We start from the raw sequence: 72,089 nt of genomic DNA, 5'->3' as shown, positions 1-72,089 counted from the left end.
ATATATTTGTAATGTTAAAAATGCACATGTTGTTCTGCTTCTGCTGATCTTCATTTTCATGTGCAAAGTAATTTATGAGCTTCATTGATGAGTTTGTTGTCTCAGATAAACAGTATTGCCTGGAAAGAGCTTAACCCTGATTTCCTCCAAGCTCACATTCCCTTTAGAGATACTCAAACAAATCCTAGAAAAACATCATGTCCCTTTACCCATTGTTCCTCAGAGGAATTAAAATATTAGAAAAACACTTTTCGGCTTAAACTTGCAGTCCGATTCAGACGTACCGAAAAAAAAAAATATTAAAAACAGAGTGTACTACATTTCCTTGCCCAGCATTCCATGCTTGAAAAATATGATTTCACTATTTCTGGGACATTCTAGGAAGTGCCCATACTTCCACAGGGTCCATTCGCATTAGTTCATAGAGGCCCTGTGTTGATTTTCCTGTGGTATGGGACTATGAGAGAACACCTGATTTTCCAGCATCTTTGGACTCAAAATTGTGCAGCCCAGTCTCATTTCCAGCAAAGCCATTAATAATGGCATTGGAGAAATGAGAATATTAGCTGAGATTTCTAGAAATTGCCAAAAATAATTTCCATGTGGTAAGATTTTTTTTTATTTTAGGGTTTTGTTGGCTGGAATTTGGCACAGAAGCAGGAACCCATGGGCAGTTTTTGGGGATTTTGAGCATTGAGCCTCCATGTTTGCAAACAGGTTTCCAACTATGGCCAGCAAATGGCCATCAGAGTATTTACTGAAGAGGGTGCCACAGAGAACTGGCTGGAGTAATGACACTCAAACCAACATGGCTAGATGTCATCCTCTTTTATTGTCTAATTTATCCATGTTTTATACCTTATTGCCTTACATAATACAATAGCTAATTAACACTCATTGGCTAACATAATATAATTACATATACAGATCACTTATTGATTGGATGTTACACTGCAAGTGTCTGATCTCATTATGGTACGTGACAGTTTTCAGCAACCAGCATTGACTATTGTATTTGTACAAAGCTTATTGTCTTTTCAAGGATGTCCTAAATACTTCTGAAGTAACTAAAGTATCTCTGTAATCTGCATGCCAGGGTTGTCCAGTTCCTGCAAAGAAATAACATCAAGGATATCATGCCCTTGTTTCATGGGAAATTCCTCTACAATTTACCTCTGAAAATATGTCTTTCTCGGTGTGGAAGTGTCCTGATATTCAGAAGTGCAGCCCACCTTAATGAGAGGAAAATACAGTACCTGGTGGAAGCTCTCCTGTTTAGATACCCAGGACTAGTAAGTTACTTCTCGTATGTCAGATAAGAAAATATTGAATACAATAAATTGCTATAATGTCCAGTGCTTGTGAAATAAAAATATATTTCTTTTTCTTGGGGAGCAAGGGCTTGAAATATTTATTTTGAAATATACCTATTGAAAAATATTTTTAGTCAGACATTGCAGTCAGGTAATTTTTTTTTATCAAGGAAATTTTCTCTAGGAGAAGGAAGTGAAGAAGGAAACTTTTCAAAGGCTCCTGTGTCAATGCAACTTGCTCAAAGTATCACAAAAGGATTCATCTCTTCTGGCAGAGAGAGGATTCCTCTTGGGGGGCATTTAGATATCTCCTTTTAAAGATATAAAAAAAGCTATTAGTGAAACTGTACCACCCTAAATTTCAGTGTAATACCTGTCTAAGGAATTTTCATGTTTATTCTGGCTGTGTCTGTTTTTCTGTCTTCTTCTGTAAAATGGAATAATCCCTCAAATTGTAATTGGATTATTTGTTGTTTGGAGGTGACCACAGATTTAAAAAAAAACATATGTGGCAAAACAGAATGAAGAATTTAATTAAACTAAACTATTGCTATTCAGCTATTCTAGCTGAGAAATCTCTATTCTGACGAACATCCTGAGAAAAAATCCTGAGAAATCTTTACTCTTGAAGTTGAAAGCTTGGAAAATGCTTGAATGATTAATTTAAAATCTGCTGTTTAAGTTAACAGTCAAGATAAACCCACAACAAAACACATTTTAAACTATCCATATCTCCATTTGCCTTTTTTTTCCCCCTTTATTTGCATCTTGCTTAGAAAAACACAGATATGAGGGTTCCAAAGCTTAGATAAAATGACAGTTACTAAGTTTAAATGTCCAGGAGGATAAAAAGCCTTAAATTCGATTAGCTATCAGAAGATGTTCCACCAATAAAACATGGATTTAAGAAATTAAAATATTTTTTTTAAACTACTTTGAAATTTCATGGCAATTGGAAAAGTCCAATTTTAAACAAATGTCAGAGTGCTTCCCCTCATTCTTGAACAACTCACAGTGAAAAAATCTGCTAAGTGATTTTTTTCTTTTATAAATTTTTCTATTTGTAGGTTTTTCTTCTCAGTAGCCTAAGGCATATTATCATAACTTATAAATTATTTGTGAATGTTATTTTTTTTAATACAAATAATTTTTAATTTCTCAAATTCTGCTTGGTGATGACTAATGGAATTTAGCTTCAAAAGACTGACGCTTCAAATATTTCAAATTGACACAACACGTTCAGTGTTTTTTTTTAAAAAAAGAAAATTCAAATCAAAATGCTGCTCGGTTTTGTGGGGTTTTGAGATGTGTTTTGTTTTGCTCTGTTTTGTTGGGGTTTTTTGTGCTGTAGGTTTTGGTGTAGTTTTATGTCTGTTTATTTATGTGTTGTTTTTATTCTAAAAGCTTACACTGTCAAGAACTGTCTGACCTTATATTTTATTCACAGTGTGAGCTGCCTGGTGAAGACCAGAGACAGCCCTGGAACATTGAATACATAATAGTGGAAATTGGTATATCACTTAATCCAGGCCAATGTTAGCAGCATGAGGGTCTTCAAATAAATGGAAAAATGTTGGTTCTCAGTGGTCCCTGAGAAAGCTTTATAAAAGCACAGTGACCATATGTAGTGGAAAGATAATCTGAATTTCGGACTGTGCAGTTGAAACTGTGTGAGGAGCATTGGTTAAGTGGATGCATTTCTCATGGGAATGATGCAGAAGTATATGTATTATACACCACATGTAGATGAGAGGAGAGATTTGAATATTTGCCTCCTGTATATTTGAAAAAGTAAATAGAACTGGTGTCCTTGCAGGCACAATTCATATTTAATTGTATTCAGGGTGGAATAGCTCAACTTGATGGTGAAAAGAAAAATACGTTATAATGCATAAAATTATTTATTGTATAAAGCAAACCATTTTCTGCTCAATAAATTCACTCTATTGCACAGATAACTTGTACTATATTCACTTTTAAATGGTAAGCATCTTTTAACTGGCAAATAAAATGCACCTGCCTTTACTTACTATTTGTATTTCTTCATGCATAGCATGGGATCATTAAATATGTCTGAAGAACAGCCAGCATCTATGTCATATAAGGAGCAAGAGCCAAGAACAACCTGCTCTGTTGCTGTTTAATCTGAAAATAACAGCCTACCGAACAAAGGGGATTTTTTTTTTTTTTTTTTTTTTTGAGAAGCTGTTTTTCTTTGGAAGAATCAGGGCTCAGCCAAACTTTTTGTTTGAAAGGCCAGGCTGTGACTGGCATCTCAGAACATAGTTGAATTGCTGTGGAAACCTCATGGTTTGTCAGGTGTGAAAGAGCAATGGGAATTTTGTAGCACCAACCAAAGAGCAGCAGCAGACAGGGTCTGATACACCAGAGACAAGGAAACTTCCCTGGAGGAAGAGATGTGACTGAATCCTGTGATAATTCTGCATTTGTGCCTTTCCACAGCAGTGGATTCAACCAGGGCAAGCACTCAAGGATCTGTTCCTTAAGCTGACCTTTATGGTTTTTGTATTTATGAGAGCTTATCTTAATATCCAGTCACAGCTGGAAAGACCAGCATGAGTGAGACTTTGTGACATGACTGGAGCTATTTCTATACCCCTAGTGAAGAGGAATGAGAAAAATCCTCAAAATAAAATTGATCTTAATAGTTCTGACCACTCACTGGGCTTTTCAGCATATCTTTTTCCTGAAGGATTTTTTTCCTGGTTTATGGGATCTACATTAAGCAGGAAAGAAAAAAATCTCGTTTTCTGCTTGAAAAAAAAAAGTGGAGGTATAAAAAAGTTGTTTACATTTCCAGAAGCATTTTAAAGCCCTTCAGAGCCAAGTACTCTGCAAATCCACTTCAGGGTCTGGGGAGTCAGTGCACATTGTGGAGAAATGGTTTTCTTTGTAGCTGCTCTCTCAGCTAGTCACCATCCAGAGGTTATGGAGGTGATAATACCTCTGCTGACAGGCACAGATTATGCTGCTTCCTCTCCACCTCATCTTTCCTGGGTGTTTTTGAGTTCCTGCTTCCATGTAGGAGTGTAGGAATGAGCAGCATAATGCAACCACTTCAGGAGATATTGGATGTCATGTGCCAAAGAATAAAGCTTCAAAGTCAAATTATAGGAAAAAGCACAACTGCAGAGATGAACTCAAACTTTGTGTCACAGGAAGAGGTGTGCTGTGAAAGACTGTTTGGTCAATTGATATTTTTTCAAATTTGAAATAAAAAATGGTAAGAGGTAAGTCACTTAGGGCAAAGACAATATATAAGAATTGCAGAAGGACTAGTAGCTCATAAAAACCCGTTTCTATCTGCCATGTGCTCAGAGTGGAGCCTGGGTTTAACCATGATGAACCTACTACAATTTCTGAAAGGCCTGGGTTTATGTCAGAAAGTGCTTTAAGTCATAAAATAGAGGTTACTTTGGTTGGCGTGAGAGTAATATTTTTCTCTTATTTTTTATCTCGTTGGTGCTATGTATTACTGTTGAGACACACTGAAGAGTAAATCAGGCAGCAGAGATGAGCACAAATTCATTTGTGAGTTTGTGTGCACCATGGGATTAAGCAACAGGGCATGAAGGGAGTTTGATAACCTTGACATCTTGTGCTGGTTTTTGGTCCATGTAATTTTGCTTGGTCTAGACAAGTCATGAGACTGACCATTTGTCTTATTTTTGTCTGCAGTGAGGAGCTGTCTGGTGATTGTTCTCTCCTGAGCACAGCAAGCTCAATTACAGGTTGAATAAGTATTTATGGGTGAATTTTGCAAAAAAAAAAAAAAGTTTTGCAGTAAAGGAACATCTAAGAAAGTCTTGAGACTGTCAGACACTTAATTGTTCTTTGGGTTGATACAATAGTTGGTGAATTGCTGGATTTGTACAAAATGAGTATGAGTCCTCAGTTAAGAGATTTATGTAACTTTATTGCATAAATCCTGGGTCAGACCCATTAGCTGATGTAAACCCACAGAGTTCAATTTTCATATATCTGCTATGATTTATATTAGCTCAGAGCCCAGTCTTATATTTTCTCAGCCTGAGTTATTATTTATTAAAAGTGAATTTGTTTTTTATAATGCCCTAGACATGCAACACAGACAGATTTCCTACTTAATTTCCCTGAACATGAACTAAAATCATAAGAAGCAATAAATTTGGAATATTTTTTCCAGCAGTATTATGACAGAGACAATTTTGTGTTAGCTGGTCTGCTCTGGAAGTCTAAACCACATTGCAACTAACACTTTACACAGGAAGCATATGAGACAACATATGGAATGAGTTATCTTTACTTAAACATTCAAGCAGGTTGTGAATCTGAAGTGCTGCACCCGTTCTGCACATTCTTACAAAGAGACACCAGCAAGAGGAGATCCTTGGGTGTAATTGTCCCCTGAGAGGTACTTGGCAGTGATTATTATGGACCCATGTGATGGATAAATCATTTTCTCTCTGAGGGTCTATGAAGTAGCCCTGGGAGGAATTGAATTGCTACTCCTGCATTTCAACCAGGTGGAACTGGCATGGATAGCAGGAAAACTGGAAGAAATGTGATCCCTGGCCCATTTTGCCATGCTCAACATGAAAGAGATTTCCTTGAAAACAAAACCCAGAAGTAGCTGGACCTGTGCACCTGCAACAGGGCAACAGAGCAAAGAACACGGGATGGGACATCTTCCTTGGATGGTGGCCAGCCTCAGTCTGAATCAGCTCTGTGGGTTATGGGGTACAAATGGGATTGATTTCTGTGGTGGGATGTTGAAACAGGTCAGACCATAAGAATGTCACCTGTCAGTCTTCATTCTCTTAGCTGCAGACAAATACACCGATGTATCAGGCAAAATGGTTTCAAGTATTTCTGCCAAATATGTTAAACTCATACTCCAGTCAAAGCAACAGGCAGTAAAAAACATGAGTTGGAAATTGCTTCTACACCTGGACAAATACTTCACCTACACCAGACCTGGCCAGTGTAAGTGTGTGTCTTGTTCAATATTCATATTTGAGCTCTCCCCTAACCTTTATTTTTCCTGTTAGCTTAATTTTTCCCCCTCCTTCCTTCATTGTGATGTTCAAAACTAATATGGGTATATCCCTAAATCCATATTTTTCCTTTGATACACTAAGGACTTCCAAAGTGGTTGTAAAATATACAACCTGTGATACAAGATCTTGCTGCACCAATAAATCCCAAACAGAATGGCAGCAGAAGCTGGGCTGAAGTGGTGTTGATATACAAGTCTATGACACATTTCTTTCCCAGCAGTATGTACCCAAGCCCACTCCACAGATGACAGGTGACTACTGGGCTCCCAGCAGGACTCTTCGATTCTCTGCCTGAGACCTCAGGAGCTCTGTTTTTATGTCTTTATTTAGCCTAAGTGGCAGGGGTGTCTCAGTTGAGCCTATGGAGGGTCAGCCAAGGTGGCAGCTGCCACGGAGAAATGTGTGCAGACACATCTCAGATCTCTTAGCAGTGAGTTCTGCCTTTGTGGGGCTTCCCTGACACTGCCACTTGTACATCTACCACCAGGGCAGGGAAATTGTATTTCAGAACAAGCTGAGTCCCTGCACAGGGCATTCACTCACCAGCCCCTTTGGAGGGAGGAGAGTTTCCTTCTTGCTGGTATCCACAGCACTTGCAGAGTCCTGTTACCAATAAAATTCCCTGACTGAGCTCGTGCTTGATGGGTTTTCTGCCTGTCAATAGCTATGTGGGACCTGGTTCTCATTTTCCTTCAGCATGCCTTCTCTTCCATCTTCACAGAGAGAAGAAGGGACCAGAAGTGACAGCTATGACTCTGTGGCTATTGGTACTAATGGATTTATAGGGTCTGACAGCAAAGGCCCCAGGATGTAGAAACCTCCTTATTGCTAGAGAAGATTTCCTATCTTTCACTGTTTCTGAAGAATTAATATTCTTTTATAGAACATTTTCAGTCTCTTTCTAAATTATTGTTGGGGTTTTTTTTTTTTTTTTTTTTTTTTTTTTTTTTTTTTTTTTTTTTTTTTGCCAGGGAATGGCAGCAGCATTACTTCAGCAGATCACAGGGAAATGGACACGGGACTTCTTTTGATTGATTTGTAAGTACTAACAGATTAATATCACAGAAAATAAAAAAGTGGCATGAAGTTATACCTGCTAACCCTTCTATCATGTGATTAATAACTAAAAGTACAGTAATATTTTTTTCCTGTTTTGTATGAGCAATGTGAGGCATATCTGGCTCTTGATGTCACATGAGTACGGAAGAGAGTCTTTTGGTGGCTTTTGAAGCTTTGAGGATTTTGACACCAGGTTTTGGTGCTCCATCAGCTGCAATAGGCCTGTGAGATACCAAGAGATGACTTGCACTTCGTGACAATGAACAAGGAAAGTGAAGACAACACGGGAAGTCAAAGGGACTCGCTTCCGCTTCCTCTTCCTCTTCCTCTTCCTCTTCCTCTTCCTCTTCCTCTTCCACAAATTTTGTCTGTTTCATCAAAATTATTAAGAAAAAACAACCATCTAGTCTCCTTTTCAACAACATTCTCCTGTTACTGCACTCCTGCCACAAAGCCCATTGTTAAAATTAAGGTCCTGATCCTTTGGCTGTCTCACCATGTCTTGCCACTTCCAAAGCAGATAAAAAGGTTGGTATCAGCAGGAACATCTGATTACCAGTCTTGATGACTAAATGTTATCAGTTAGGATGTCCTCAATTCAGAAGTCAGGGGACAGAGAGCAAGGGGATCTGAGATGTACAAGGTACTGAAACATCCATCTCTTCCTGCAATGTTGACCTCCAGCCAGGTAAAGTGCTGACAAAGAATAAACCCTAATTAGAGATAAGAGGATTTGGGGCAACACGTAGTTTAACTGAAGACTTCTGTCATGCTAGAAAAGAAAGGAAGAAGATATTCCTTGTCCGTTCTCTGTAAAAGCATGGCCTCTGTTAGAGGAAACTGGATTCTAATTTCTCTTAGTCTTTGGTGAACTAATGAGCTCGAATAGATAAAAGCAAACCCATGAATCTATAATTTCTAATCTTGCGCTTTGTCAGATTTCACTCGGGTACTCTTTTGAGCACTTTTTATGTATTAAAGTGATATGTGTCACTCTGTGTTTCAATTCAATGTTCTTAATTTATTTCATTTATTTTTTCTTATCTAAAAAGAATTTTATGCATCTTGATTTTATTGTTGTTTGGAAAGGAAAAATAAAGAAGAAAAAAACCCACCAAAAATCAATTTTCAAATGGTGCTATGACAAGGAATAACCCTGCCTCTTGCTCTATTAACTTTTCTGAAAAATTTTCCCAGGTTTTTCCCCCTAAAGTTCTAAAATTATGATGTTCCAACTTTTCTTTTCGTGAATTCACACAAAATGGGCAAGGTTGATAAAGACCACTGGAGGTCATCTAACCCAACCTCCCCGCACAAGCAGAATCTTTCCCCTCTTAAAAAAAAATTCTTAGCATTCACAACGAGTCTGATTTTTTACAGAGAAGCTACTGAGCATTCATCGTAGCAACAGAAAAATATTTCTTGGGTGATTTTTAAATTTATTTTTTATTTTATTGATGAGTAGTGGTAAAGAGCACTGAACTGACTTGCAGCTTCAAACAATTCTCACAGACTGTATATATCCAGGAGGGATGCTTGTGTCAGAGTGGACTGAAAGGCAAAACCCAAGTGATTAAAATCCAAATGATGATTAGAATAGGACAATAAAATAAGCCATTTATTTCAAGGCCCACCAGTATCATTAATCTTGTCCTAAATGACTAAAGAATAATGAAGAAAAGCAGGTGGGGATGGGGGTAGGAAGAAGAAACAAGACAGGGTGAAAAAAGCTATGTCTGCTTGGCAGAATTTTGGAAGGCTGAAGAAAGAATTATGTTCATAACTGTCCAAAGAGGAAGATTTATAAAATTAAGAATTCCTCAAGGAAAACAGACTGAAAGATGTATACACATGAGGATTTGTGCTTCTGACTGGTGTGACCTGGTTGTGTGGCTTTGCACCAAAGAGGGCCATGGGCTCCTCAGTCCCTGGAACTGCAGCATGGAGGAGCTCAGGCACTTTCTGTCCTCTTTCACTGACACCTCCTCCAGCTGGAGATCAGCAGGATAGGATCCAGTGCCAGAGGTGGCTCTGGAAAGGGCAGGGATACTGGGGATGGACAGACACCCCTCACCTGGCTGCAGCTTCAGCTGCTGCAGAGCTGTCCCTGGGGCCATCTCAGTTTAATGGTGAAAAAGCTGTGACACCATGGCAGGGCAGGACTCTGTGGGGACACTTTCTGCAGGACAGGGATGTTCTGGGAGGATGCAGGTCTGTGGGACCCCAGTTTGGCTGCAGCCCCTGTATCCCAGTATGTCTTGGGCATGACAAAATTTTGTTGTTGGCTTGGGTTTTTTTATGTTCTTCCTGTCTGACAGTCCATTTTGTCTATTTCCTGACTATCCCTGGTGCAGATTGAGTTGTAACACAAAACCATTACCCAATTAGCACAGAGCTTGTACATTGCAGAAAGAAGGCAAATAGATTAATTTAGAAAGAAATCCAATAGATTCATTTCACACAGCTGCAATCTAAATTTCCATTAGTAACAGTTTAAAAAGACTGAGCCTGAGTCCATTCAAAGTAAGTAATACTTGGACAACCTGCAATCCTCCCCATCTTGTTCTACAGGTAATAAATTTTTCATCTGCAGTCAATGCAGTCAATTGTCTCTCAAGTGCCTTTTAAATATATTAACAAGCAATAAGCTGCTGTCAACATGTTACAGAAATTGATTCCCTTCATAAAACACGTAAGTACCTCTCAGGAATAATTTGGTAATTTCTTTGTATATATTCAAACATCACATATTTAGCTGAGCAGAAACCATTTCCTTCTGCATCCCTTAGGAAAAATTTCTTAATGGAAACATCTAAGTGCTTATTTTTTTAGTTTTCCACTAATATTTAATACTGCAGAGCAGGAACAAGGAGATTTTTTCAAAGAGATTCAGAAACATATATTTACTTTAAATCTATATTTTGCTTACAAAATACCTACAATACCAACATATTTTTCAATTGAAAAATCACTATTTTAAAATTCTTTGGTTGTGCAGCTAGAGTTTGTCAGAAATATTTCTGAATTCCTGCTTGTCCATTCGCTTTCCTCAGAAGATGCTGCCTGGTTGAAAGAGAGTCCTTGTATCAACATGCTGGAAGCAGTAAAAGCTCTTGACTGAGACAGTGACTTATTCTGAATCTAAACTCAGTAATACTTGATGAAAATACAACTCAGGAAACGCTCACAATACTTGATCATTATCCGAGTGAAATACTCCACTCCTGTTTGTCAAAAAAAACTTCTTTAATTCACCTGGCAGCTTTCCACTTTGGACTCACTTTTTTATCATCAGAACATACCCTTTTCATTTGCAGGAGGCAGAATTTCCTTCCTCACAAAAGGATCTTCCAACAGCAGCTCCTTACTCCCTTACTTTGCTTTTCAGTCTCTCTTATTGAGGATCTTGTTGGTATTCACTGAATGGCACTTGGACCTCTCAGGAAATTCAGTTTGTATCATCCTTCCTGCTTCTCATTTTGCCTGGCCTGCTGATTTTCCAGGCAGCCAGTTATCCAGGCCTCTGCACATCAGAGGTCAGTACTGTGGAAGCCTGCTGCAAGAATCAGATCTTCAAAGTCACTGGCTCACATTGGCTATTTATTCATGGTGGCCAATGGCGGCTGGGCAGAGAGGCTTTCTCTAATTCCCATCCAAAATAATTTCCAGGGCTTTGCCCACCCAGGGAAGTGCTGCTGCTTGCGTTGCGTGGGGCCCCTTGTGTCATCAGTCCTGAGGGGTGTTCACCATCCTTTTCTAGTGTCTCATCATGGGACTCTGCAAAATGTGTTTTACACCAGAAGCCATTGCTTCACTAACATAATGAAGAAATAAATAAGAGTGTGAACTGAGGATCAGAAGCACACTCTTTTCTACCCAACTCCAGTAGTTTAATATTTAGAATATGAGGTTAGTCAATCTCCTCTTTCCCTGTCTAAATCAGTGCATAATATTTATGCAATATATTAAATTAATTTAACTGGCTTAGCATTTGAATTCTGTAGAACCAACGTTTTAGAGAATATTCTCAGTAAAGTTAGTGAAAAGCAGCAGTTATAACTCTATCCATCCCACAGCTTCTGACCTAGTTCTGCTGTATTGGAGAAAAATGCCCAGTCACAGGGCAGGTTTCCTCAGTCTTTTGTTTGCCTTTTCAGACATATTCTACAACAGTATTCTGAATCAGCTAAGAAACTTAAAACTCACTATTTCTTCCCAACACAAACATCTCAATCACTTGTCAACTCACCCAACTTGCTGTTTTCTGACTGGGTAAGTGATTATTATTTTTACTATTTCCCTCTCTTGTTCAGTGTGCCATGTTGCTAGAGCCATGTCCATAAAATGAGGCAGTTATTTACTGATATTGCAGTTATTTACTGTGGATATTGTGGTGAGAGTTCCCCTTGCAGCTGTGTGAAAACATTGCTGATTGCTGGAGCCTCACGCCCAGGTTTCCCCCCTCCCCAGTCTCCCTCTGACATTCACAGACAAAATCTGCAGAGGACTTCAAGAGGAGGGCTGCACATCAAACAGGGGGCTTTGAGGTGTTTGTTTCCATTGAGCCTTTTCCCTAAAGGACTGATGCTCTGCAGCTGGACTCATCCACCATGGAAGCCAATGTTGGGATGGGCTGAGGAGACAGTCGGAGCAGAGACCCAGGATTTAGCGGTTTGGAGTTCTTCCAGCAGAATAAATACTCTGAGTTCATAGGTACCTCACACAATCAGAACATACTTAGAAATTCCTCTGAAACAAGTGCTGTTACCATCTCCATCATCCTGTGCACCCCTTCTGCACATAAATTGTCCTTTTCACTGGACAATGAAGCCCAAAAGACATTTTCAGCAGGATAAACCAGCAGAGAGCTGGAAGCAAGAGTGAAAGAGGAAAGTTTGCTGTACAAAGGCTGAACCTGGCCTCAGAATTTGATCCAAAAATTCTCTTTTGCTGTCTTCTCAAAGTCTGAATGCTGCCTGCACTCAATGAGCAAAGGGACAATAGCTGTCACAACAGTGGTTCAAAATAGCCATGCCTGAGAAACAAAAAACCCACCAGCTTTTGTATGAAAGAAAGGACAGACAGACCAACAAGCCCTCTTGAATGTCACCATTTACACAACGAGAAAAACCAAAAATATTGCTGAGCTGGCAAATTTTTTTCCCATGGTATTGAACAAGTTGTTCCCCTGAACTTTCTTTTGACTGTATCTGACTTTCTGATCCCTGCCGGAGCAGCCCATGATGTCCCTGACACAATTTCTCTTTAGACCAGAGCTGTGAGACCTCAGGAGGCCCAGGGAATGTGGCAACATAGGACTGACCATGCCAACTCAGGTCCCAGGGTCAGTAAGTCTAGGATCATATCCCGTATGGTTTTTTAAGGAATATTAATTATTCAAGCCTAGAAGTCACTTTTGTACTGATGGTTAAGACTTTCTTTGCAAAGCAGTTAAGTTTTATGAAGCGTCAGGCAAGACATGTCATCTGTCACACCCATCTTGGGGCACTGATAAAGCTTCCAAAGTATTTATTTTTGCTGAGCCCGTTGCCAGTGTAGCTAGATTTCACCAGCTTGGTTGAGAACAAAGTCATAAAATGAGACAGGGAGGCTTATCAAGTAAATTAATTACATAAATTATTTACAAGTTAAATTAATGCCAGATAGTGTGGATGTTGTATTGTAAGTCTGGCATAAAACTGAGAAGGCTAAACGCTAACTACAGAATTAAATGTAAATAACCCTCTTTGATGTCCTCTAATTAAACATCCTGCAGAATGAATTTAGAATCAAAATCATGTGAAGTTATCAAGTCTAAGAAGAAATTCCAATATTTATAGATACTTGTCATCAAAATGCGTACAGAAAGTAAATTACTTTTCCTCTGATGAGATTGAGCAGAAAAATGTCTTTCCATGAGGCAAAAGCTATGAGAAATGTCACAGTTTTAATTATGGAATGGAAGTAAATTAGGGTAATTACACCATGCACTAGAGCTCATTCCTTCTGCTCTCTGAAACCAGACTAAGCTGCATTTGCAAACTGGCCCATGTGTACTGTAGTGTTTTCCCTGGTGCTGGTCAATGAAGAAAAACAAATGAATATGCCTTTTTTTCTACAATTTCCTTTAGCAGAAACCTTGTTATTGTGACCAAATGAAAGTGAAGATAAACAATGTGCCAGAAACTGGGTAACACAACCAGTCCCTGAACAGGAAGTAGAAATAGTCCTGTTTCAACTAAAAGGGATGGAAATAGGTGATTTGGCTCCTCTTTGATACTGTATAACACAGAAAAAGCAGTGAACATTGAATTATAAATGCCTTTAAAAGACTTGCAACTAAGCAAGGACATCTAAATAATTTTCAAAAGTATCTCATTACTGAGTGTAAATAACACAGTGAAAGTAATTAACTTATGCAATCCACATTGCCAGTTGCCAAATATTTAGTTACAACTTTACCAATAAAATTCAGACACAGTTATACACCAAAAGAAAAATGAAGGTTAAAATATCTTTGAAAGCTCACATATTTTTATAAGCATAAAATTAAACCAATCATGACTCACCATAAAGTTATTAATTCCAATTTGCAGACCCATGTCCTCAAGTAGCTCAACTCCTAATTTCACAGCCCAAGAGAAGAATTCCTTCTTCTTTAAAGAGAAGCATCAGATTTTCCTCTAATGGGTTTGAAACACTCAGCTGTTAATAAAAAAAAATGGAGTTGTAAGACATTTTTGTCAGAAATTCCAGGGTTACTTCTCTATTGCAAAATAAATCCTGCTCCTAGTTCTGAAAAAAAAAAAAAAAATACAAAATCTTGGGGAAGAAACACTAATATTTCTAGAAGAGTTTATGTTTTTTGCTTTCTGGTCAAGGCATGCCATAGTTTTGCTGTCAAATCAGCTACATTATTCATCAGGAAAATACTCAAAATCCTGAGCACTCTGTTAATTTGTGGAAAAAAAATATGCTGGGGGTTTTCATTCCATTATAAGATTGATTCAGCATTATACCTACAAAAGCAGAAGAGAAGAAAAACACAGATGAAACTATCTTAGAGGACTAGCTAGAAATAGAGAAGCTGCTGAAAGGACAATAAAAGCTGTAAAAAACCCAGGTTTGGCCTCATTCCTGCACCATCAGCTGTAGCTGAAAAATGTGTAGATAATAAAATATAAGAATTAGGTAGAATAGCAACACACCAGACTACTCATTCTCACAGTATTGGCTACCTGCTTGAAGTGTAAAGTTTTACAAGCACAGGGCACATCCCATTCAAGGAATTATCAGTTCATTATGAAGGTTGCAGATTTCTGACTGTGTCAATTAAGCAATGGTCCCACTTTTGCTGGTTACACTGCTCAGAGAACAACCCAAGGCAGGGATGTTTCAGTGAAGTGAAATTTAAGTAGCAAACTTATATCAATGTTATGCACATAAAGAAGATGTGATTTACCACTGTGCTTTTGCAGATTTAGATGTAACACAAATACCAATACCAATGAAGTGGCACACACTTGCTATAATTGATTACTAAGGGAAAATGGAAAATAATATTTCATAATTCTACAGGAGTCAGAAGCTTGAGTACATTTCTGACCCACAAGATAGGCTTTTCACCAAAGAAAATGTTGACGATTCAGAGCAGATAATTCTATTTTTCTCCTTAATGGGATTTCCTAAATAGTTTATATAAAACCAGAAAAAGCACCCAAAACTTAACCCACCCCAAACATCATCCGGTGTGTCAGAGGCCTATTGAAGTATTACTCAGTGTATTTATCTGATCTCATAGTGCCACCATTATGCCCTTGCCCCATAACTTCCAGATTAATATAGTTAAAATTAAACATTAACAATGCTTGACAATAAACCTCACAATGGAAACTACTCCCTTTTTTTGTTTGTTTGGTTGGTTTGGGTTGGGTTTTGGTTTTTGTTCATACCAGCAGAAATTTTTAGCCAAACATTTGAATGTGCAGAAATTCACAGAACTCCTTCTGAAAACTAATGGGTAAAGGTGATGAAGATTAAGAGTGTTATGGGACTTATAGCCAAGCTCCTTTTTTTTTTTGACCAAATCAGCATAAAACCACAAAGTGTGTAATTGTTTAGGAAAGGAATCATAATGGAAAAAGCAGGTAAGTTACCAAGTTTCTCTGACAATTTTGAGCTTTTGTCTTAAAATTATTTTTCCTAAGAAAACCAGCATCTAGCCTGTAATACAGCAATTAAAAAATCAAGATATGAACTAAAATTTTTTACATGAAAACATAAATCAGTAACATCTGTAAAAAAAGAAAAAACCAAAAAAATTCTTCAAAATAATTTTATTTGTGTCTTTTTTATTTTCCTAATGATGTCTACAAGTAATGGGAATACCAAGAAACAATTTAAAACATATTTGTTTATTGGGAGTGGTCTTGTTACCAGGAATCTTTCAATAGTATTGTTGTCAATGTTTCATCCTTGTTGCTATGAATGCATTCTCTTCTTTAGCTTTTCTTTCATAACTTCTCTCCAGAAAACCTAGTTTTTCTTTGTTCTTCTTCACATAAGTGAACTTTGATGTTTTATCCCAAAATTTTCTGAAAATTCTGATCAATTTTGTGTAGTTATAAAAATGATTTTTGAATTGAGTGAAAATATCAATCAAGCCCACTGATCAAAGAAATATGTGATTAGAATTAATAATTGAATATTTATTTAAATAATTGTATAAATAACAGCTATAGTAGATAAGACACTTCATTTAGTATAATCTGTTGATTTAGATAGTAAATTTATTCACTATTGTTAAAAAATATTTCTGTTTATAATCTACAAAGATGTGGTTTATTTTTGTCAACCACAAAAACTGAAAGCTACTGAGGAAACAGATTTTTTACTAAAAACTTAATTAAAAAGAAATAAACCACAGAATGTTAAAAATAAATTATCAAGTCTTGTTTCTTTAAATATCTATCACAATTATTTTCCATTTAAATATCCTCACACATGTTGGCAAAGAAGACATATTTTCAAGATTTTCCTCTTTAGGCTTCTGAAATTTAAAAACTGAAAGGAAATATTTCAGTAAAGATGTACATTATTTATGTTTTGGGTTTTTTAAAATCAATATTTCAAACCTAAAAATTTTGATAAGCCCAAAACCTTTAACATGCTGACAAAAGCATGATTCCTCAGCAACTTTCCATTTCTATGGCTGAGGAAGTAATCTGTACTGCCACTGGACATGAAATTCAGGGATAACTTACCTATGTATTTAATAGTGTTAAAATGAAGCTGAAATGAAGGATTTATCCAGGTGCCCACACCACAACAGTTTTGTACTACCAGAAACACTCCAAGTGGTCACTAACGCATGGGCTCTCTGGCAGTGCAAAGATTTTTGGTACAAGAGCAGCAAACCAGGGGCTCATTGTCCTGATCCTACAGCTCCATGCTGAAATTCATTCAATTGCAGTCATTGAGGAAGGTGCATGGCAGAAAAAATAAAGACACCAAAGGCTGCAGTGGCACATCCACAGGTGTAACCAACCAACCACTGACCAGGGAGAACGGAGCCAGCATGTCCTTGCTTACCAGCCAGGCCACTCTTTAGACATCACCATAATTCTCATACAAATGTAGGTAATTTCAGAGGCAAGAGATTAGATGAAACACACCACTGATCTGCCAGCCTCATTTTTACATGGAGTTTAACATCCTTGTCTTCTCCTGAGTTCAGTAATTATGAAAATGTACAAGGCAGCTTGGAGCATGAGCGAACAGCTAGACAAACTTTTGCCTCTCCCATATTTCAAACATACCATTAGAGGTTTAATGACTGACATAATTATGATACACTGCTTGTGACAGTCCAGATCATTAACCTCCTCTGCCATATGTAAAATGGAATAACTCTGTGGTAACTGCTGAAAGGACTATAGACAGAAATAATTAATACTTATTAGAGGAGTTACACTGAAAATACGCAGACATCAGCAGGTGCTGAGGCTGACTCTGACTGTGTAAGACCCTGCTGCCTTCACAAGAGGGTGGAATATCCCACCCTGCAGAAGTTGCATGTTTTAGGACTGGGATTCCTGCAGAGTCCCCAGGGGCATCCACCAGCCCTAGGTGGACACCCACATTTACAGTCTAGTGCCACTTCCAAAGACTCAGGTTGCTCTGCCTCTGGTTGCTTTGTTATGTTGTAAACTGGTGGTCAAAACCTGCCTCTTCTTGCAGAGATGTGGGGGGAAAAAAATCACTTTTCTGGCCTAAACTCTATCAAAAATATTATTTTACTGACCAAAATGGCTTTTTTTCATCATAGTATTGATGGCACTGTAAAAGGAGCTTGATACCTGAATTCCTTTACCTGTGACAACCCTAGAGATCCAGGAAAAAGCCCTGTTCTCTGGCACTGTCTCACATTCCCCAGCAGCTGAAGATTGATAGATTTAACAGAGAAAAAGCCAAGGAGACATAAGCACAAGTTCTTTATTTAAATTCTCTCTCACACATTTTACACAAGTAAGTGAAAAAAACCAAACAAACAGGCAAATTTTAAAAATTCCTGTGCACTTCTTGGTTTTTCAGGATATAAATCTCAGTGTACTATGTGTTCTGCCAGCAGTTCCCAGTGACCACAAACATTTCATCTGGCTTACGTATGGCTCAGTGACTTTGAGCTGGACATTCCCAGCTGAATCCTACTGTTTGCTTAGGAGAACACTGTCCAGCTGGATTACTGGGAAATCCCTTCCAGCAGTCACCCTGGAAACCATGGTCAGACCCGCTGTGTTCTGCCCTGCAGCACCCTTGCCTGGATGCAGGATCAGTTCATTGCTTTCCAACAGCCCTTCCCTCAACAGGAACACAACAAAGGCATAACACAAATGACTTTGGCAAACCTGGCCAGCCTTCTCAGACCTCTTGAAAGTAATGTCTCCCAAATGTCAGGTGTCAGGAAGGCAGGACCAGTGCAAAGACCACAGGTCTCACCCCAGACAAAACAGCTGTTTCTCATTACTGTAGATCCTCATGAATTCTTAAAATCACTTACAATACCTTAACAGCTTACATTTTGTGAGTTTTAATTAAAATTTTAGTGAAAGGAATCAGTATTACTTGTGGCTCCAGAAGAAAGTAACATAATTTCTGGAACTGCGTATCTCCTTATAGAAAACACAGGTCTGTTACCCCTTCAGCTAGGCTCAAGAGTGAATTTCCCAGTCACATTGTGGTATGACATACTCATTCATTTAATGGAGCCCTTTCAGACCATGATGATGGGCTTTTTTTCTGGAAAAGGCTTAACCAAACCCGGACATCCAAAAATGCTTCACCTCCTGCAGCCTTTCAGTCCACAGGACTAGCCTAGGGTTAATCTGACTAGAATACCCTGAGTCTGTGTGATGTGAATGTCATCTGAATGTTTTGTTGTAGAGATCTGCTCCTTTTGCTCTACAGTATGTGCTCATGTACATACACGCTTGTTTTACTTCTGGTCAGCATAATTTCAGCTTGACCTAAACCATATCCATAATTTCCCAAAACACAGATAATTACAGAAATTACAGAAGGCCAATTCTGAAAGTTTTTGGGGCAGTTACCAATATCAAGCACAGCACAGAAATGTTTCTGTACTCACTCCAGTGTTCCTCTGTTGGCCTTTTATTTCCCTCAGCCTTTTTAATGAAAGAGGGTTTTTCTTTGTTTTCATTTGGGTAAGTTTCTCATAGGGTAAACAGTCATTGGCTTGCTCTGTCTCTGCCAGAGGGGTGGGGAAGAGAATCAGAAGGGCAAAAGCATGAGAATCTCATGGATTCAGATAAAGACCATCTAATAAATGAGGAGGGAATAAAAAAATAAAAAGAAAAGAGATGCAAAAGTCAGTCACCTACCCACCTGCCACCAGCAAACTGGGGCCCAGACTGTGTCCACGCAGTGGCTACTTTGGAAAGAGTTCCTTTCCGCCTCCTGCAGTTTTACCTCTGAGCACAGTCCTGGATGATACAGAGTCATGCTTTGAGTCACTTTGAGTCCCAGCTGTGCCAAATCCCATCACTTTTCCAAACCCCACCTGCTCCCTGAGAGAGCACAGAGAAGAAAAGGAGATGTAGATGCTGTGCAAGAACTGTTCAGCAGTAATAAATCACCCATGTGTTGTCCATGCTCTTTTGGTCCCAGATCTGAAACACAGCCCTATATGTGTTAGAAAGAAATCTCCACCTCAGCACAGTGCAGGAGCAGTACTTTTTCTTTTATTTAACAGTCATGGATGGCACAGATGTTCTGAATGGTATTTTAGAATTTTTTCTCAGAATTGTAATGCCTCAGAGAGATCTCCCTCTGCACTTTTGACTCACCTTTGCTCCCTTTGGCTCAGCATACAGACTGCTTCTGTCAGTATGGGAAGTCACTCTGAGAGTTAGCTGACCCCAGGAGTTTCTGGCCACCTAAACTTTCAAGGAAAGTCAAAATAAGGTGACAGTAATCACCTGGGGAAGGCAGAGGCTATTTTGAGGGTAGAAGACAGCAATAAACTTCTGGAAGCATCTTAACCATGTCATGAGTCAAAGCTGAACACTGTGTTGAACATGGAGATCTGTCAGTAAGAGTGAAGGAAGACACCAGATGTAAAAGGACTTATTATAAAAGATACATGAGATTATCTATGGTGTTGATGTTAAAATTAGATCTGCTCTTTAACATTTCATAGAGGACAAAGACATGCATGCTTTTTAACAAAATTCCTGCCATTGCAGGATAGGGAGATTCTCATTCTGACAGGGGACTATCCCTTTAAGGTAGCACTTAATCATTGTCATAGGTGTTTTTGTCACTTGAGATAGCACAAAATTTTAAGTCTTTTTTTCCTCCTTTTCTTCATTTTCATGAGCTGCATACAAAGAATGGAGACATTTCTCCACAAGACAATTAGACCATTTGTGTTAGGGCTAGACAGTAAGAAAAGAAGTTCAAGGCTGAAACAACACACTCACACAAAATCTACTCTTCTAAATGCTATAAAACATCTGCACAAAATTTGTGAAACCTGTCTTTCTAAATCCTAAGTTACTGAATATCCTGTTTGATTTAATTGGAGATCTTAGTAGCCAGACACTGTGGTAGCTATGTAGAGTCCCTCTCTCATATAAAAAAAAGGTGAATCTGCTTGTCCCTCTTAATTGTGCACAGGTGCACTTAAAGTTCAAAGCCTGCTGACAGACTGTTAGAAGTAAACCAGTAGCCCAAATAATGCATAAAGCAGCAAAAAGAGGGTTGTGTGAGTCATAGTTAAGCAGATCTGATTGCCTGCCAGGAAGAAAAAAGAAGAAAGATGTACAACATCCTTTACCTTCCCCATCTGTTTTATGGAGAACATTGAAGTTTTTTCCCACAAAATTTTCCAAGGTAAAGCTTTTTTCAACCAGATCTCACCAATATTTAGAGTAAAAAAAAAAAAAAGTTGATTCTTCTGAAAATGTTATTTCTAACCCACTGTACATCTTAAATGTCCATCTTAAATGGTCAATGGTCAACATTATTTTTCATAAAATCTTCTTTACCTGGCTGCTTTTATGCTTTCCTGGGTTACAGAAAGCCTGAATGCATTGTGTTCAATGTAATCACAAAAGGGAGCTACAGTCTGATCAAAATAAATAGCTTCTCAGAATAAGTTAGCCATGTAATTTGAGCTTCTTAGTCTTGACTGTAGCTTAAAACTGCTGGCAATATATAAAATTCCTTCCTAATGCAGTGCTGGTCCACTTTCTAGAGCATGATACAGCTGTCATCTTGGCAGTTAATTCACACCATCATGCACAGATGCATCCTAATACAAATATAATTCAGTCACAGATAAGTGCCTGGTAAATACTTGAAATTTTATCCTAAAATGCTATGTTATGTTGATAGATCAGATTTGCTCATGACTGGTTTGCATGTGTGATTCAGATCCAGGACTGAAATGGTTGGATGTAAAGCCACGCATGCATGGGAAAGGGGAGCTACTGTCAATATCAGGATGTGCTCAAAGCCTTCCATCTGTTCCAGGTGATGTAGAATTGAGTTCTGACAAGATGCTTTTGCACCTTTTAAAACCCTTTGCTAATTCAGATCTGGGGGAATTTTTTTGCCAAGAAAATTGTAGTTTAAAATCTTAAAGCTTTGAAATCAAATAAATGTTAAAATAAACACAATTATTCTAAATTACATCAATTTCAGTTTTAAAAAGTAAAATTTCTTAAGAATGAGGAATTTGAATTAAAATTTAATAATTTGTGCTCAGATTTTTTTTCAAAGCTGTAAATTAGCTTCTTTGTGTGTCTCCTTTCATTTTGTTCTTTCCCAATGCTCATTGCAAAAAGATTTAATGCAACTAATTATAAATAAAACCCAAGTGTCAACCAGGGAGGCATTCCCAGTGCCTCTTTCTCTCTATACTAATTAGGGAGCACAAGAAATTTAAGCAGAGGGCTTACAAACAGAGACACCAGTAGAGAGCAGATACACAAACTTTCACTACAAACCTGCAGTGAAGGACATTAATGAAATAAACTCAGTGCAGCACTAAGCCATCCCTGACCTCCTGTTGCTGCAGAGCAGCGAGTGGCAGCTGTGCTGCATCACTGGGGCTTGCAGTCTTTTTGCTGGGTAAGCCAGCAGGTTTCCTGCAGGAGTCGAACAGAGGGAAGCAGTATCAGTGACCAGCCCACAGATCTGGCTGGGGCAGCAGGCAGGTGTCTGCAGTGGTGGTGACTGATGGCATCGTCATCCGGAACAGGGTCAGGCTGTCCTTGCCACACTCTGGGGACCCTGATTAAAACCTGCTTTCCTCTCCCGACCTAGGCTGCCCTTGTGCGAGACAGACAATCCTTCAGGCTGCACTTCTGGCTGCGTGCAGAGATCATTAGCACAGCAGGGAAGGAAACTCAAAAGCTGCCTCATCAGATCCGATCAGTGTTTCACCACATCCTGCATCACAGCCCTTTGCACAGACCTTTCCAGAGACTTTGGGGGAAGGTGACAGAGGCTATCCTGTTGGAATGCTATGGAGTGAAGGTTCCAGAAGGAAAATGTGGCTGGCATGTCAACTTCCTCCCTCCAACCAGAAAAAATAAAGAATTTATTGTGTTTAGGGTCACAGTTGCTGAGGCAGAAGGGAGTGAGACTAAAGTCAAGTGTTCTGTGATTGGTACCAGAGGGAAGAGTCAGGGAAGAGTGTTCTCTTTGTCTGTTGTAACTCTTGCTGGTTCCAGTTGTAAGAAGTTACAACAAAAAAAACAATCTCATGAGGGCAAACACAGCAACAAATATTCACCGCACCATGTTCTAAGGCCAAGGTTTAAAATTAATGGGAATCCAAACTCCTGCTTTCTGGTGTTTAAACTGACAGTTTTCCAAGCAGATAGAATTTGTGCCATTTGACTCAGTCTTCTCAGGATCTTAAAGTTGAATACTCAGCAAGGGATCCATCCAGAATTTTGGGTGGCCTTGAAAGACACGACTCTCCAGATTATGCCTTATGCCTTATTATGTGAATAGAAAGAAGCAACTGAATTTCAGAAGAGAACAGTTATTTTAATTCAAACTACATCTGTAAATCTCTTACCTGAACTGAAAGTTTGGTCCAATCTAGAGAAAAGGAAAATCAGTATTAAACACTAATCAGAATAGGAATTATCTATGATTCATGTCCCTAGAGAAGATGATACCAATGCAAATAAGCTTTAAAACCAGCAATTAGCAAGATTCCTAGCAAGCACAATTTTGCAGTTCCTCCCAGCATTAGCATTGCACATAAAAGCCACATGTTGTGATAAAGTCTTAAATCAGGAGGAAAACAAAGGCAACCAGCCCCAGACCAAACAAACCTCTCCATGATGCACTGAGATACAAAGAGCAGGAAATTCCACACTGTCTGGTTTTCAGGCCACTTGTCACCAGATACTGAAAGCAATGACACCAAGGGACTGCCAGCATTAACCTTTCCTTGGAATTCTGCTGCCTCTCCCTGCAAGGCCCTGGCAGAGTTTTACCAATGTTTTTTGCTCTCTCCAGCAAAATCACACAGGATTTTATTCCTTGCAGGAATGTCCTGGGAACATTTTCAGGGCAAGGACTGGGTGAGGTTGGGGAGTCGGGGCAAGCATTAAACTCTGACTGGTTCATCACAAACTCTTCATCACACCCAGCTGGAGGAGGGTGGGTAAAAAAACTGACCCCAGAATTTTTGAGAATTTGGAAGTGGGTGAGTGGATCTTGCCACTGATAGGGTCCCACAAGAGGTGTGGGTGAGGGGAATGCGCAGGGACATCCCAGCTGACTCTCCTCCAGGGAGCCTCTCCAAAAATCCAGTGAATTCCTCAGAATCCTTGCCCTCACTTCAACCCCTGTCCACTGTCTTCAGGGAAACAAGCCCAAATATGTCTGGGATTTTTGCAAAATTAATGAGACAAGTCCCAGCTGAGGATTCTGGAACAGTCTAAGGCCAGTTCCTGGACAAAAAATCAAAAAATCCTAGACAACTTTAAAGAACTTGAAAAAAACCCATCTGGAACTGGGAAAATGAAGTTTCTTAAAATACAAGCAAATTAAGGGGTTTTCCTTTAGAAAAATAAGAAGAAGAAAAAAGGAGAGCAACAATAAAGATTTTTTCTGCAAAAAATACTTTTAAATTGCCGGTAAAAAGGAACATGAATTTTTTCCTTAAGATAATGATAGTAAAAGGGTTTTTTCCCTTAAAAGAATTCCTAAAAAAAAAAAAAAAAATTAACTTCTTAAAAAAAAAAAAAAAGACACCACACTAAAAATGTTGGTGGTTTAAATGGTTTTTTTTCCTCAAAAAGTGGAATTCCTGCATATAAGGACTTCTTTCTTCCAGGAAAGAAAGGCCAAAGTACATTATAAAGATTTTTTCTTAGCCTCACAATAACCAAAAAGAGTCCTCAAAATCCCAAATAAATGGGGATAATCTATTTTCTTCCTGATTATAAAAAAAAAGGAGATAAAGTATCTATAATTTAAAATAATTTTAAAAGGACATTTATGTTTAAAAAAAAATTAAATCAGGAGATGAAAGTTGAAAGTTTGGAAAGGGCCAAAAACTTCACATAAGAGTGAGGAGGGATCCAGAGGTGTCTTCAAAACCCCAAAATTATTCAAAAAATGTCTTAACTGTGCTTAAAAAAAAAAAAAAACAAACATCTGCAGGAGCCTAAAATCGCCAACACATGATTAAATTTCCCTTTCTAAAGAATCCTGAGAGAGCTCAGAGAGATTGGATGGGTGGGAAGCTGGCAAATTACATGTTCAGTATTTTTTTGTTTTGCTAAAAAAAGGAACAAGACAAAGTAAAAGCCAGCATTTGAGGGTCTTTGAGCTCCTTTTCAGGCTGCAGTTCTTCACTTCATTGAAGTGCAGGTGAGGGAATTTTTATTCTGGTGGCATTTTGGTAATTCCTTGGAATATTGTCTCTTTAAGGTCCTGGTTTTTTCATGTATTTAAGGAAGATTTGTGCCTTTAAATCACTTTAAAAATGCATGCAAAATTGTAAATAATCCTCATCTTATTCAGAAAAAAAGGCAAAAAATATAGTGAATTTGGGCACAGAAGGGGAAAAATTTCTTCACAAAAATAGCAAAAACTGAAGAGTCAATTAAATAAAAATTAAATAAAAATCAAATAAATAGAAGATTAATAAAAATAGCATTCATCTTAGAACACTATGAAATAAAATGACAATGCGTTTAGAATTAAAAATTGAAATTAAATTAAATATTGTTCATTTATATAAGATTTTTTATTAAAATTGAATCATAGTAAATGAAAAGGTAAAAATTAGATCAAAATTTTAAATTTCCTGAATTAAATTAAATTGTAACTTTAAAATGTACTATCATTAAATCAAAAAGCCAAGTTTTAAAATACATCAATTCTTTTTAAAAATTGTTAAAGTACCACACATACACAAATCCCTCCACATTAAATTCTTGGACAAAGTGTGTGTTTGGTGTTTTAATGTGATTTTTTTTTTTTTTGCCTCTGTAAGTTCATTTTGCTGCACCATCTCTTTTGGGGAGGGTTGTTGGTTTGCTTGTTTGGATGTATTTATAGGGGTTTTTTTAAGTTTTCCAGGTTTTTTTGCAGTTATTTTATGGTCAAGGATGTCACCCTCTAGTGTTTTGTTTCTCCTGATTTTAGGTAAATATTTGTTTCTGAAAAGTGTTGTCATTTTCATCCCTGCTGGAAAAATGAGTGATCAACTCATTTTCCCTCCTATTTCTTCTCTAGGTTCCGTGGTGGACACCAAAACCTCATCTGAAAAAGGTGAATTTTGGGGGCTTTGCCCTTAGAAAACATTACTTCCACCTAAATCAGACTTTCTCCCACATACATCATACCATTTCCCTGCTATTCTCCCAAAATCCATATGTTCCCCATGTAATTCCACTGGAGTCATTCCCTTTCACCCATTTCACCATGAAAGCCCAGGAGAAGACACATCCATTTTTAGGTAACCAAGATAATGGGAACCCCAAATTTGGTGGGTCACACCCCAAAATCAATATAATTGAGTGGGATTTTGGGGACAGTTCCCAAATCCTGATTTTCCTACAGGATCCCTGTTCTATCCCTATGGACCACACCAGGGGGATAAAACCAACCTCAAACTGAATGATGGGACATCTGAGGCAATTGCCCTCTCTATCCCTTCACCTTCTGTGTCAAAACTTACCAAACTGTGTTTGTAGGCCACCCCAAATTCCATATTTTTGGGAATTTCCTCTATTTTTCCAAATTTCCCCTCAATTTCTACTTCATTTTTCATGTGTGTGTGTGTGTGTGTGTGTGTGTGTGTGTCTCTGAAATGAACCCTTCTTGAATCCATAGTGGGTTTTATACCTGGACGCTGAAGCATCTTCAGATGGGTAGGGGATCTTGAGAGGGGCTGGTGGTATTGGGGGGGGGTTGGAGGGACTTGGGAGGATCTGTGGATGGTGGGTGATGATGTGGTCCTTCATGGTCATATGGCTGGTGGTCTTGGGGCAGTTGGTTGGTTTTGGGTGGTCCCCCACATGGTGGGTCTTGGGGTGTGTTGTGGGATCACATGTGTGGGAGGGGACTTGGGAAACTGTCCCCCCGAATTACCCTGGGAGGTAACAGGTGTGTAGTTCCCTGCCTCCCCTGTTATCAATCAGTATGTCTGTCATCCCTTGGTGCTAGAAAATTCTTTGTTCTTTATACCTCCATTGGTTCCTTCCCTGAAGCCGCTCTTTCCCTTTACCCTCATTGGTTATAACCCTGCCACTCGACCCTGACTCTGCCCCCGAAGCCTTCCCTCACTGAACGCTTCATGCCTGGACCCTCCCTCTCTTGTCCCCGTTATAATCCCGATTCCGCCCCCTGTTCGACGCTCTCAGAGCGAGCTCCCTCCTGGAGTGGTTGTTTTCCCTTCGCTCCCTGAATTGCTGTTCCTCAATAAACGCTCCTGGAAAAAAGCCGCCTGTGTGCCGTCCCGCCTTCATAGAGGAAGATTTCATTACGCTATCCGGCTTCCGAGGACTCGGCTCTCTGACAAGCAGAGTGGTCAGAGACCCAGAAGCCTCAACTGGCGCCCGAACAGACTGGCCCCTCTCAGGAGTCAGCCGCAGAGCGTCTCCTCGGCTGCCTCGGCTCTGTGATCCGGCTGCCCGAGGACGAAAAGCGCCGTTCGCCGCCAGTTCCACGAGCGGCTGCTCTTCGTTGAAGAAGATCGCCTACCTCGCGGGCTGCAGACACCTCGTCCTGGTTCGACTTCGAGTTTGGGAGCAGACTCCGAACGGGACGAGATCTGCAGCGCTTCCTCTCCCCCTCAGAGGCTTTTTCGTTTTGACAGCGGTCTTTTTTGTGGTGAGTTCCTGGTGCCCTGTCTGGCACCCGACCCTGTCTCTTTTCCTTTTCGTTTCTCGCTTTGTCTCTTTGGGGATTTCCTTTTTTCTGCAGTGAGAATGGGCAACCGCTTGTCTCCTGCCCGGCGGGATTTTTACCTCCACGTTAAATCCTCCCTTGTTTTGGGTAACATTTCTTTTAAAAAGAGGGACCTTAAGGCTTTTGTTAATCTTATTTTCGATAACTTCCCTGACACCTCCAGGGATGATTTTTCTTCTCTTATTTTCTGGGGAAATATTGGGAAACTGTTATACGCATTACAAGTAAAGGGGAATTTTTCTGTGGGGCATTTTTTTCCACTTTTTCATTCTATTTACACTTTATTTAAACAAAAGGGTGAGAGTTGGGTTCCCGGTTCTCCTAACCCTCATTCCGCCCCCCCCACTCCTAACTCGGTTTCCCCTAAGGGTGGGTCGGGCAGCAGATCCTGCCATAACCAGGCACAGGGCTGCTACCGTCTCCCTGCTGCTCCCCGCCCCACTCTGTCCTCTCCTCGTCCTGGGACTGGCCATCCCAGTGCGACTCTTTCCTCTCCCCAAAGCCCTCAAACCCCTGTACCCAGTTTAAAACCATGTTATTCGATTCCTGATCTCTGTCACCACACCTCACAAAATGGCGCCGGCCACATGGCCGAGCAGCCCGCCACCGAGGGACAAAATGGCGCCTCCTCTCCACCTCCTCACTCCCTTCGGGCCCCTGCCAGTCCCCCTCAGGTTCCACCCCCGTCGAGTGCCGCCCCTGCGTCGGGTCCCGCCCCTACCACCGCGTCGATTGTTACGTCGTCGGGACCCGCCCCTCCAGCCCCCATGGCCACACCCCTGGGTGGGCCCCCGGCGGGAGGGACCGGCCTGCAGGAAGGCCACGCCCCGGTGGGAGGGACCGGCCTGCAGGAAGGCCACGCCCCGGTGGGAGGGAACCCCCTGCCGGAAGGCCACGCCCCGGTGGGTGAGCCTGGCCACGCCTCCCCTCAGGCCTCTTCTGGTTCCCACGCCACCGGAACCGGAAGTCGGCCTGGCCGGAAGCAGGCCATCTTGGCCTGCCGGGCTTCATGCCACCGAAGCCCACCGGCCAAGGGGAAGGTCCGAGCCCTTGCTCGTCCTGCCTCATCCTCCGATGAGGATGAGGACAGCGACAGCCCCCGGCCCACACCTAGGCCGGGAGGTGGGTGGGCCCGGATCAGGGCAGAGGCAATTAAGGATGGGGATTTAGAATTCGCAAAAGATCTGGGGCCGTTCGCAGCACCTGTGGTGAGGACCAGGGGGCAGCGGCCACACTGGGAGCAACTCCCATATGTGGAGATTAAAGAACTGAGGAAGGCTGCCAAAGACTATGGTCGAGACTCTCCTTTCTTTAAGAATGTATTGGACCTCACTTTCTCGGGCCATACATTGGTCCAGCATGACGTTAAATATATTGCCAAGTCCCTGCTCACTCCCACCGAGCTTTTATTGTGGGACATTCAATGGAGAAAGCTCCTCAAGCCTCTTCTGAAAAAACACAATTTAGCAGAGGCAATTGGAGAGGGAGAGGAAGCCATAGAAGCCCTGGCAGGGGAGGGGGAGTTCAGCCAGCCAGAGGACCAAATACTGTTACCCACGGAGGTCCTAGATGACATCAAGGAGGCTGGCCGAGCGGCACTGTTAAAAATCCCCGATGGGAAAACCCCCCTCCAGAACTTTTCAGCTATTACCCAGGGCCCAGAGGAATCTTTCATAAAATTCGTGGACCGGCTGAGGGAGGCCATCGACCGGCAGATAGACCATCCTGCAGCGAGAGAAGAGCTCCTGAGAAAGATGGCCATGACCAACGCGACAGCCGAGACAAAGAAGATATTAAGGACTTTACCTCAGGACCCCGAACCCACCATCGCACAGATGGTGGAGGCCTGCACGAAAGCCGCCTCCACCGAGACCACTGTCGCCCTTGCAGTAAGTAAGGGGATTGGGGAGGCGATGTTGACGATGAACACCATCCGGTGCTTCGGGTGTGGCCAGATGGGCCACATACAAGCCAACTGCCCATACTGGCCCCCGGAGCAACCACACTACTCGTACACACCCTCCCCAAGACCAATACCCAGGAACCCGATGCCCTACCATCAGCAGGCGGGAAACGGGTCGCGGAGCGCGGGGAGGGGCCGCGCAAGGACAACAAGTGGCCCCTCACAGCGCCCAGGCCTCCCCACCATCCGGGAGGACCGGTGGCCCAGCGGACAGTTCCGGAGGGTTGGCGGAGCCACGACGACGGGCTCCGCCTCTTCCGTAGAACCCGCAACTTAAATTCAGACACTCACCGGGTCCTCAAAAGCTCCATCACTGTGACTCTCCAGGATGAGGACCTGGTGAGAGTTCCCGCTGGGTTCCTGGAACCCCCTTACCGTAATTGTGAGGTAACAGTGTTAATACTCGGAGATTGCAGGCTCACACCAGACCGTGTTACCGTCGTTCCTGAAGTGGTGTGTTTTCAGCCGGGGTCCGAGGTCACCGTCTCAGTCGTCTGCCATCAACCACCTTGCACCATCACCAAGGGGCTCCCCTTCGCTGCCATGTACCTCCTCGACGTGGCCGACCTCACCGATCCACCAGCACAGGACTATTTCGCTGGACATGACTCCGGGGAAGACAATTTTGTCTTCCTCACACAAAATGTTTGCAAATCCAGACCAATGATTGAGACTGTTTTATCGCTTCAGGGAAAGTCCATCAAACTGGACCTGATGGCAGACACCGGGGCAGACGTCACCATCATACCCCGGTCAAAGTGGCCCCGCGACTGGGAGTTGGTGCCTCCTTGTGGCACAATCTCCGGAGTGGGAGGAGCTGTCAACTCCATGCGCAGCAAACACCTGGTAAGTGTGGAGGGCCCTGAGGGACAGATTGCCACCATTCGGCCTTTTGTTGTTTCATCTAACATCATGTTATTAGGCAGGGACGTTTTGTCCCAATGGGGTGCCCGCCTCGATATCCCTAGCCCTGCATGGGATTTTTAGTATGGGCCACTGCGGAGCGCACCTCCCCACCGCTGAATTGGAAGACCGATGTTCCCGTGTGGGTGGACCAGTGGCCCCTTGTGGAGGAGAAATTAAAAGCGCTCCATGAATTAGTAGAGGAGCAGGTCCGCCTGGGGCATTTAATACCCTCCACCAGCCCCTGGAACACTCCTGTCTTTGTTATTAAAAAACCTGGCAAAGACAAATGGCGCCTGCTCCAAGACCTGCGCAGGGTCAATGAGGTAATCGAGGACATGGGCCCCCTGCAGCCTGGCCTTCCCTCACCCTCCATGCTTCCCCGGGATTGGCAGCTCGCAGTCATTGACATCAAGGACTGCTTTTTCAACATCCCATTGTATCCCGGAGATGCCCCCAGATTCGCGTTCTCCGTCCCTTCCATCAATAGGGCGGAGCCTTATAAGAGATACCAATGGGCCACTTTGCCCCAGGGAATGAAAAATTCTCCAATGCTCTGCCAAACTTTTGTGGCCCAGGTGCTTTCGCCAATCAGAAAGCTGTTCCCTGAAGCGATCATCCTGCATTATATGGATGATGTCTTGATCTGCGCTGAAACACAAGCTTATCTGCAGATCACACTTTCCAAAACTGTTAAAGCCATTAAAGCTGCAGGGTTTGAAATTGCTGAAGAAAAGATCCAGCTGTCAGCGCCATGGAAGTATTTGGGCTTTCACATTACGGGAAGGACTGTCGCGCCCCAATCTGTCACCATCAAAGACGACCCACGGACCCTGCGGGATCTCCAGCAGATCTGCGGTACCATCACATGGATCCGACCTCTCCTGGGACTCACCACAGAGGAGCTGGCGCCGCTCTTCAACCTGCTACGAGGAGATAGCGACCTAGCTTCCCCTCGCGAGCTAACACCTGCCGCCAAAAGAGCCCTGGAGAGAGTCGCTGAGGCCATACGATCCCGTCAGGCCCACCGTGTGGATCGGCTCCTTCCCGTCACCCTTGCCATACTGGGTAAGTGCCCAAACTTCCATGGTCTGCTTTTTCAATGGGACGCTGGGCGGAAGGACCCACTCCTTATCATTGAGTGGCTGTTTCTCCCGCACCAGCCAGCGAAAACTATTTCAACTCCTGCAGAGTTGATGGCTAGAATAATAATAAAGGCCAGACAACGCCTCCGGACCCTCGCAGGGTGTGACCCGGCGTGCATTTACCTACCTCTTAATTTGGAACAATTGGAATCCCTGCTTCAGACAAACGAAAGTTTGCAAATTGCTTTAGACAGTTACCCTGGACAGATTTCCATTCATTACCCTAAACATAAAATATTCAAAGACACGTTATATTTGGCCCCAAAGTCATTCAAAAATAAAACACCTATTAAAGGTGCTCTCACGGTGTTCACCGATGGGTCGGGAAAATCCCACAAATCGGTGATCACTTGGAAGGACCCGGAGAGTCAGAAGTGGGAGTCTGACATCCAACTGGTTGAGGGTTCCCCCCAGATCGCAGAACTTGCTGCGGTCGTGAGAGCATTCAAAAAATTTCAGCAACCTTTCAATCTGGTAACAGATTCGGCTTATGTTGCCGGGGTAGCAGAACGGGCAGAACACGCCCTGCTCAAAGAAGTTCAAAACAAACAGTTATTCGATTTGCTCACAGAATTAATCTGGCTGATCTCCCACCGAGAGCAACTCTATTATATTATGCACGTCCGGGCTCACACAGACCTGCCAGGAGCTATTGCAGAGGGGAACCGGATGGCCGACCTCCTTGCAATGACATCTCATTACTCTGCACCTGCACTTTCATTAACCTTACCAGACATCTTTGCACAGGCAAGGCTCAGCCATGCGTTTTTCCATCAAAATGCACCTGCCCTTGCCCGACAATTTAAAATATCAAAAGAACAAGCCAAAGCCATACTAGCCACATGCCCAAGCTGTCAGTCCTTCGCCCTTCCACCGCTGCCAACGGGGATAAACCCCCGAGGGTTGGCAGCATTGGAGCTGTGGCAAACAGACATCACTCACTATAATCCTTTTGGCCGCCTGAAATACCTGCATGTGTCCATAGACACATTTTCTGGGGCCGTGTTCGCGTCACTCCACACTGGTGAAAAAACAAAAGATATCATCAAACATCTATTCATGGCATTTGCCACATTAGGAGTCCCAAAAGCCATCAAAACGGACAATGGGCCTGGATTCACCTCGACAAGATTCGCACAATTTCTACAACAATGGGGAATTGCCCATTCCACCGGCATTCCCCATAACCCCACAGGACAGGCAATAGTGGAACGCTCCCACAAAGAGTTAAAAAGGCTGCTAGAACAACAACACGATTCGGCTCTGGCCATGACACCAGTTGAAAAATTATGCAAGGCACTTTATGTTCTTAATTTCTTAAATTGTTCTGACCGAGAGCCGAATCCCCCTGCACTCAGACACTTTTGCAATAACACCAGGGCAGTTTTGAAAGAGCGTCCGCCAGTCCTCATCAGAGACCCAGAATCAGAAATCATCTCAGGGCCGTACCCTCTGATAACGTGGGGGAGAGGGTACGCTTGTGTTTCCACAGCCCAGGGTCCCAAATGGATTCCTGGAAAATACGTCAAACCGTACCTGGAGAGCACTACCACGGACCCCCCAGCGAGGAGCAACCCAGCGACCCCATCACAATCACCACCAGATAATGCAGTGGCGTGGCGACGGAGAAAAAAGAAGAGGACCGGAAGACCACCCAACATCGTCTCCCGGGTCCTCATCACAAGGACATACCTACCTCTGCAAGACTTAACAACTTCCGCCACCCCATCCCCTCCTGTGCCGTTCCCTCTACCCTCATACCTAACCCGTCATCCCTTTACCCCTCCGTCCTGAAATTTATTTTTATTTTAACCCAAAAGGGGGAGCTGGGGGAGGGGAGGGAACCAAATGTATGTTGGTAATATTGTTTTGTTTAATTTTAGTACTAGGATGGCTGCCAGAACATCATTCACCCAAAAGGAACAACAGAAGATGTCCCACTGCGCCCAGCTGGTTGCAGCCACGCTTTCCATCCTCCTGTGGCTGCATGTAGCAGATGGCTGGGTGGTACCACAGCCGAAAGAAAATGTCTGGATCACGCTGGCAAAGTCCTTGCAGCAGGATAACCTATGTCTGGCCATGGGCAACGTGGACAATCCCCTGTCCACTTGCCTGGTGGGGGTCCCCTTGGTAGCTGATGATTGGCCGGTATCCAATTCCGACCTGCTCCGAACCACGGGTAGGAGGCCTAACCCGGTCGATACTTGGGATGAATGGACCAAAATTTTGCCCAACAGCAAAGAGGAACCCCAAGAATTGGACTTACTGGGGTCCTTCACAGCTAGATATTGTGTCAAATCCTATTATAGGAGGCCAAGTCAAAATTGGCACGGAATTGACTTGGCCAAAAACACATACCGGAAAGATGTAACACCTATCAGTAAAAAATATAACAGCCAAACCTGGTGCAATTATACTAGCCAGGTGATTTCGGTTTCATCCACTCATCCCAAGACATTGCCCAGGGGGATGTTTCTTATCTGTGGGGACAGAGTATGGTCGGGAATTCCATCTCGGCTCCAGGGAGGCCCATGCAGCCTTGGCAAGCTTGCTACCCTCACTCCAAACAGAACTCAAATTCTAGATTGGAAAAAAGAAAGACAATTGGCACGCACCAAAAGATCATATGCTCAATTCGACGAAAATTGTGACTCCGAAATTTACGATTGGGGAAAAACAAAGAGGGTCGCTGTATCCATCTTTTTACCATGGTATGCAGCAGCTAAGGCCCTCGGTGAGCTTTCTCACCTGGAGTGTTGGATAAGCAAGCATGCCAACGCCTCGTCTGCCGCCCTCTCCGATCTTCTGGCAGACCAGCAAACCACCAGGCAAGCCACATTACAAAACAGAGCGGCTATTGATTTCCTGCTGCTCGCCCATGGCCACAGCTGCGAGGACTTCGAAGGATTGTGTTGCTTCAATTTAACATCACGGAGCACTTCCATCCAAGCCAACATCCAGCGGATCCGGACCGAAGTACAGGACATCAAAACGGAAACTTCGGCTGTGGACCCCGTCCACAAACTATTGATGCAGTGGGGCATTCCCGGGTGGGCAGCCTCCATTTTAAAAGGACTCTTTTGGATTTTCATAATTGTCCTTCTCATTTCAGTTGCCTTAACCATCTTCAAAAAGACGCTTACCAAGACTTTGGCAAATATTTATTTAATTAACAAGAACGGGGGAGATGTGGGAGGGGACTTGGGAAACTGTCCCCCCGAATTACCCTGGGAGGTAACAGGTGTGTAGTTCCCTGCCTCCCCTGTTATCAATCAGTATGTCTGTCATCCCTTGGTGCTAGAAAATTCTTTGTTCTTTATACCTCCATTGGTTCCTTCCCTGAAGCCGCTCTTTCCCTTTACCCTCATTGGTTATAACCCTGCCACTCGACCCTGACTCTGCCCCCGAAGCCTTCCCTCACTGAACGCTTCATGCCTGGACCCTCCCTCTCTTGTCCCCGTTATAATCCCGATTCCGCCCCCTGTTCGACGCTCTCAGAGCGAGCTCCCTCCTGGAGTGGTTGTTTTCCCTTCGCTCCCTGAATTGCTGTTCCTCAATAAACGCTCCTGGAAAAAAGCCGCCTGTGTGCCGTCCCGCCTTCATAGAGGAAGATTTCATTACGCTATCCGGCTTCCGAGGACTCGGCTCTCTGACAAGCAGAGTGGTCAGAGACCCAGAAGCCTCACACATGGGTGATCCCACAACAAATTTTGTAAGGGTCCTTCATGAGTGGGTCTTGGGGGGATTGGTGGGTGTTGTGGGATCCTATGGGTGGTGGGCTGTGGCAGGGCCCTGGGGGTGGTTGCTGTTAGAGGGTTCTATGGATCTGCTAATTGGGGTTGTCCTGTGGGTGGGGTATCTTGATGGATCTTGAGGGGTTCTTTGGGGGTTGGGGGGTCCTGTGAGTTGGGATTCCTTTGGTTGGTGGGTCTTGGGGGGGGGTCCTGTGGGAGGTGGATCTTGGGGTGTTGATCGGTGTTGGGAGTCCCTATGGGTGGTACTTCTTGTCATGCTTTTAGGGTCCATCTTAAGGACCCCACAACCCAAGTCAAAGTATTGGACCCACCTGCTCCAGGTGAACAACAATGGGGTGATCTCCTTTGATGAGCCCATCAGACAATGCACCCCTGACTCCTTCCCTCAGGTGAACAGGCACCCTTTTGTGATCCCATTCTGGGCAGATGTGGACAACGTGCTGGGTGGGGACATTTTCTACCACCAGACCACCGACCTGGCACTGCTGGAAGACATAAACCAGCACATAATCCAGTCCTTCCCCAAAAGCCTCTTCACCCCCACCTGGGCCTTTGTGGCCACCTGGGACCATGTGGCCTACTATGGCTCCACCTCTGAAAAGGTGAGGCCCATGGTCCATGGGGCATGAAGGTGACCCATTGGCTCTTGTTGACCCATTTGGTGGCCTTGTTTACCGACCTATCTTTGACATCCAGAACCCATCCGTGACCTTCATAACTCATCCTTGATCTCTGTGATCTTTCTCCTTTGGGATAGGCAACACCTTCCAGGCTGTGCTGACCACTGACTCCAAGATGTTCTATGTCATCCTTAACTACTGGGACATCCAATGGACTACAGGGGCAGTGAGTGATGGAGACGCTGAAACGGGACTTGGAGGGACCCCAGGACATGTAGGTGGAGAGGGTGGAAGAGGAGGGGGAGGTTGTCTCACTCCATTTTCTGAGGATGATGATGATGAAGGTCAGGGATTGGCCCACACCATTTTTGGGGAGGTCATGTTGCCCTGTCCCATCTTCTGGAGATGATGATGATGGTCAGAGGTTGGCCCATCCCAAATATTTGAGATTATAATGATAATAGTGATGATTGATGATGTGATGATGGTGATGATGATGAAGATAGGAGGTTGTCCACACATCTTCTAGACATGATAAATAGTAATGACAATGATGATGATGATGATGATGATTGATGATGATGATGATGATGATGATGATGATGATGATGATGATGATTGATGATGATGAAGACAGGAGGTTGTTCACCCTTCCTCTGGAGATGATCATGATAGTGATGGTCATGGATTGGTCCATATAATTTCTGGGTGACAGCAAGTATATTTTCATCCTAAAATCATTTTAGGGGCCCACTACCCCTTTGGGTGGGGTCAGCCCTCCTAGATTCCCCCCCCCTCCCTCCCAATTTCTTAGGCAGGATTCAAAAGTGGTGATGACACCAACTTCTACAACATTCCTGGATCCCACACCAATGACATCATCAACATCACCCCCACCTCCAACATCAAGTCCCAGGGACTCTGGGTCTTTCAGGTGGGTGACTTCCAGGTGACAGGTGTGAATCCTCCCCAGCTGAACAACACCTGCTGGTTGTAAATTGGAGGAGAAAATTGGGAATTTGGAGGAAAAGTGGGAATTTTGGGAATAAATTCAGGAATGAGTGGGGAAAAGTGGGGATTTTGGGCAATAATTTGTAGCTGTGGGAAGATCACTGTGAATTTAGGGGGAGATGGGAATTGTTTGGGAAAATTAGCAATCTGGGGGGAACTGAAGGCATCTTGGTTGGAATATTGAGAATTTAGGGGCATTAGTAACTGGAGAAAATTGGGCTTTTGGGGAACAATTGGAAGTTTGTTGGGGAAAGGTGGGAATTTTATGGGATAATTTGTGAGGAAAATACGGATTTCTGAGGGGAATATTGGGATCTTTTGGAGGAGTATTGGGGATTTTGGTGGAAAGTGGCTCATCCTCTTGGGATGTTGATATCCTCTCTAGGTGAATTGAAGGGAGTGGGGCAGAGGGACATCACCACTGCCACTGTTATCACCGATGAAGTCAAGATCAGATCATGCCAGCTTCTAACAGAGCAATAAAATTGCAGCTAAGACATTGCAGTGTCCATGTCATTGTCTTGGTATCCATGATGACGTCATCACACTTAAGTTACCATCACCCTCACTGTTCCCACAGTTGCTGGGGTTCTAAGGGGTTTTAGGGTGAAATGTGACAGAATTAATCCAATTTTGCCTTTTTGGGTGGCAATTTCTGGGGCCTTGAGCAATATGAAGTTATGATGGCAGCCATATGCACAGCAGACAAGGCCCAGAACAGACAGCCTAGCACACACCCCCAAAATGCTGCACCTTCAACACACTTGGACATCACAAGACACAAAAAACATACAAGACACAACTTTACCCCTCCCCACCCTTGATTTCTACTCACAGAACCACAGGATCATTAAGGCTGGAAGATACCTCCAAGATCCTCAAATCCAACTTTTGACTGAACACCCCATGTCAAGCAGACCACAGCACTGAGTGCCATGTCCAGATGTTTCCTGAGCACTCCAGGGATGGTGATTACACCACCTCCCTGAGCAGGCATTCCAAAGCCCAGTCACCCTTTCTCTGAAGAAATTCCTCCTGATGTCCAGCCTGAACCTCCCCTAGCACAGCTTGAGAGCATTTCATTTGTCCTGCTGCTGGTTGTCTGGGAGAAGAGATTCTCTCCCACCTGGCAATAACCTCTCTTCCAGGTAATTCTAGAAAGTGGTAGAGTCACCCCTAATCATCCTTTTCCCCAGGTTGAGCCTCCTAAGCTCCCTCAGCCACTCCTGGTTCTTCAGACCCTTCCCCAGCTCTGTTCCCTTCTCTAGACTTCCTCTAGCCCCTCAATGTCTTTTTTGCCATGAGGGACCCAAAACTGCCCCCAGGATTCGAGGTGTGGCCTCAGCAGTGCCCAGCACAGAGGGCAGTCACTGCCCTGCTCCTGCTGCTACACCATGGCTGGGACAGCCCAGGGGCCATTTGCCTTCTTGGCCACCTCGAGCACCTGGCTCAGGTTTTGCTGCTGTCATGAGCACCCCCAGGGCAGCTTCCCAACCACTGTGCCTCAGCCTGGAACTGCAGAGGTTGTTGTGACCCAAGGGCAGGACCTGGCACTTCCCCTTGGTGCACCTCATGCCATAGGCCTGGGCCTAATGATCGCATGCATTCCTCAACCCACAAAATGCATTTTTTTAAAAATCCATCCCTTCCTCCCCTTCCCTTTTTTCCCTTTTCCCTCTTCTTTTTTTTTTTCCCAAATCACACCCTCTATTTCTCAAAAACTACACTTTTTTTGCTCCATCACCTCCTTTTCATTGTGTAATAATTTAAACCACATTGGGAAAAAACCTTGATATCCCGTAATGCCAATTTTTGACATCAGTTTTAACAAAAAAACCCTGTTTTTCCTCTTGTTTTCACCTTTTCTGGCCAAAAATTATCTCACGTCATTGGTGGGGTGGTCCCCTGGGGGTGCCTGGATTAGTAATTTTCTTTCCACTTTTTCTGCCAAAATTAAAAAATAATTGAGGGAGGAGCTAGATCTGCTGTCCTGGGATTGTGATTTCTTCACAGATTTGGGGATAAAACGGAGCTCTTTGGGGATACAGAGTGAAGCTGGGGACCAAACAGGGCCAAAGACAGGTAAGGACAAATGTATATCTAATAACTGATTATTTTTCACCAGGAAAGATTTTCCATATTGTGGGAAAATCCATCTGAAGACTCCTCAATTTCCCCCTTTTCTCCTTCCCACCCCCCCCCCCCCACCTTACCCTACTACCCTAGCCCTGAGTCTGGTCCTGGGAGCAGTGGGATTGGAGGATTTATGAAGGGATTTGGGGGAGAAAGGATTGGGGTTTGGAAGGGAACAAGAGAAGGGGAAAAGGAAGGAAAGGAAGAAGAGAGAAGAAAAGGGAAAAAGAAGGAAGAAAGGAAAAGGAGGAAAGGAAAACAGGAAAGATGAGTGGCAAAGAAAAAAAAAGGAGCAAGAGTGGGATACAGGTAAAAGGGAAAAAAGGGAGAAAAAGCAAAAAAGGGGAGGAAAGGAAAATCAGGGAAAAGGCAAGATAATAGGGAAAATATGGGAAAGGGGGAATAAGCAGAAAAAAAGGGAAAATAGTGAGACAAGAGAAAAAAGGGTAGGAAAAGGAAACAGGAGAGGGAGAAGAAAAGAAAAATGAAGGAAGTGGGGAGAAAAAGGGAAAAGGGGGAGGAAAGGATAAAAGGGTAAAGAAATGAAAAATGTGGAGGAAAGCAGTAAAAAGGAGGGAGAGGGAGAGAGGGATAGAAAAGGGAAAAAGATGAAGTAATGGAAAAACAAAAGGGGGATTTGGATCAAAAAATGGGATTTGGGGAAAAGAGGAGAAAATGGAAAAATTAAGCAAAAGAAGGAATGGAGAAAATAAGGAAAAAATAAAATTACAAAAAATAGGGAGAAATAAAAGGCAAAGGGAGCAAAAGAGGAAAGAAAAAACAAGGAAAGGAGATTCAAAGGTACCTGGGATGGTGGGGGAAGACAAGTGGAAATACCCCTCCAAAAGCCAATTTTTGCACCAGGTGCAATAAAATTCACATTTTTGAGTAAATGCAATTTAAGTAGTGAATTTGTGGATAACTTGAATGTGAGCAGATTTTGGGGACGAATTAACTACAACACTGGTTTTTGGGATGACTTTTTGGCTGAAACATACAGATTTTGGGGATTTGTGTGAGTTTTATGTCAAGAAATGGTGAATTTTGGGAAAATTCTAGTGAATTTCAAAATTTAAAAAAAAATATGAGAATTTGACTGTTTTTTCACCTTTTGCACCTAGAGCATCATGGATGGCAGCTTGGGAAAAGCAGATGTGCTGAGATGGTTCTGGATTGTTATGTTCTGGGGTAAGTTGAAACAGGTTGAGGAGATACTCCAAAAGCTATAAAATTCCCCTGAAATAATGAATTGCCTCAAAATAAGGTTTATCCAGCTCAGAAGCTGGATTCCCCAGCCTAAATGTTCCATCTTTTTCCCAGGGAATTAATTAGGGTTTCATCCCAATTCATGATTTTTCAAACTATTTTTTCCTGTGAATGTTGATCCAACAGATTAACCTAATGCATTAAATATTTTTTCAGAGTTTAGTCTCCCAACTGGAGCTTACTCTCCTAACTGGAGAATGAATGAGTTTATGAAAAATTAATCAAATCAATGATCAACTTACAACTCCATCAAATCAGTGATCTAAGAAATTAATAGTTCATAATATCAATCAAGTCCATCAAATCTGTAATCCATTAAGGCTATAATCTGTCAGATCAAGGTTAATTTAAATTTCTTCTCCAAAATAATATACCATCAAATCATATCCATAGTCCATAAATTCAATAAACCATCAAATAAAAAACAATGCCCAAGAAATTAACACTTCATAAAATCAACAGTCTGCCCAATAAAAAGTCTATCACTTTATTAATTGACTCAAAAGTCAATTGGCTCAATAATCTATTGAATCAATAATCCATTAAATAAATTTTTCATCAAATCAATGGTCTAGCAAATGAAATCAAAGGTCTATCAGATTGAAAGTCCATAAAGTCAATAATTTAACTAATCATTAACCCATTAAATTAATAATCCATTAATCAATAATCTACCAAATTGATCCAGTTATCAAATCAGTAGTCCACTAAATCAATAATCCAGCAATTCTTGAAATCAATTGTCCATCAAACCAATTATCCATCTAACCAATCACATCTCTATCAAATCAGTAATCCATCAAATTAATAATCCATTAAATCAATAATCTATCAGATTACCCACCCCTCTTCTTCCTCCTCCCAGCTCTCTTCCATGCCCCCAGCATCATATCTGAGATGTCACCACCTCACCTGGGTGACGAGTTCCTGGTGGCCTTTCTGCAGAATGGTAACCAGCGCACTCTTCGCAGTGACTTCCGCCTCCTCCTCCTCACTGGCCCCTCCCCATCCACCACTGCCACCATCTCCATGAAGAAACCTGGATTACGGATGACAGTGCAGGCAGCTGCCAACCAACCAGTCCTGGTGAAGATCCCACCCCAAGCTGAGATGGTGGGAAGCCAAATTTTTGAAAATGCTGTGGTGGTGAAGACCACTGCTGCTGTCACCGCAGTGATGGTCAGCGAGAAACCCACAGCAGCTGACTCTGCCGTCATTATTCCAGTCCATAGGTGGGGGACGGAATACCATGTGGTCACCCCCAACCCCGGCCCCACCCGCAATGCCCAGTTTGTGGTGGCTGCTTGGGATCAACCCACCACAGTCAACATTCACCTCAATGCTGACATCACCTTCCGTGGACGGCTGTATCGACGTGGCTCCACCCTTACCATCCCATTGGAGCCGTTCCAAGCAGCACAGATCCAGAGTGCAGCTGATCTTTCCGGAACACGAGTGCTGGCCCAGAGACCAGTGGCCGTCTTCAGTGGTCACACTTGTGTGGGCAGGCTGAGCCGTTGCGATCATGTCGTGGAACAGCTACACCCTGTCACCCAGTGGGGAAAATCCTTCCTTGTGCCACCAGTGCCCTTCCAGGGACAATCCAACCTTGTCTACATCACCGCTGACCAACCAACGCGTGTCACGGGTCATGGTGAAGTCACCAAGACCACGCGAGAGATACAACCCAACCACTCACTGCTCTATGGCACCCAATCCCCGCAGGGCTTGTTCCTCACTTCTGAAGCTGGTGTCCAGGTTTTTCTGTTGGGAAGTGGTGAGAACAGCGGTGCAGTAACCTTTGAGCCCTTTTTTGTCAGCATCCCGGACATAGCCAGTTACTGCAACTCCTACGGTGTCGTTGCACTGGAGGGATACGACAACCGCATCCTCCTGGTGGCCAAGACAGCAGAAACTTCTGGAATACTGCTGAACCAGAGGCCATTAGGGAGTGTGGCATGGCAGCTGATCCCTGGGACAGAATATTCATGGGTTGGGATAAATTTGGGAAGCGGATTTGGAATCCATCGTGTGGAGCACGAGACAGCAGCATTTGGGGTGTGGAACGTCGGGATGGGACAGGGGAAGCGCTATGGAGCAGAGGGGGCTTGCGACAGTGGTGAGTGGAGGTGGACTTTTATATTAATAAATTATATAGAATTATATAGATATCAATAACAGATATTTATATTTAATTATATTTAATTATAGGTAATCATACAAATGACAAATATCTATTAAATAAAAATAATAGCATTACATAATAATATTATTGTATTTTATATAACATTGCATGGTATTATATAATATTATAATGGAAATATTTAAAAAAAGTACTTATACACAAATATATAGGAATAATAGTAAAAAACTAAATGTAATATACTAAATAAATTAATAAGAATAAATGAAGAAATACATAAATACATAAAAATCCTCAAAATATAAGCATATAATATATAATAAATATCTAAGTCTAGATACAAATACAATAGATACATGTAATACCATATCTGTGACATTTATATTTATACATTCCTTTGAATCATATATATTTATTATATTTTTAATAACTCTGTATGATGGAAATGCATAACTATTATGTGGATAAATAATTAATATCTAAACAAACATAGTGATACTATATAGATATTTATAAATAATATAGAAACACTTACATGTAATTACAAATCAGATAGAAAAACATACAAAATATGTAACTAAATATACACTTAGACATATCAATAGTATAATAAATTAACGGAATTTAATCCTCTGTCACTAATAAACCTGCAGACCCCTGCCGGCAGGTGCAGTGCCGCCCTAAGGAGAGCTGTCACCTGGACAAGGGTGCGCCCACCTGCCGCCACGACTACCTGGGCACTTGCACAGGCTCCCCGTCCCTGCAGTATCACACCTTCGATGGGGCCTCTGTATCCCCCCGTGGTGGCTGCAGGTACACCCTGGCCAAGTACTGCGGGGGTGACCCCACCCTGGAGCCCTTCATCGTGGAGGAGCAGCGGAGTCAGGATCATTCTGAGAAGCCATTGGCCAATGTCTACGTCTACACCTACAATGTCTCTATCCGTGCCGGTGAGGACAAGGCTGTCCAGGTGAGCTTCCCCAGGTGTCAGATCCATCATTCCCATAAAACCATTTGTTCCAAGTGGATTAAAATATTTGGGTGAGCTTGACCTTCAAAAAATCAGGGAAAACATAAAAAAAAAAGTGAGAGGGTAAATAATTGAAATTTTGATGTTCACCTTAAAAAATAAGTATAACCTGTGGAATTTGAGGAATTTTTTTCTATTCCAAATCAGTTTTCCAGGTGGAATGTGTTGTTTCCCAATCCTGGTCTCCATACAAACAAAATTAGCTCAGAAGATGTAGAAAATGGTTTCGATTTGGAGCTTGAGCTTTTCTTTGTGTGAACCTCCATGAAGTAGGGCAAAACTTCTGATTAATAATGAAAATTAATTATTTATGAAATAATTTCTCCCTTTGTTTGTACATATGTGCTTTTTGTGGGGTTGGGAACCACCTGCTGAGGTTTAACCTTCCTCCTCAAATTCCTGCTCCACAAGGTTAACAACAAGCCCACCAACCTTCCAGCCACCCTGGAAGAAGGAAAAGTCCGGATTTTCCAAAATGAGGGTCGTACCATCCTCCAGACAGATTTTGGGCTGCAGGTGACCTATGATGAGGACCATGTTATCATGGTGGCAGTGCCCAGCAGCTATTCTGGGGCCAGCTGTGGCCTCTGTGGCAACTTCAATGAGGATGCAGATGATGAAGCCATGGCTCCCAATGGTATTCCTGGTGAAGGTGGTGAGAATTGGGCAGAAAGCTGGAGACATCCCTCATGCCAGGAAGATTGTGGAGATCAGGAGACTGCACAGGGCATGGAGGGGTGTGGTGAGTTCATGTGGGGATCTGTGAGAATAACGGGGAAGGGAGAAGAGTATCCATGTAAGAAGTCAGCTATAGGTGTTGGCCTAGAGAAATGGTTGTAGACATCAACATATCAACAGTGTATCTTTTCACCCCAAAACATCGCAAAATCCATTTACCCACCTAATCTGACCCAAAATGTCCATAAATATGGTATTATAGCAGCATTTTCCTGAAGGCCATCCCTGCTTGATGTCTCATTGACTCTACAACCCTTGTGGGCGTGAACAAAACCAGTGGGGAAAGAATGACCCCAAAATCTGCCTGATCTCACTTCAGCTGCCAAAAAACCAGAGAAATGTGCTAAGAATTTTCCCGAGGGTTGTCTCTGTGGGGTGTATCTTGAACTCTGGTTTAGGTGTCAATGTAACCAACACCTCCATCACAGGGAAGGCTTGCATTAGTTGGTCTCCCTAAAATACTCCTAAACCCTCCTAATTTGACTTCAGGTGCCCACAACACATAGAATTCCACTGGGGCTTTCTTGAGGATCATCCCTGTGTGATGTGTGATGTCTCACAGACTCTTAAATCCCTTGTAGATATCAAGGCAACCACCAACCCTAGCACCACCATCTCTGCTTGTTTCCACAACAATCGCTCCTACAAGGTCCACGAGGAATTTTGGGACGATGGGAGCTGCCAGAAGCGGTGCCGGTGTGAGAGTTCAGGGACTGTGACTTGTAGGGGGGGATGTAGATCCCATGAGAAGTGTGTCACGGTTAATGGCATCGCCAGGTGTACACCCAACAAGCACTACACCTGCATTGGGACCGGTGACCCACACTACACCACCTTTGATGGGGTGAGGTTTGACTTCCAAGGCTCCTGCATCTACCAGTTTGCTGCCCTCTGCACCCCCAAGCCTACCCTGGTCCCCTTCAATGTTACTGTGGAAAACAACCATCGTGGCAGCCGTGCCGTGTCCTTCACCAAGACTGTCAACCTGGAGGTCTATGGGAGTGTCATCAGCATGAGCCAGGAGCACCCACGCAAGGTCAAGGTGGGCAACCCCTCAAGGAATCCCTTTCATCCCCAAATTACCTCATACCCACCTTTTTTTCCATTCTAATTACCTTTTTGCCCCAAAGTCTTCCTTTTTCCTGCCAAAGTACCCTTTTTTAATGCCAAATTCTCAATTCTCCATTTTCTCACAGATTCCCCATTTTTTTTACCCAAATCCCCCTCTCATCCCTCAAATACTCTTTATCTCCCCAAATACATTTTTTTGCCAAGTATCCCTTTTCACCTTTGGATTCCCTCCTTTTTCCCCAAATTGCTCTTCATTTGCCTCCAATTTGCCTTTTCCCAAAAAAATTCTCCAATTTTCCCTCAAAATTGTTCTTTTTTCCTTCAAAATCCCCTTTTCACCAAAAAGTTTAATTTCCTCCCCTAAAATGCCTCTTTGTCTGCAAATTCTTCTCTTTTTCTGCTCAAATACCCTTCATTTCACTCAAATCCTCCTTTTATCTCTCAAATACTACTTTTTCCCCCCAAATCACCTCTTCCTCTAAAAAAGCCTATTTTCTCAATCCTCATAGTTCCCCCAAATCACTTGTTTTCCCTGAAATTCCATTTTGCCTCCCATTCTTTCCCTTTTTTGTGCCTTGATTTCCCAACAAATCTTCCTTTCTCCTCTAAATCCAACTTTTTGTTGCAAATTCCCTGTTTTTCCACCAAATTCCTATTTTTCCCCAATTTTTACCTCAAATTACATTAAATATATAATACATTGAAACTGAATTAAAATATAAAAATAATTCAAATACAAATACAAAAGCAAGTAAATAAGAATAAAAAGCATAAAGATAAAAAATGAAATCCAGTTAAAAGTCAATGAGAAGAAATAAATACAAAAAGAAAGAATAGAATTAAAAATATAGGATATATTAAGATAAAATTGTAATAAAAATAAAAATAGAAAAATAAAATAAAACTATGATTTCAAACCTCTTTTCTCCTTTCTCCACTCTCTGTCTCACTCCTCTTCCTGCAGGTGGATGGTGCCTTTGTGTCCCTTCCCTTCACCCACCCCCACTTTTCCGTGTTCTACCGTGGCGTTCATGGCTTTGTCACCACTGACTTCGGTGTCACTGTCACCTTTGACTGGTACAGCTACGCCCGTGTCATCCTCCCCACCACCTACTCTGGTGCTGTCTGTGGCCTCTGCGGCAATGCCAATGGTGACCCTGATGATGACTTTGTCACCCCAGCTGGCCACCGTGCCTCCCATGAGACCCAGCTAGGTGACAGCTGGAAAGTGGGGGATGTCCCTGGGTGCTCAGCTGGTTGTGGCTCAGAGTGCCCGGTGTGTGACGCGGTGAATGTGCAGCCATACCGTGGGGACAGGTACTGTGGGGTGATCGCCCGAGCAGGGGGACCCTTCCGGGAGTGTCACGGTGTCATCAACCCAGAGCCATTCCTGCAGGACTGTGCTTTTGATGCCTGTCACTACAAGGGACATCGCGACACTGTGTGTCAGGGTGTCTCTGCCTATGTCACCACATGCCAGAGTCATGGGGTGGCTGTGGAGATGTGGAGAACAGCGGAGTTCTGCGGTGAGTGTGGGCAGTATGAGGGGAAATGGGACCCTCCCTTCCCTCCCTCTCCCTTCCCTCCCTCTCCCTTCCCTCCCTCTCCCTTCCCTCCCTCTCCCTTCCCTCCCTCTTCCTTCCCTCCCTCTCCCTTCCCTCCCTCTCCCTTCCCTCCTCCCTCCTTTTTTCCTTGAGTGACTCCCGTTCCCTTTGGATATTCCCCTCACTCTTTATTTTCTTCTTTTTTTTCCCCAGCTCTTTCCTGCCCCCCTCACTCCCACTATGAGCTCTGTGGGAGCCCCTGCCAGCCCACCTGCCAAACTCCCTCAATTCCCACCTCCTGTCCTGCATCTCCTTGCTCCGAGGGCTGTTTCTGCGACACCGGTTATGTCCTCAGCGGCTCCGACTGTGTCCCCCATTCTGAGTGTGGCTGTGAGTACCTTGGTCGCTACTACCAGAAGGATACCGAGTTTCACCCCTCATGCCGGGAACGCTGCCGCTGCGGTGCCAATGGTACAGTGACTTGCCAGGAAGCATTCTGTGGTGCCCATGAGGAGTGTCGGGTGGAGGATGGCATGTTGGGATGTCACCCCACTGGTTACGGCCGGTTGGTTGTGTCAGGAGATCCCCACTATGTCACCTTTGATGGACGCAGCTTCAATATCCCGGGATCCTGCACCTACGTCCTGGCACGAGTGTGTGAGCCAGCACGACGATTGGTCAACTTCACAGTGTTGGTGGAGCATGAGGCAGGCAGTCATAGCGACCCAGTGCTGATGAAGAGGGTAGTGGTATCCATCCATGGGTACACCATCACCATGGAGCGGGGACGGAGGTGGGAGGTGACGGTAAGTCTGGAGGTCTCCACAGTGATATGGTGAAGATGAAGGGGATTGTGGTGTCCATTCATGGGTTCAATGTCAATCGTGGAGAGGATCCAGTGATTCCCATGCTGACACCATGATTATAAGGAGGGTGGCTGTTTCCCTCCACAGCTACACTGTCTCTGTGGTGTGGAGTCTAGTGACCCTACTCTGAAGTGTCGCACATGTCACTCTATCCCCATTCCAGGTGGACTTGGAGCGCTACACCCTCCCACTGGTGACAGAGGACAAGAACCTTCGCATTGGCCAAGAGGGAAATAACATCATCCTTCACACTGCCGCAGGAATCCGCATCCTCTACAACACAGCCACCTTCCTCCTCATCACTGTCCCGGACATCTACCGTGGTCGGCTGTGTGGCTTGGGCGGTGACTATGATGGGGACCCCAGTGATGACTTCCGGCTGCCCAGCGGGGCACTGGCAGAAACCACCCAGGAATTTGTTACCTCCTGGAAGGTTCCAGAGAAGGACAGAACATGCAGTGATGGCTGTGATGGCGGTGTGTGCAGCAGGTGTGATGTCACCAAAGAGGCGATGTACAGCAGGAACGGATCCTGTGGGATCATCCGTGATGCAGAAGGGCCATTCCAGGGGTGCCACCCACATGTGAGCCCCGTGGAGTATTTCACCCACTGTGTCCATGACGTCTGTGCCGCCAGCGGGGACCGCACCGCCCTGTGCCACTCACTGCAGGCATATGCCACTGCTTGCCAAGCCGCTGGTGCTATGGTCAGATCGTGGAGGACAAAGGAGTTCTGCCGTAAGTAAGGAAGAATTTTGCCACTTCAGGTCCTTTATCCACAAAAGCACAAAACCTACATTTTTCTCCTGGAAAAAAAAAAACAAAAAAAACCAAAAAAAAAACAACACACTAAAATCTTGGAGAAAAAAATCCCTCAGGTTCTGGAAAAATAGTTTTGGAAAGAATTTCCCCCAGCTGGGGAAAATTTTCCTCATTTTGGAAAATATTGCCTCAATTTTTGAACAAATTCCCCTGCATTTCAAAGAGATTTTCACATTTTGCAAAAATTCCTTCAAGTTTTAGAAAATATTCTCCAATATTAAAAAAAAATGTAAAAAGTGAGAAAAAACAAATTTCAAAAAAGCCTTCAATTTTTGAAAGAATTCACTGAGATTTTAGAAACATTCTCTTCTGTTTTGAAAAAAACATCCTCCCTTCATGGAAAAATTCCTTTAAAATTTTGAAGTTCTCTCTCAAATTTGATTTAAATCTTTCAATTGTGAGAAAGCCCTCAAAATCTGAAAAAAATTGCTCACCATTTTTAAAAATTAAGTAATTTTGAAAAATTCCCTTCAGTTACCCCGTTCAGTTTGGAAAAAAAAAAAAAAATTGCAGAAAACCTTCCAATTTTCCTAAAACCATTCCAATTCTGGAAAAAAAAAAGGCCAAATTTCCTGAAGAAAAAAACCCAATATCCTTGAAGAATCTGGCCATTTTGGTAAAGTTAATAACATTTTACTGTAAACATTTGAAGATGGAGAAATAACACCATTGTGGAAGGATGCCCTCAAATTAAAAAAAACCCAAAAACCAGCACACAGAAAAAAACCCATGTTTGATGGAAATGCCGAAAGTAGGAAAACATCTCCCATTTGGAAAAGACTCTGTCAAATTAAAAACAAAACGAAACAAAACAAAACAAAACAAAACAACTTTCTTCCTGAAAACCTTCACATTTTGACCAAAATCCTGCACAATTTGGAATTGTCCCAACAATTAATTTTTTTGTTTGTTTTTTTTCCCCTTTTTCCCCAGCCCCATCCTGCCCACCAAACAGCCACTATGAGCTCTGCACCCGCACCTGTGACCTGACCTGTGCTGCCCTGGTGGGCCCCACCCGCTGCAGCTGGGGGTGCTTTGAGGGGTGTCAGTGCAACGAGGGGTTTGTCTTTGATGGGGACACCTGCGTGTCACCCGAGCGCTGTGGCTGCCTCCACAGGGGACGCTATCTCAAGGTCAGGTGACAAGGACAGGTGATATGATACCTGAGGCTGGGGACTGGTAGGGTTGGTTTTCTGGGAATCAGGCTGGGCATTGAGCTGCTCCATCTGGAACATTCCAGAGCATTTGGGGTAAAAAAAGGACAATTAACAGCAAAAAGGACAATTGTTGGGTGGGTGGGGGTGGGGGGAAAGATAGCTGGCTGGGGAACAGGCAGGAAAAATGAATTAATGAGACAAAAGGAAGAATTAATGGGGAAATAAGGACAAATAACACCAAAAAATTGTGATTAGCAGGGAAAATGTTACCATTAATTGGTTGAGCTGTCCAAAGTCCCTGAAATCCACCTGAATTTCTCACTCTCTAAGAGTTCCCCTTTTGGAATTCAGGAAATTTGGGAGATTGTGCTTAACCTGTGAGATTTCCTGTTCCAGGCAGGTGAGACTGTCACCTTCAACAACTGCTCCAAGGAATGCCATTGTCACCCATCACGGGGACTGGTGTGCCGGGACACACAGTGTCCCCAGGACCAGGTGTGCATCACCCGTGATGGGGCACAGGTGTGTGCCAGGAGGGAAGGCCACTGCCGGGTCATGCCTGGAGCCAAAATGACCACCTTTGATGGTGTCACCGGGCCCCTGTTGGCCAGTGGCACCTACAAGGTGTCAGCCCTCTGCGACGAGGAGGCACCGGACTGGTTCAAGGTGGTGATGGAGGTCAGTGACTGTCGTGACGTGAACGTCCCCGCAGCCACAGCTGCCATCATCTTCATCCGCGAGGGCGTCATCAGTGTTAATGGCAACATGGAGGTGTGGGTGAGTGGAGCACGTGAGGAAGTTTTAAGTGGTTTGGGTCAATCTAGAGAGATTTCAGCAAAAATCTCTTTAGATTTTGCCTGCTAGTGAGCTACTTTGTCTGATGTGGAGCGATTTTGCCCGATAATGAGTAATTTTTGCAAAAAGAGAATTATTTTGGTTCTAGCCAAGCTAGAGCCCTTTGCCAAAGAACAAACTGGTTTTCTATCATGTTTTTAATAATTTTCTGTAATTTTCCCAGGTCAATGGCCTCTTCACCCGGCCCCCCACCACCATTTCTGAGTCCATCTTTGTGGCATCATCCCCTGACAATGTCACCATCACCCACTACTCTGGGATGTCCATCACCATCACTCGGAATGGGGAAGCAACCATCACCGTGACCTCAGGCCTGGCCTCCCGTCTCTGTGCCCCCTGTGGGAATTTCAATGGAAACCCCAGAGATGACCTGAAGCTTCCAGATGGACGCGATGCCCAGAGTGTTGGAGAAGTGGTGGACATGTGGAAATCCCGGGATTTTGCTGGATGGTGAGTAATTCCTCAGTAATATATTTACCCCAAACTCCAAGAAAATTATGTTTTCCCACTCAGAAATTTGGCAATAAAGTCAGTGGGTGAGGGGCTGGGCAAATCCTGGAAGGAATTTTCCAGTTTCTTTGGTTTCATTCGCAGCGACTGAGGCAGGATCCTGTGGGAACGATCCGGGTAAGCAGCTGCTTTGCCAAGAAATGAGCCATCTTGCATTACAAGGGGGATTTTTTTGCCCAATAATGAGATATTTTCCCCAACAAGATATTTTGCATAGTAAATACACTTTTTTCCCCCAAAATTAGCCACTTTCCCCCAGGTCAGGTCATCATGCATAATGCTGACCCACTTTTGCACAAAAAGACCCGTTATTTGCATATTAATAATCCATTTTGTATAATACTTCCCTATTTTTGCCAAAATGACCCATTTCTGCCCAAAGTGATATATTTCTTTCTCTTCCAGCCATATCTCCCACCAGACCCGTCAGGAAGTTGATGCTCCTATCTATCCCATCCCATAGGTGGATCCACCTCAAATTCCCCCAAATTTGGGAAAATTCTGGATTTTACCTCAAATCCATGACATTTTCCTGGATTTTTCTCAGATGGATTAAATCTGTGTGGATCCTAATTCCTTGATGTCTCATCCATGCCCTGGAACCTAGAAATATATCAAATTCAGGTTAAAAAAGATCAAAATCCCAGTATTTTTTCCCATATAAAAATGATATTGCCAAGGGCTGGAGTTGATGCAACAGTCAATAAATGCTTTAAAGGCTTTTTTGGGGTGTGAATTTGAGGTTTCTTTGTTAAGTTGGAAAACTGGGGGGGTTATAATCTCAGTGAGTAGCAATATTTTACCCTTAAATGTAGGTCAACAGGACCCAAAAGTGTACTGGGACCCTTACATGGGGCATTGAGGCCCCAAAGTATATGGCATTCTGACCTCAAAGATCAGGATACTGTGACCCCTAAATTTGTAGCACTATGGCCTCTAAGTGTGGCACATCACAACCCCAAGTATGGGGTGTTTTGACTGCAAATTGTGGGGCCATGTGACCTAAAAATGTGGTGTGACCCCTAAGTGTGGTATGTTAGAGCCCAAAGTGTGGTGCAATAGTATTTCAAAGAGTGAGATGCTATGACCCCAAACTGTGGGGGTACTTTGACCCTAAATCATGTAGTACGTCCAAAATGCAGGATACCAAGACCCACAAGTCGGGACAAAGTGATGCCTATACATGGACCACTGTGACTCCAAAAAGTAAACCACTGTGACATGGAAGTGTGGGGCAATGTGATCCCCAAGTGTGAAGTGGTTTTACCCCAAAATGAAGGGAATTGTGACCTCAAAATGTGGCACAGTACGACCTACCAAGTGTGAGGTCTCTTGACAACAGAGTGTGGGACAATGTGACCCAAGAATGTGTGGCACTGAACCCTTAAAGGTGGGGCACATTAACCCAAACATAGGGTTACCCTCAACTAAGGGGCATTCTGACCCCAAAATATATGGTATTTTGCCCCAGAAGTGTGAGACACTATAGCCTTTAAGAGTGTGGCATTATGACCTCCAAGTGAAGGTCATTGCAACCCCAAAGAGTGGGGCAATGTGACTCCAAAATGTGGGACAATGTGACAGCAAATGGGGGATGCTTCTATCCATAAATATGGGGCACTGTAACCCCCACGTGAGGGGCAGCTTAACCCCAAAGTATAGGATATGATGACCCTTAAGTATGGTGCATTTTGTCCCCCAATTTTGGAACATTTTGACCCCAAAATGGAGGGCAGTGTGACCCCAAAGTCTGGGACAATGAAACCAAAAAGCATGGGGCAACATGACCTCCAAATTTGAGATGTTGCAACCCCAAATTTCAGGGCATTGTGACCCCAGTGTTTGGGGCACTGTGCTCCACAATTACTCCCTCCCCCACCAGTCTCGCCCCTCCATGCTGAATTGCTCCTCTCTCCCTCCCCATCTCTTCTTCTTGTTTCTGCCCCATTCCCACTTGGATTCTTGACCACCCAGACTGTGGGGTGGGGACTCCCAATTCCTTCTCTTTACCTCCATGGGAGCAGGATATCCAGTGTTTGCCACCCTGCTTTGGGAAGTCCCCAAATCTCTGAATTCTTACCTCAAAAATAACCACAAAACCTTGGCATTGGGATACAAAGTTCACAGAAATACAGGAGGACCTGGAAGAATTCTCAAGTATTTCACAACAACTTCGAGACAGCAAAAAGCCCTTGGAATTCTTCTGAAATAAAACTCCAAAAATAAGCACAAGGGTTTTTAACTTTTTATTTTGCCATTTTTTCCCCCTCAAAATCTGGCCTTTTTTGAGAAGTGAAAGCATTTTTGTGGGAAAAGTTGGTATGCAGGTAATTTTCAAGGAGGGTGTCATGGGACTGAAGCTTGTCTGGGGGAGTGGGATGCCTCAGTGTGGTGGGAGGGGTTTGAATTCTTTTGGTGTGACTCAGAGTGGGAGAAGGTCTTGGGGACAGGAGGGGCTGGGAGAGAGGTATGGAACTGGGGGTTGATGTGCTCCAGGTGTGTGTGGGGGGTTTTGGGGTCCCCCAGGGTGGGGGAGGAGGTCAAGGTGAGGGGCTAGCAGTTCTTCTGGGCACTGGAAGTCCTGGGAGCACCGGGAGACAAAACTCAGCTGGCACATTTCAATTAGTATGTTACTCAAATATTCCCACATTCAATCCAGATTCAATCATTATCATGGCATTTGGAGGTTTTGATTTGATTTTTGTATGATATAACAATTTTAAAAGGTTTTTAAAATTGTCTTCTGAATCAAGAATGAATATAGTTGCATTTTGCAATAAGTGTTCTTGTCATCTTCACCGTGATCTCCACATGTGACTGGAATTTTTATTTTGTAAACCTGCTAGTGGTCTTTTTGGTCTTAATTTTTTTCAAATATTAAAGGATTTTCAGTCACTATTTATCATCTGTTTTGAGCTCTGGAAAACCTAGAGTTCAGAGGATGTCTCGGAAGCCTTTTTAGGTTGCTGTGTTGTAAAAGATCAATTTCCATAAATCAAAGGTTGTCTTTTCCTCTGAGACAAATACATTTAACTTTTCTTTAATGGACAAAAACTTCACTGCCACAGAATGGTTGACATTAACTCTTAAATCATCCTCATTTGATAATTAATTGTGTTTCAAGTATTTTTGTAACACAATCACAAAAGATGCCCAAGTCTTGTGGAGAATAAAAGCTGTTGCTTTAAAAGCATTAGGAGAATAAACTAAAATCCTTATTTAAAAAATGAAAAAAGAGAAGATTCTCTTAAAATAAGACCAGGCAGAGCATGCACATTCCATGTGGTGTTTTGCCACCTGTTCAAGCCAAATATCCTGCAGCAGTTTTCCAGGAAAAAAGCTCTCTAACTCAGAAGTACAGCCAATTGTTTCTACATCAAAGACAAAATGCAGTTAGTTTCTGCCTCAAAATCAACAGTCTGAGGAAATGCCTCCAATTAAAACAAATAAGTCTATCTTTGTTTTGTTGTTTTTATGTACTTTCTTTTGCCTCCAAGTGCCAATATTTTAAGTTTGTTTTTTTTTCTGAAGATCATGCACTAGCTTTGGCTGCAAGGGCACAATTTAATTTACTCCTTAATTGCAGCCCAATCATTCAAACTTTCAGTAAACTAAAAATGCCATCTTAAGCTTCCACTGAAAACCTTGTGGGAAAGTGGAAGTACAACTTTGATAATAAAGCAGAAGACATATAAAGCGAAAGATGTGAATCTCACTTTTTTCACATACAACATATAATGTCATCAAACTTTTTATCTACCTATTTGTCAGACAAACTTAATTTTGAAAAAAAAATTATAACTGATTTCTGCAAATCAGTATTACCTTCTCTCCCTGTATTTGTCAGCAGATCTATCCATAGATCTGTTGGCTAGGGGCTGGTGGTGACAGCGATGGGAATATGCAGGAGATGGCACATAGAATCACAGAGCCATGGAATGGCTTGGGTTGGAAGAAATCTTAAAGCCCATCCAGTCCCACCCCTGCCATGGACAGGGATACCTTCCACTCTCCCAGGTTGCTCCAAGCCCTATTCAGCCTGGACTTGGACACTTCCAAAGATGGGGTGGACACACCTTCTACCCTGATTTTTGGACTGTGACCAATGAGTCACAGGCCTGTGTTTTGCTCTAGGATCCACAGTTATTGGCTAGGGTCTAAATTTTTTCAATCATCTTTTTTATTTGATGGTTCCACACACCCTCCTTGTGCCGGAGGAGGGCAGAGTCCCAACAGAAGCAGGGTACCTTCAGCTCATACCCCTTTGCCAAGGCATAAGATATGTGCTCTACTTTTAGAATACTTCCACAAGCAAAACATATGAAGGTTACTTCTGAACTACAGACAGTTTCTTTTCCCCTCAGTGGAGAACGCTTTACTTAAGCTAGGCAGACAAACTTCTCCTTTGGAATTGAAAGGGCCCAGAAGTAAACCTAGCTCCTGTCTCAGAGATTGGGTCACCTCTACAGGAATTTTCTGCCTACAATAAAAATGTCAAAGATATTTTCTTTCTGCAAAATAAGCCTACATGTTTAGATGTGTTTTGGTAAAATTCCTGTCAATGAAAGTGGATACAGTTTAGAAGGTTACATGATATTTTTCATGATATTGATCCAGCTATGGGAAAGAGAAGCAGGTGTAAAGATGTAGCTGAGCTGGATGGAAGAAATTCAAAGCCAGACCATGGAAAAAGGAGGAAATTATGGTACTACCCTATATATCACTGTGATTTGGCACTGCTAAGTCTCAAACCCATTACAGCTGAGATAATATTCTGGTAGTCTTAACTTACCCAGTCCTAATAACTACAAGAATTGAGAGCAAGCTTTTATGCCAGCTGAGCCAGAAACAGGAGAAGCTTTTACTTCAGTGAAACTGTGATGGAAGCGTGTTCTTTGTCAGTAAACTGTGATAACTTGTCAAAAACACCTGTTTTCCACAACTGCATTCTCACTGCTGTCTGCCAGCAAACATCCTTCTGCCTCTGCCTCCGTCCCTGGCACAGCAGAGAGCTGGCAAGGCAATGAGTGAGGCTGAAGTTATAATCCTATTGTGTTTTAAAAAGTCTCACACAGTTCTAGGCAGCATTTTCAGGCTCTTTGTTGAAGTTGTTCAATAATGTCCTCAGACAGCAGAGCTAGGAATTATAAATCCAGCAGCAATTGCAGGCAATGCAGTCAGTGCAGAAGAAGTTCAATAACTGCCTCGCTGGTGAAGCAGGAAAGGAGCTGGCATGCACATGTGCTGTGCAAGGAGGGAGCTATGCCTCTTAATTAAAAAAAAAAACAAAAACAAAACAAAACAAACCCAACAGTTTCATTTTCCACTTATGAAATGTGTGAAGGAGAATGGAAATAGGATGTAGAAAACAGAGAAGGAAAGGTGTGGAGAACTGCTGGAATACAAGTGCAAAGCACCAGGACAGCCTGTCACAGACCCCTGAAAAGTGAACTTCAGGTTCTCCAGCCCTAAATGAGTAGAGAAAGGATGGGCAAGAGAAGTGGGAATATCTCTAAAAAGAAGAATAAGCCACATTTTTAGCTTGCCTTTCACTGCAAGGAAGATGTCCCCTGCAGTTCTAAGTCAATGTTCTGATACTCTGTCATGGAAGCCCCTCTCAGTGTGTTTTGTGCACAGCAGCACCTTGCAACTCTGCTGTCAACAAGGCCATGGGGACCCCTCTGGGGCTCAATTAAATGCCCAGTTTCTAAGGGTGCTCTGTTGTGTTTTGGCTGCAGCAAACAGATGTTTAGAGATACCACAGGCTTTATCCCTCTGTAAGCACTTGGGGGAAAAAGTAATAATCCCCAATAATTTGTAAATATCTTCCTTTGCCAGGCACAATAATGTGTTTTCTGCACTCCCCATCATGAAGTGAATCACCAAGGGAAGAAAACAATAAAAATTTATTTTCCTACCAATAGATTCTGAACCACACTTGGAGTAATTTTGGCAGTCCTGGATCCGAAGCAACTTATCTAGGACTTGATTTGGTCATAAATCCAAAACCTGTGGAGATAGACCTACAATTTGGGAGCACTGGGATAGGATCTTGCAGCAATAACCTCATATGTCTCTCTCTCCTGTGTACAGATACTTCTTATTTTCTTGTTTGCAATTATTTCTCAGAGTGCTGAGATATGCTTCACGTATTTGTCGGGAATCAAAGGGAAATGGGAGGAGGAATTGTATTTCTTTGCCAGTCTACAATTTTTACTGCTTCTTCAAGATAAAGGAAACAAGGATTTGTCTTCCTGATGCAGAGTGTGATTCACACACCTGTTACACCAGAAACACAAAAGCCATGTAGTTGTAAAGCCAATATAATTAAAACTGGGTATGATTAAAACAATTGGCTGATGACAGACACTACAGCCCTCCACAGCTATTCTCAAAGGAGAATATACACAGTTAAAAAGTATCCTTTTGGCAGAGCAACCCTGCTCAGTAGATTTAATTAAAACCCACAGAGAGTATTATGTCATATGAATGAAAAATATCTGCAGAAGCTTTTAGGTTAAAAACTTTGAATTATGGTCTGTCAGCCATTTTTCTCTGCCGAAGAAGCACTATGACTGTGATGGCTGTATAGGGAAATAAATGAGCTTCTGGACATATAAGACTTTCTTCATATCTGAAAATTATTAAGAAAGGTCTTAGTATGACTGAGACGGAAATCTACCAAAAAGGTGCTTCATTCTCCTAGAAAGGGCTCAGTTAATGAAAACAGAAAGGTAAAATCTTCAGAAACGGGTCAAAGATATGCTTGGTTTTTTTGTTTTTTTTTTTTTTAAATTCAGAAAGAGTGATATTTATGGTAAATCCACATGGCAAAGGATATTCATATTTTATCTCACCTATTGAGATTAGAAGTGCCATGAAAGGACAGGTCAATGCAAAAACACAAGTGACCCTGCTGCTCACAGCCTTAGCAGATGCAGAAAATGAATCACTATCCTGTATGTCCCTGCAGAAATGCTTCACGGCCCTGCTTAGTGCTTAATTCTTTTCTGGCCTGCTAAAAATAATTCTGTTATGGAAAATTCTGTTAAGGAAAAACTGCATTTCTTTTGAGGAGTGAAACAAGGAGTCCTGCTTCAAGCAGTGGGGAAAAGAAGAGAAACCATCCAAAGAAAAAATACTGAATTCCTCAGTGAAGCCATGTGGTCCAACAAACCACAGCAACAAACACACACTGATAGGTAAAAATGTATGCAACATCAGTGATCAACAAATATAGGTTTCATTCTTTATGCAAGAAGAGTTAACCAACAAACAAAATCAAAGCAATGGGGCGGTTCAAGCAAGAGTCCATTACACCTCAGTAGAATACTCAAATGTTTCTCCCACTAAAGAATCATTAGTATGATTATAAAACCTAAAGCCTTTGAAGGCTAAATCAGGTGCTTCAGGGAGAAACCGAGGCACAAGCCAGGTAGGGATGAAAGAGCTACCCCAGTCTTTCTCTTCCCACCACATGCCCAGGAACATCTGCCTCAGTGCTAGCAGAAGAGAAGTGTCCCTGGTGCAGGACGAAAGGAATTTTTTTCATATATTCATAGGCTCTGAAATATCACATGTGCTCCAATGCTCTGATTTTTACGGCCCACACCTATTGGAATGGTACCAAACTCCAGTCCAGATATAGTGACTCAGAACAGATGCCAATGGCTCACTCCTATTACAGATGGTGTAGTCTTGTTAAGCATGGAAATGGAAGGGGGGAAGGGGCCAGGAACTGCTGTGGTGTTGTGAGAAAGTGAGCTGGATTAGCCTCTGGGATTTTGCACAGGACAGCACGTGTCATAGAGAAGTGATCAAAAGAGGAGCAACCAAACTGCCTCCTAATTGTCCCAAGCTAGAGACATAAGCACAGCTCCCATGGCTCAGAATGATTGGGTTTGAGTTGTGGCAACCTCTGGACAGGTTGAATAATATCCAGTCTCTCCAGAGAAGCAAACCACATATAATTTAAATTGCTCTTTTGATACTGCAGAGGGAAATTACCATTTTTAACACATGCATCACGAAAGCCAAACCATTGTTCTTGCCCTGTGTGTACCATTTTTCTCTCTCTTTGAAATATCTGCAATTTTCATTGTGACTTGGACCAAGAACCTCAGAATACCACCAGACCATCACCCTCAAGCAGCTGGTAAAATCCTGAGCCAGAGCTAATCCAGCATCAAACACATTTCAAAGCCACCTAACAGCACTGTGTGTGCAGAATCTGCTAATCTTTCACTTGGAGCTGGCACATGCTGAAGCGAGCAGTTGTGATCACTGTAGTCTTTCAGATACAGGTTTTATGCCAGCAATGTTGTATTAAGCATAAAGAAGAAGGAAGGAAAGATAAAAGAACTTTATGCATAAGATTAAGCAACTGGGATCTCTAAAATCCCCTTTTTAGAGCAAGGCTAATGGGGTTATTTTTCATGAAAGCAGGAGGCAGTGCAGGCTGAGCTCTCTGGCCCAGCCAGCATCTGGGGCAGCTTGTGCACCAGGGTTCAAGACTTGAAGCCTGGATTTTCACAAACCAGTTCTCCTAGATATCTACCTGTTACAGACCAGACTTTTATTGCATCCACAAGCTCAGTGTTTCCCTGACAATCTGGGGGAGTGACTCATATCACAACCTGAGTGCAAGAGGTGCAAATCTCACAGACTGGCCATGGGGCAAAAAAACCTGCAAAGGGCAAATTTTATCCCAAGCCCTGGTGGTCAGGAGGCTGAGAAGGACATGAGCACTGTGGATGCAATTGAAGCCTTCTTTTCATTCAGGACATAAATAATGTAAGCATATAAATCAGAGTGATGGATGGTTGAAAAATACCTGGAAATAGTTGTCTTAGTGCTGCAGTGGAAAAACCCCTTCAAGCAAATTTTATCAGGAATGTCATGGATACAGTTGGCCATTTTTCTATTTTGCTGTGCAATTCTCCTAAACTTGGTGTGAATATTTTTATTGCACTTACCCCTCATCATTCAAGAGTATTAAAAATTTTATCTGCATTGAATCCTTCTCCCAGCTAAAGCAGTTTTGCTACGCAAATATTGCCTTCAGCTGCAGAAATCAAAATCTGTCTTCAGCAGGACTGAGCTGTCTCCACCTTATGCAGGTATAACTGCACCTGCCACCAGCCAAAGTCCTCAGGTGAGACAGCTGCTAGAAGCTGTTTTCTTTATCCCTGAGGTATCTGAAGCATCCATTGACGAGAGAAATTTAAAAGTTTGCAAAATTCAGTATGGAGAAGGACTGGCTTACACAGTTATTATAAATTAAGATGTTGAAACTCTTGGAGAAATTGAATAAAAATTATATTTTCAAGACTTGTCATTCATTATTATATTTAGCAAGCCTGAGGTCCTTGACTCTCAAGCCTGATTCACCCCTTTGTATGTGTAATGAGTGTACAAAGAAGCAGATAATTTGTTATTTTCAGAATTAAAGAGAACCAATAATTACATAATTTATTGAAAGCCATCTAATAAAGGTACTGCTCTGATGTTTTCTGCATCATGTCTGTAATTATAAATAAATAGCAGATTTCATATGCCCTTCTTAGAATAGCCAAAAATGGCTAAATACTGAACAAGAAATGTTTTCCATTCAAATCTTAGAGCCTTTCCAGTTTTGCCATGTGTGGTAGATTTTACTCATATAGCAAATACTATTTTTTAAAGTGTTGTTTATTTTTTTCCATAAAAAATGTGTGGGAATATGTAGCTTCAGTTAAAAAAAAAATTTAGGAAAATATGTAGGCAGAAACATGGTGTTTTTTTCCTATCATTGACAAATGTAATATTTTATTTGTTATACAATAGTTTCAAGAGAAGAAAAATTTTCCATCTGGGAGCAAAACAAGGCAACCTGTCTTTAACTGATCAAGCATACATTGCAGGCTATAACTAACAGTAAATATTTCCAGGAACTTAACTGCTCTGAAACTAAAACTGCAGTGAACTTGGGTTTGTGATTTTTTTTTTTTTTACAGATTTAGGTGCTGCTCCCCAGCAGTTTCCAAACAAAGAAACTGACCTAAATCAGCTACTCAGAACACAGGATTTCAAATCTGCAAAGCAATCATTCATAATGTGGAGAGACCGACCTGGGAGGTTTATCTGGGCTCTGAGGGCAGGTGGAAAAGTTCTGCTGGGAGCCTGGAGGAGAAAGGGCCAAAGGGAGGCAGAAACTGTAGATGTTCATGATGGGAAGAACATCTGTGACTCCTGGAAAAACTATTGCACAGTGCAGTTGCATCTAAAGTTTAATTTTGTGTTTAATTGGGGACATTTGTTCTTCCAAATGTGGAAGAATGTGGAATAACACAGGGCAGTTTCTTATTCAATTGCTGGGGAAAAAAACCCTCATATCTATAGCAAAATACAAATACTTTCATAAAAACACAGGCACATGAATGACATTTAATTCAAAATGTGGGAAATATCTTATGCAAAACTTGCAAATGAACACGACCTTTACTTTCCCAGCAGATGTTATCCGAGCTCTTTTCTTAAAGTTTGCTTAGAATGTGTCTGGTGCCTGTAGCTTGCAAGAACCCATTGGATTTAAAGACAGAGCAAGTATTATCTGTATTATCCCAAGTTTTGTGCTGAGCTGTCAAGCAAATGCCCACAATTTTTGTGGGAAAGGGTGCTTGGATTGATGTAGTCTCAGTGTCTGTTTGGCTGTTGGAACACACTGGGAAATCAAGGACCCTATCAGTATGCACAGTCATGGCAACTGAGAAATTCAGTGCATTCAGAGGAGCAAAATAACCATATCAACATTTCCCCTGCCTTTGAAAAGTGTGTTTAAAGGTCAGCAGGCCACAAAAGAATATTTTAGAATATGTTTCGCTGAGAAACTTATGCAGATTGTATGTGGTAATTCATAGCTGAAACCTATAAATGTCTGAAATCTCCCTATAATGACTCCCTTAGCAGGTACAATTCATGTCCTTTGTGCATGTGCAGGATGGGGAAGTGTCAACTTTTGCTTTGTGCCTTATTTAACCATCATATATCTGCACACTGTCATGCAGCACAACTTTATCCCTGAGGTTCTGGAAACTTAGAGTGAAATTTAGACCAAATACACAGCAATAAAAAAATGTAAAATAGAAAAGCAAAGCCAAAAGCTAGAAATTAATAGCATATGCCACTGAATTAAGTTGCCACAGATGTTGCAGGGAAAAAAGGAAAAGGGAAAAAGGAAAAGACCTTGACTAACCAAACCCTCTCCAAACAAACCAACAAAACAAAACAAAACCCACAAACAAAACAAACAAACCAACCAAACAAACAAACAAAAAGGAAAAATCATCTAAGTCCTCTGATGTTATCACTGTGTTATTTGCTGTATCATAGGTGCAACCTTTCACAGGCGAGGGAAAGGGGCACATGTGGAGCTGGTGGCACTGGGAAAGAAAAGGCTTTAACTCAGCCCTGTTTAAAAGCACCTGCTTGTTGGTAGGGTTCAGTTACATACATCCAGAATACTTTTAAGGAAACCTTTCTGTCTGTTTCTGTGAAATTCCACATCCATCTCAGTGCTGCAGTCTCTCACTGTTCTGTTTTTTTCCCCCCACAACATTTGGTTTATGTCTGAATGCTGGAGAACCTGCCCATCCATGTCCAAATGAGCACCATGTTTTTTTTAGAGCAAAACCCTTTTCCAAAGAAACAATTAGGATCAGGACACCCAGGAATTTCAGAAAATGGGAGTTCACACCTTGAAATATGCAGGGCAGTGTGTGCATATGGTGTGTGTGCCGGGGAAACTCTTTACACTATCAGGATTGCCTTCCTTTGAGCCTCATGAGGCAAATCTTTTGTGGTCAGTTTTTAAAGTATTTTTTAAAGTTTTTTTCTGAAAGTTTTGCAGTGGGAATATTTTAAACAGCTGTGTTTATTGTTGACCTGTGCTGTATGCATAGATATATACATATATACATAGCTCTGCAGGTGTTAGTAAAATGTTTAGGAAGCAAACAAATCTGTAATACAAGGCTCTTTGCGTAATTTGGGAAGCATTTTTCATAAAATTCAGAAAAAACCTGTAACAAAAAGACTGAATCTAGTCATAGTAGCTAAAGATGTGCAAGAGGGAAATGGAGAGAGAAAGAAATAGTAGCACTTCCAGTTTTCCATCCTCACAGGAGCTCCAGGTGTGTGAGATACATTCCATGGTTAGAAGGAAAGAGAAAATAAAACAAGGCATGTGAAGCACAGAGTCAAAATATTTTTCAAACAATGTTCTCTAATGAGAGTGTTCAGGAGCTGACCTTATTTCTGCAAGTTAACATTAGGAGTGAGTACTACTTTAAAAATATCCCCCATCTCCTTTGAGATTTTGAGCCTGTCAAGAGCATAATATGCAAAAAAATACATTTTTCAAATGAGGTGACACTGTGCCATGTGAAAAAATAACATGTTGGAAAAAATAATAAAAAAGAAATTATAGAGGGCAATTCTATTAAAAGTTAAAGCAAAAATGTACCATTTCAAGCTAGCTATTCCAAATGACATCACACAGAGAGGATACCAAATGCTTGGTCAAGGTGGAAGCATTGACTCTGGTGTCTCCCAACAAATCTTCTCAAGTCCTGACTTTGGTTTTGATGTGAAAACTCAGCTCTGGTAGAAGATTAGTTTGAGGAGTCTGTTTGGGAAGAATGGGAATATTTTTGATCTGTCTCAATGGCATCACACTCCTCATGAGGAGGATCAAGGTCACTCATTAAAACGTGTCAAGAGGCAGAGCAGTGACCCCTGGCAGACATGCAAGGACCTGAGGCCTGCGTGGTTACTGCAACAGCGTGTGCCATGTCTGTATGGCCAGAAATGTGGAGAAGGGAATAAAGAAAAATAGGACACTCAGAGCAGAATGGGATACATCTGGTAGGTGAGAAAAATGCTGATACTTTTGGAAGAAATAGGTGCAAAATGCTTGAAAACCTGAAAGGCTACTGTAGCACCCTGGTGAGTTTGTGAAAAATGAGTTCCTACTTCAGACTTATCTCCTTAAATCCTTGCTCCTCTTACTTCCTAAAATGGATCCTTTGTATCCAGATTCCATCTGTTATTTTTTTGCAATAATGCTGCTTGTGCTGGAAAAATGTTTCTGTGGAAAATCTGTGGATCATCTCCACTGGCGTCACAAACTGGTCTCTGGACACAGGAATTTGGCTTCCCTGATGATGACTCCAAATCCCAGGAGTGTCCCATAGTGATGGAACCTGACAGTTCTGTGGGTCTATGACTGGAGATTGACATGGAGACATTACACAAAGTAATTCCAGGAGTGTTGGGAAAGCCTGTCACGGTCACTGTCTCTGAAGATAGAGATGACAAGTAGGATTCTCTCCTAGGGTCTTGTCATTTTAAATCCTTGAATACAGCAGCTTCCAGTAGGATAAGCTGTAACTATGTAGGTGAAAAGGAGGGAGATTTCTAAGACAAATCACTTATTCAACTAGCAAAAAGACTGAGAAAGCATATTTGTGCCAATTTCAAGCAATTGATATTTAATAAAGACTTGTGGCTGGTTTTGGTCTCAGTCTTAAGCAGCTATGTTCAACTCAATTTGTCTTCATTTCAAAGCATCTCTTTTAGAGTGCACTCCCTGAGTTGCCAAGCCACAATTCTCAGCCAGAAATGAGAAATACAACAATACAAACACAGCCACATCTCAATGAGTCCAAGGAAAATTAATCTATCAGCGTATGTTACTTTCATTTGAATAGAAAACTGTCAATACAGCACACTCGGTAGAAATGCATAATGTGTCAATATCCACTTTTTTAAAAAAAAGAGAATTTATCTTTCTGTCACACAAAACATGGTAACTGACTGATTTATTCTCTGGCACTGAATCCTATTCTATTCTAATTCTGCATAACAGGTAAAGGAATAAAACTGATTAATCAAGTGCTCGGTTAAAAGAAGTATCTCAGTGGGTATTATAAATCTGCTATTTATTGCAGTACATGGCTCTTTTATTCCAAGCTATCTCTTGTATTCTTTGTTTGAACCTTTTTTGTCCATAGAGAAATTTTTGCAAACATTAACAAAAGCAATGATTTAGTCCCAAGGGCCACAAGTTCATGTTTCCTGAGAAGGGCATAGAAGGGCAATACCAGAGATGACCTTGCAGTGACGTCCATCAAGCTCAAAACCAACTTTAGGGATTTTATTGCCTTTTGATGGTAAGGGGATTGCATTGTCAGATATACTGATATGAATTTTGTGGTGAAGTTTGATGAATTTGACAGGGTTTAGTGCCTCTCATTGGAGAAATGAGATGATGGTGCACTGCATCACTTCAAAACCATTATGTCAAGAATTTTTCTGTGTCAATACTGTTCTGCATCCATTTCCTTCAGGTGAAATGATAATTTAAACACTTCCAGAGCTCATGTTTTCCCCTACAGGGCTTTGTTAGCTCATGTAATTTCATACAGTAATGAGGACACAAGGTGTCATGATGGACTGGAAAAAAAATGGAGGCTTGCTCCAGAGAGTGAGGCCCGGAGCAGAGGCATCTGAGCCTTACAGATCCAGCCCATGGAAAAACAAGAGCTGTCAAGTCACTCCCCCTATGTATCTTTCTACTGCTTGCCCAAATGAACTGTTTAACTTTTAACAGGACAGCATCTACAAGTGTATTTCTGCTTACATGCTCAGAAATTAATGATGACTTCATGTGTTTGAGCATTTATGAAATAAAAATCCCCTAGCTAAGAAAATCCAGTAGATTATTTTCTTCTTATTTCTTCTTATCTTTTTTTTTCCCCTAGAAATATAGGATTTTGATTATATCATTGAACCCTTACTGTGTACATTCATGGTCTGTAAAGGCAAGGTTTATTCACTGTAGTGACATAGCAAGAGGAGGAGGAGCTGCAGAACAGACTCTGATGGGACATATTAAAGGGTTGTTTGGGCTACTTTGGCCAGAATTCAGCACAAACTCCCCTGTAAATGCAGAAAAGAGAAAAAACAGTTAATGCTTCAGTTCATGGCTGCATGCATAGTGGATCTTTACATTTGACTGGACCTTTGGGAACTCTAAAGGCATAACAGGACAAGAACCAGAACTAGCACAATCAAGAAACCTGACCACTAACAGAGGAATTTTACCCTCTCCTCAAAATCAATCTAGCCTGGCATGTAATACTGTGTTGTGGACATTAATTTGTCACTGATTTATATGAAAATCCAGTAAAACTATAAAAGAAGGACCTTTAAGACCAGATTAAGAATGGCTGAAAATAAAATTACAGGGAAGGGAAAGAAATGAAGACAAAAGCTTTGTTAGGGAGAATGTTGGTTGTTTTTTGTTTGTTTGTTTTTGGGGTTTTTTTGGGGGATTTTTGTGGGGTTTTTGTTTGTTTGTTTGTTTGTTTTTGTTTTTGTTTTCTGAATTTAAGTGTAGGTGGAGGAGACTCTGAAGCTGGCACAAGTTGTGCCACTAGGTCACTGTGACACCAGCAGCAGAATGAGGTTACACTGAAGCTGGTCACAGTTCATAGCATCCTCTGCACCCAGAGGAGCTGGCAGTCCACCCACTGCCTTCACAGCCCTTTCCTGAACAGTGGTGTCTGTCCCTCCCCTCTGGGTTCACTGAACGTGTTCAGCCTCCTCCACCAATACCCTATGGCAGCCAGATCATCCATATAACACTTTTCTTCTGCTCTGACTTAATTCATCTATGATTCCATCAGCAATAATGGTGCATAAAAATTTAAAGGGTGATTTCCCATCACAGCCTGTACTCATGACTTTGGATTTTGTCTTCTGCTAGCTCTTTTTGCCAATAGAACTGGGTTACTGAAGTACCTCTTTGAGGAAGTGGAACAGGGAAGAGTTTAGGGTGCTACATAGCCAGGTGGCTTCTGAACTGTTTTTAGACAGCTCTGATCATCAAGTTGGTCTGATAACTTGGTCCTAATTGCTACCACAATCTCAGTTAACACTTCACAGAATCACAGAATTACAGAATCTCTAGGTTGGAAGAGACCTCCAAGATCATCAAGTACAACCCATGCCCTAAACACCTTAACTAAATCGTGGCACCAAATGCCATACCCAGTCCTTTTTTGAACACGTCCAGGGATGCTGTCTCCACCATTCTAATATTTATCACTCTTTCTGTGGGAAACTTCTTCCTAATATCCAATCTATATTTACCCTGATGCAGCTTGAGACTGTGTCCTCTCGTTCTGTCAGCTGCTGACTGGAGAAAGAGACCAACCCCCACCTGACTACAATCAGCTTTCAGAAGTTGTAGAGAGTGAAAAAGTCTCCCATGAGCCTCCTTTTCTCCAGGTGAAACACCCCCAGCTCCTTCAGTCATTCCTCACAAGGCTTGTGTTCCAGGCCCCTCACCAGCCTTGTTGCCTCCTCTGGATGTGCTCAAGCATCTCAACGTCCTTCCCAAACTGAGGGCCCAGAACTGGACACAGCACTCGAGATGTGGTCTCACCAGTGCCAAGTGCAGGGGAAGAATGACCTCCCTTGCTCCTGCTGGTCACACAATTCCTGATACAGGCCAGGATGCCCTTGGCCTTCTTGGCCACCAGGGCACACTGCTGGCTCATGCTCAGCCAGCTGTCAGTACCCCCAGGTCCTTTTCAACCTGTCACTGTCCAGCCACACCATCCCCAGCCTGTAGCACTGCAGGGGGTTATTGTGGCCAAAATACAGGACTTAGCACTTGGACTTGTTAAACTTCATCCTGTTGGGCTCTGCCCATCTATCCAACTGTTCCAGGTCGTTGGGCCCTTCTCCTTTCCAACAGATCAACACATGCTCCCAAAATGGTGTCATCTTCAAACTTAGAAATTCTGTGAAGGACTACCAATACCCTCATCTATGTCATCAATAAATATATTAAACAGAACTGACACCAACACAGACCCCTGAGGGTCACCACTGGTGAGCAGCCCCAGCTGGATGCAGCACCGTTCACCACCACTCTGGGCTGGGTGGCCCAGCCAGTTCCTAACCCAGCACATAGTGCTCCTGTCCAAGCTGTGCACTGCCAGCTTTTCCAGGAGTGTGCTGTGGGAGACAGTGTCAAAGGCCTTGCTGAAGTCCAGGTATACAGCATCCACAGCCTTTCCTGCATCCACCAGGCAGGCCACTTGCTCATAAAAGGAGACCAGGTTGGTCAAACATGACCTACCCCTCCTAAACCCATGCTGGCTGGGTCTGATACCCTGGCCATCCTGTAAGTGCTGCGTGACGGCACTTAATATAAATTGCTCCATTATCGTATCTGGTACTGAGGTCAGGCTGACTGATCTATAATTACCAAGATCCTCCTTTCTATCCTTTTTGTGAATGGGTGTCACATTGGCCAGCTTCCAATCATCTCACCAGTGAGCCAGGACTGTTCGTATATGATGGAGAGCAGCTTCGGAAGCTCATCTGCCAGGTCCCTCATCACACTGGGATGGATCCCATCTGCTTCCATAGACTTATGAACATCCAAGCATCTCAGCAATTCTCTGACTGCTGCCTCCTGAATAATGGGGGGACCAATCTGCTCCCTGATACCACTGACCAACCCAAGAGGACAGTTTTCCTGAAGGCAAGTCATCTTCCCACTAAAAACTGAGCCAAAGAAGGCATTAAGCACCTCTGCCTTCTCCTTATCTGCAGTTACCCAGTTCCTTTCTGCATCTAATAAAGAACAAAGACTGATCTTACCCTTCCTTTTATCATTAATATATTTGTAAAGATAATTTTTATTATCCTTTACCAAAGTCACCATTCTAAGTTCAAACTGGGTTTTGTCTTCCCTAATTTTTTTTCTACATGCTCTAATAGCCCCCTTAAATATTTCCCGAGAGACTTGAGAGGCTTGATTCACACTAAGAACGGTGTTTCACATGACAATAAAGCATTGACATTTATTTGGTTCTTTTTTATAGAGCTTGTTCTGTGTATTTTCTTGAGGGATTCATCATCATGATTTAATTAAGAAACTCCCCCTCCTCTGATAGGAGCTTTCTTTTCTTAGGTGCTGTTTGGCTCTAATTTTTTTTGTTGTTGTCAACAACTTGAATTGACAGGAATAGATTTCATCTCCTATTAAATGTATTCCTTTGGACACAGCTACTACCTTCACCCCAACAGGAGTGAAAATTAAAACCAAAATTAGATAAATGCAATATGAATTCTTCATAAATAAAGAAAAGCATTTAATACAGCACATATCATCTATATTGCCCTAGTTTTAAAATGTTTGTTTCTCAGTGCTTATAACTGTGTTCTTCTTATCACTGGGGTTTTGGGGGAACTTCAGAACAATGAGAGGTTTGTGTTTGTCCTCACCAGTTTATTTCTAGTCTTTCTGACTTCAGCTGTCCTTCTCAGGATTCAGCTCATACATTTTCAGGTGTAAGGCATTTTTAGCCGTAGGTCTCAAAGCACAGATGCAATTTCAATTAGGATTTTTCTCTTCCAATTAGTTTATTTTAACCACAGGCATGCACATTTTTTTTCCTCCCTGTACATTATTTTCCTTTCATACAGCTTCTAGAAATACACAGAGGAAAAATCAAGGTCGAATCAGCATGGCACCATTTCCTTCAGCTTTCAGATTGTCTAATACATTTATTTGTCCTACAACATGGGCTAACTGTCTTATAAGTGTAAAATGAAATCTTCCCTTACAACCCCTAACTTTTTCTAACTTCTAGAGTTATTTTCACACTAAAAATACTTTTTATTATTAAATGTGAGAAGAGTAAATTAAAAGGCAGTGTCTCACAATATAAATATTATTCCCTTTTTAAATTGCCATTTCAGTCCCCACATTCAAAATGTAATGTGAGTCTGGCATTGACTCTGTGAACACCACACAGTGACCACATCAGAAAACCAAATGTAAATAAATAATAACCAAATGTCTCTTAAGAAATATTTAAATATTCAATTATTATTTTTTTCCATAAACAAGTCATTTAGTTCACCACAATGTTTTTTCTTTTTTAATTTGCCTACTTCTAGCTAGTGAATGGCTCAAGGATTGATTAACTTCATTGCCTTCTTACATGCACAACCACAGCTGATCATGGGGAAACTTTATACACTGAACTTGTTTTTTTTCCATTATTTTTTTTGGGGAAAAAACCCCAAAGGTCACTATTTACCATTTCAAAAATTCTTCTTTGGATGAGCCCTGCCTCTGTGCACTCAACAAAGTGACAAACAAAATTTTTAATGCTATCCTTTTGAAAACCACAGGTTTCCTGTAGCTCCTTAGCAGTAAATTTTTATTTTTATCTGTGTGAAAGCAGATTGCTCTTGGAAAGAGAAAACTGCAATTTGTCCCCTGGCATTTTCATGGCTGGTAGGGCTTGATGTGAATTGCCAAAATGGTTAGGGCTTCTCTGAGGAAGTAAAAAAACCCCACTGATCTGGGCTGAATGCCTGCAAATACATGTAGAAGAAATGCAGCCTAATAGGCTGGAATTGCTATGAGAAACATGACATTTTGGATATAAAAACACAGGCTTTGTTCTTAATGAGAACCTAATCAGGTAGCTAATAAAACTGGCTTAGCACTCAGACAAGCATAAATGAAACAACTGCTCTTACACAGCTCAGAGACAGGGAGGATAAATCTGCTGGCACTGCATGCCATGTTGCTGTGAGCAACCCTCAAAAACACCTTGTGCAGGAAAGGAGAGTCATCACAACTGAAAACTGGGGCCAGCCAGGAATAGCCAGAAATAGCCCATTAATTACTGAAGATGCTATCACATTCTCCATCAGAACAAACATTTCCAGAAACTATGGAAACTCTTTTCTAATTAGTAGACATTCAGCTTTTTGCTCAAGCCTCAGTGTGCCTCACTCTTTCTGCTCTCATTGTCAATTTACACATGCTTTCTATTGTTCAAGTCAAGAAAATACATATCACCATAATATTTTTCATGTTTTGAATTAGTTAAGAAATTATTTTGAATATATAAAATTTAAAAGAAAATAAATAGTTGGTGTTACACCTTCAGCCTCACTGCTAGTTGGACCTGGAGCAGGGAGCTGTAGCAACCTCATGTCTGTCAGATATTGCATCCAACAGTTCTAACAGAAACTGCTTCTATTTTTTAGCTACATGTTTGTGAGATGACAAAAAAAAAAAAAAAAAAAAAAAAAAAGAAAAATTCTCAGGACCACACTTTCATGGAAAGAGACTAATAAAAGACAGAACTTCACAATTTCCTAGAGGAAACTTCCCCTGAGCTGACCAGAACTCTAAAGTGCCCAGGGTAAGAGGAAGCTGTGCTTGTCTTATCCTCCTGCTTCAGTCTGGGAGCTGAAATGGATGCTAAGATCTCCCCAAAAAAGATTTCTGGGAAAAATCTCTAGAAACTTGGGGGGTGGGGGGTGGGGGGAGGGAGGAAGTGGCTCAATCAAATAACTAATTCCTCCAAATAGCTTCCAAAAAATCCTGCCAGACTTGAAATTAAAAACTGTTTTCAAGTAGACAAAATAACAGTCAGTGATCATGAGGGGAGGGATAGAAGAGAAACCTCTGCACTGGCAGGAGAATTTGCTTTTTCCAAAAGTGTGATGTGTCAGACTTGCTCAGATAGGAAATGGAGACAGCTTCTCTCAGTGCAGAAAACTCTTCTGTGGAGGAGAACCAGCTGTGAGGAATTAAGTTTGACCACAGACTGTGTGTTCTTTATCAGCTACGTGGACAGATCTAACACAGTGGTAAGCAAGGGAAAAGTATTAACAGTTCTAGTAAGTATTGAAACAAAACCTTTCTCCTGATTTCTGGAGAAAGCCCATTTCTCAACAGCACAAACAAAAATGACACTGGCAGCCAGTTCACATCTTCCCACTCACAGCTGGGCTGTCTCTCCTCTATCAGAGTGGCTCTGGCTGTTGCTAGGCTTTGGATTTTGAAGGGAGAAGAATAAAAAGTCTTAAGCGTATTTTTGTTGTCACAAAGGAAAATGTTTTGCCCTTCTCACACCTGCTTTTCCTATCCACATGGCCTTACACATGGAAGACTCCAGTGTGTCTACAAAAGTTTTCTGGAGAATCACTGTGAAATTACTGGTAGACCCAGAAAAATATTGGCACACTTTAGTGCTTTATGAAAGGCCTCAGCTCATGACCCTACA

The 72,089-nt window shown here is 42.3% G+C and overlaps 1 protein-coding gene, 1 long non-coding RNA gene and 1 pseudogene across 4 annotated transcripts; all 3 read left to right on the top strand.

The window, feature by feature from the left end:
• Positions 1-19,564: 19,564 nt before the first annotated feature.
• LOC146763685 (uncharacterized) lies at positions 19,565-24,214 on the top strand. Its single transcript, XR_014951555.1, has 3 exons — positions 19,565-20,845; positions 21,389-21,487; positions 22,283-24,214. It is a non-coding gene; the product is annotated as an uncharacterized LOC146763685 (long non-coding RNA).
• A 1,701-nt stretch (positions 24,215-25,915) lies between these two features.
• On the top strand, positions 25,916-38,592 carry LOC146763684 (sushi, nidogen and EGF-like domain-containing protein 1; annotated as a pseudogene).
• A 149-nt stretch (positions 38,593-38,741) lies between these two features.
• LOC110476476 (IgGFc-binding protein-like) lies at positions 38,742-51,655 on the top strand. 3 transcript variants are annotated; one of them, XM_085567634.1, is made up of 14 exons: positions 38,742-38,882; positions 40,055-40,121; positions 41,065-42,318; positions 42,996-43,312; positions 43,784-44,114; positions 44,692-45,152; positions 46,146-46,707; positions 46,939-47,531; positions 47,755-48,328; positions 49,346-49,545; positions 49,966-50,346; positions 50,588-50,874; positions 51,019-51,051; positions 51,340-51,655. In XM_085567634.1, the coding sequence occupies exons 2-13, from the start codon at positions 40,061-40,063 to the stop codon at positions 51,023-51,025; spliced, it is 5,028 nt and encodes a 1,675-aa protein (XP_085423760.1). In that variant the 5' UTR covers positions 38,742-38,882; positions 40,055-40,060; the 3' UTR covers positions 51,026-51,051; positions 51,340-51,655. The 3 variants fall into 3 exon arrangements, with proteins under 3 accessions (XP_085423760.1, XP_085423759.1, XP_085423758.1); XM_085567633.1 differs by having other exon boundaries at positions 50,998-51,051; XM_085567632.1 differs by lacking the exon at positions 51,019-51,051.
• The last annotated feature ends 20,434 nt before the right edge of the window (positions 51,656-72,089 follow it).

This window comes from Lonchura striata, chromosome Z (assembly GCF_050655825.1).
Source record: "Lonchura striata isolate lonStrDom1 chromosome Z, ASM5065582v1, whole genome shotgun sequence".
NCBI classification, from domain to species: domain Eukaryota; kingdom Metazoa; phylum Chordata; class Aves; order Passeriformes; family Estrildidae; genus Lonchura; species Lonchura striata.
Note: the sequence above shows the minus strand (reverse complement) of the source record. Positions and strands in the feature narration are given on the sequence as shown.

Coding starts and splice junctions, on each gene's coding strand:
- LOC110476476 (XM_085567632.1), top strand. CDS start 40,061: ATGGATGGCAGCTTGGGAAAAGCAGATGTGCTGAGATGGTTCTGGATT. Junction 42,319..42,995: donor AGAGGGGGCTTGCGACAGTG/GTGAGTGGAGGT, acceptor ATAAACCTGCAG/ACCCCTGCCGGCAGGTGCAG. Junction 44,115..44,691: donor ACAGGGCATGGAGGGGTGTG/GTGAGTTCATGT, acceptor AATCCCTTGTAG/ATATCAAGGCAACCACCAAC.